This window comes from Phragmites australis, chromosome 10 (assembly GCF_958298935.1).
Source record: "Phragmites australis chromosome 10, lpPhrAust1.1, whole genome shotgun sequence".
Lineage (NCBI taxonomy): Eukaryota > Viridiplantae > Streptophyta > Magnoliopsida > Poales > Poaceae > Phragmites > Phragmites australis.
The window spans coordinates 21199690-21271778 of record NC_084930.1 but is presented as its reverse complement, the minus strand read 5'-3'; the positions used below and the strand labels follow the sequence as shown (position 1 = coordinate 21271778).

The 72089-nt window shown below is 44.0% G+C and overlaps 1 protein-coding gene across 1 annotated transcript; it reads right to left on the bottom strand.

Moving 5' to 3' along the window:
• Positions 1–37210: 37210 nt before the first annotated feature.
• LOC133930320 (phosphate transporter PHO1-3-like) lies at positions 37211–42080 on the bottom strand. Its single transcript, XM_062376954.1, has 14 exons — positions 41682–42080; positions 41124–41457; positions 40399–40840; positions 40263–40311; positions 40098–40169; positions 39874–40003; positions 39670–39790; positions 39310–39559; positions 39116–39220; positions 38975–39019; positions 38333–38485; positions 37947–38225; positions 37724–37860; positions 37211–37638 (listed from the first exon to the last, which is right to left on the bottom strand). The coding sequence occupies exons 1-14, from the start codon at positions 42048–42050 to the stop codon at positions 37551–37553; spliced, it is 2574 nt and encodes an 857-aa protein (XP_062232938.1). The 5' UTR covers positions 42051–42080; the 3' UTR covers positions 37211–37550.
• Positions 42081–72089: the final 30009 nt, after the last annotated feature.

Genomic DNA, 72089 nt, shown 5'->3' with positions numbered 1-72089 from the left:
CAATCATGAGATAGTAATTGAGCAATCCGAGATTGGTCATCTCGAACTTACTCATTATCTGTTGCTTGAATCCCATGATTTCTTCTGGACTTTCTCTTGTCACAATGAGATCATCAACATATACTCCGACTATCACACCTACAAGACCTGATCCTCTTGTGTATACGGCGTGATCTTGAGCACACTTCACAAATCCAAGTTACTTTAATCTTCTATCAAGCCAGATATTCCAGGCCCGTGGTGCTTGTCGGAGTCCATATAGCACCTTGCCGAGTTTAAGCACAAGATGCTCTTTGTTCTTCACTACAAATCCCTCCAGCTGGGTCACGTATACTTCCTCTTCGAGCTCACCATTTAAGCATGCCAATTTGACATCCAGATGATGAACTTGCCAACCTCGGTTGGCTGCAACAGCAAGGTTGACGTGTATGGTGTCCAGCCTAGCTACTGGTGCAAACACTTCTTCGAAATCGATTCCTTGCCGCTGCACATATCCTTTCATGACCAGCTTTGCCTTGTGCTTGATCACATCTCCACTGAGTTCTTCTTCAGTTTGTAAACCCATTTGAGCCCAATTGGCTTGTGACCAGCTGGCAGCGATGTGAGAGTCCATGTGTTATTCTTCTCTATGGACTCGATCTCCTTGGCCATGGCGTCCTCCCAGACCTGCTGTCCAGCAGCATCAAGGTAGCAAGACGGCTCCTCCGTATCCACGAGCATGACCTCTACTTCCAAGTCTTCATCGAGATCCACCCTTGGAGCATCTCTCATAATGTCGTCAATGTGCCTGTATTGAGCAGGTCCTTCCTCTGTCCTACTGCTCCCGCTCGATAGCGGTGTAGCTCGATCATCCACCAGCAATTCAGGTGCTGGCAACACCACTAGATTGGTGGAGGTTATTGGAGAGGCGGCTATTGTACGGGCTGCAACGCGTGTCCTGGTTGCTGGCCCTTCCAGCATCACCTCGCTGACCAGTAGAGTCGATGAAGGAGCTTGATCCTCATGTGCCACGGGCATTGGCACACCTACTGGACCACCCACGAGTGGCATAGAGCCACCCACCGCCAGCTCAGTGCTAATCGCCTCCTCAACATCGAAATTAGACAGCTCTCCGCCACCTGTTCTTGTACACCAGCTCCACTCCATGCTTTCATTGAATTTAACATCACGGCTTACATGAATTTCCCCGTGCCTTGGATCAAAGAGATGATTTGCCTTGCAACCGTCCTCGACGCCAAGATACACCATCAGCTGGCTTTGGTCGTCGAGCTTCTTCAAAAGTGGCATTGTCACCTTCGCGTGCGCAGTGCAGCCGAACACACGAAGATGCGCCAAATGCGGCTTCCTTCCATTCCAAGCCTCGAACGGGGTGCATTCATCTAGCGCCTTCGTTGGTAGGCAGTTCAGCAGATACATCACGTGCTGCACCGTCTCCCCCCAAAACCTTCCAGGCACGTTCATGCTCTGGAGGAGGGACCTCAGCATCGCCATCACGGTCCTGTTCCTTCGTTCCACCATGCCATTTTGTTGTGGTGTGTATGGTGTGGTGAGGTGCCATTTGATCCTAGCCTCCTCACATAACAGGGTGAACTCAGCTGAGAGGAATTCCCCGCCGCGATCAGTCCTCAATGTCTTGATGCGATGCCCGCTCGTGTTCTCGGCCTGCAACTTGAACTTTCTAAACACGGAGCAAGCTTGGTCTTTCGACTTGATCATGAACACCCACATCCACCATGAGTAATCATCAACAATTAACATGAAGTAACTGTTACTGACGAGACTCCTGTCACAATGAGTTCATCAACATATACTCCGACAATGATTCTAGCCCCACCTGTTCCTCTTGTGTATACGACATGATTCTGTGTACATTTACCAAAACCAATCCATTTCAAGCTCCTGTCAAGCCGTATGTTCCATGCCCGTGGGGCCTATCGGAGTCCATCCAACACCTTGCTAAGTTTGAGCATAAGATGCTCTTTGTTCTTTACTACGAATCCCTCTGGTTGGGTCACATATACTTCTTATTTGAGGTCACCATTTAGGAATGCCGACTTGAAATCAAGATGATGAACCTGCCAACCTTGGTTGGCTGCAACAACAAGGATGACACGCATGGTGTCCAGCCTAGCCACAAGTGCAAATACTTCTTCGAAATCGATTCCTTGCCGTTGCACATATCCCTTCGTCATGAACCTTGCCTTGTGCTTGATCACATCTCCATCTGAATTCTTTTTTAGTTTGTAAACACATTTGAGCCTGATCGGTTTGTGACCAGCTGGCAATGTCGTGAGAGTCCATGTGTCATTCTTCTCTATGGACTCAATCTCCTTGGCCATGGTGTCCTCCCTATTCCCTAGCAGCCTCGTGGTAGCAAGACGGCTCATCCGTCGCCACGAGCATGGCCTTTGTTTCCAAGTCTTCATCAAGATACACCCTTGGAGCATCTCTCATGATCTCATTGATGTGCCTGTAATGAACAGATCCTTCATCTATGCTTCTTCTTCCGCTCGGCAGCGGTGTGGCCCGATCATCCACTGATAATTCAGGTACCGTCATCACCACTAGATAGGTGGGGTTGTTGGATAGATGGCTGTCGTGCATGCCGCATCACGAGTCCTAGTTGCTGGCCCTTCTGGCGTCACCTCGGCGACTAGCAGAGTTGATGAAGGAGCTAGATCACCATGTGCCATGGGCGTAGACACACTTGTCGGACCACCTGCGAGTGGCACAGAACCGCCCACTGCCATCTCAGTGCTAATTGCCTTCTCGACATCAAAATCTGATGGCTCCCCACCGCTTGTACTTGTACACTAGCTCCACTCCATGCTTTCATTGAATTTAACATCATGACTTACATGAATTTTCCCGGGCCTTGCATCAATGTGACGATGTGCCTTGCACCCGTCCTCGACGCCAAGATAGACCATCGGTTGGCTTCGGTTGTCAAACTTCTTCAAGTGTGGTGTTGTCACGTTCGCGTGTGTTGTGTAGCCGAACACGCGAAGGTGTGCCACATGCAGCTTCCTTTCATTCCATGCCTCGAATGGAGTGCGTTCATCTAGCACCTTCATCGGTCAGCAGTTCAACAGATACACCATGTGCTGCACCACCTCCCCCCAAAACCTTCCAGGTACATTCATGCTCTTGAGGAGGGACCTAGCCATCGCCATCACGATCCTTTTCCTTCTCTCCACCACGCCGTTTTGCTGTGGCGTGTATGGACGGTGTGGTGTTGCTCAATCCCGGCCTCCTGCATAGCTAGGTGAACTCAGCAGAGAGGAATTCCCCACCATGATCAGCCCTCAACGTCTTGATGCATTGCCCGCTCGTGTTCTCGACCTACAACTTGAACTTTCTAAACACAGAGCAGGCTTGGTTCTTCAACTTTAGCACGTACACCCACATCCACCGAGTAAAGTCATCAACAATTAACATGAAATAACTGTTATCGGTGAGAGTCGAAGGTGTGATCGGCCCAAAAAGTTCAGCATGTAGCAGCTCAAGTGGTTTCTCTGCCCTAAAGTTAGCCACTGCCGGGAACGGCTGCCTTGCCTGCTTTGCCAGCAAACACCCTTGACATAACTGATTCAGGTGTGTGATCGACAGCATGCCCGCCGCCATCTCCTTATCAACAAGTAGCTTCATGGCTGCGAAGTTAACATTTCCGAGCATCGCATGCTAGAGCCTCGCAGGTCTTGAAGGTTGGCTAAGAGACACACCAGTGTTGCTTGATATAACTCAATCTTGTAGAGGCGATTTGGAGTTCTCCTCACTTTCATCAACAACTACGCATGACTATTATCATACACATGTAGATATTCAGCATCCATGATCACCTTGTGTCCAACTTCGGTAAGTTGTCCAAGGCTGATTATTAGCGACCGGCTCACCCCCTCAGGGTGCAGGCACAACAATAGTTACTATGGGAGACATTTATCCTCTATGCAGGGTAAAAAGTAGTTATCCGGGATAAGGTCCAGTAATTCAGTCAGGTCCTACATATTTGTACATCGTGATAACTTGTACACTAAGCTACATACCACCTTATAAATAGGGGGTAGTGGTCATCTGGGAAGGGGAGCGCTAAACCACACTGTGATACTCCCCCCAGACCGATCCATTTTTCTACTATCAATACATTTATGGTGTTCTTTCCTCTCAAACTTCATCTCCAAGCTTGAGTCTCCTCCTTAGAAGAAACTCTCGCCGTACTTGCTAGGGCAAGACGAACTCTTGCACCAACACTGATGATATTGCTGGACAGTCTTGGAATATAGTAGACCTCCTGCAATGGCCATTGATTACCATCTTGCAGCTGAACATGACAGACCATAAGCCCATGATCTGTATCGTGGAGCCATGCCCGAACTTCACCTTTCCAATGACACCTTCGTCTAGCTCTCTGAACTTCTCTTTGTCATCGGTCATGTGATTACTGGCCCGATTGTCCAGGTACCAGACCTTAGAGCTGGAGCCTCCCTCCATTGTGTCGTGTAGTTCCAGCTTCAACTTATCCTCATTTAGCAACACATCATCTTGCCTTTGCTGTAGTCCCGGTACCGTCTCCTCTGACATTGTGAGCAAGAAGGCTGGCTCGGTGTCATCGGTACGTGTGAGATGAGAATCACCTTTCTCTTCCTCCTTCTTGGGTGCCCCGCACTCGCTCGCTTAGCGCCCCATCTTGTAGCAGTTGTAGCACTTGATGTGGCTCTTGTTGCAGTGACCGCCGCCTGAGCCGCTCTCCTCGTCATTGCATGACATATCACCATGACTACATCTGCCACGACCTCTGCCGCGTCCACGACCACCCCGGTCGCAGTTGATATCTGCAGAGAAGTGGTATTTGCCCTTGTTGCTTGACAAGGAATTGTTGTCGTCCTTCTTTTGTCATGCCTGCCACTCGGCCTGAGTGAGCAGAAGTTATCCATCACCATTGTTGTTGCTGTTGGATGCATGTGGGTGAGCACATCCTTCAAATGCCTTCCGCCGCCCCACGGCTTCCTCGAAAGGCAACTTGTTGAGGTTGTAGAACTGCTCGATCCCGTCAATCACACTCAGGAATCGATCCTGCATGGTGTTGAACAACTTTTTGACTAGTGCAGCATCGTCGAGTGTCTCCCCCAGATTGGCATACCTGACGGACATGGCATTGAGCTTTCCGGCGTACTAGTCCAGTGTCTCTCCCTCCTGCATGCACATAGCGGTGAAGTCGCTCTTCAACGTCTGCACCCGCATGTTCTTAATGCGATCTGCGCCTACGAACCTTGTCTTGAGACAGTCCCAGACCTCCCACTACGTGAAGAACAGACAAAAGAGACACGAAAGGAGTGACGGGTCATAACATGACTCGTCACTAATGATAAAAGTCACAGGTCATAGTTGTGACCTGTCACTTATGATTTATCATAAGTAATGGGTCATCCTAGCTAGTCATTGGTGACGGGTCACAACTTGACCTGTCACCAGTGACTAACTCATCAGTGACGGGTCATCCTAGCCAGTCATTAGTGACGGGTTAATTTATGACCTATTACCAATGATTTGATCAATACTGTTGAAGCAAGAGTTCATCTTGCCCTAGCAAGTACGGCGAGAGTTTCTTTTAAGGAGGAGACTCAAGCTTGGAGACGAAGTTTGAGAGGAAGGAACACCACGAATATATTGATGATAGAAAAGTGTATCACTCTGGGAGGAGTATCACAGTGTTCGTTGTCTTGCGTGTTCTTTTCCGCTGTGTCCGTTGTGTCTGTGCGTGCCTAGAGGACCATGGCCTCCTATTTATAGGGCCATGCGTACCTTGTCGTACAAGTTATCATAATTTATAAATATCCGGGATTCGGCTAAATTACTGAACCTTATCCCGGATAACTACCTTATATCCTATCGAAAGATAAATATCCACCGTGGTAATTATCGTGATCCCTACCCCTGAAGGGGGCGAGCCGGTCGCTAATTGCAGCCCGATGCCACACTGTCAGAGGTGTCAGGATAGCCCTCATCGCACCAGGGTGCCAGTGGCGTCCATCAGCGTAGGCCTTTAATGCTGGTAACTTCCTAGCAGGCAAAGCACGACCGGCGCTCCCCTTCTGGCAAATCTTCTCAGGAACGGCTGACTCACCCTACTGCCTTCGGAAAGGTGGCCTGATCATCCCAAGACGAGGGCCTTGGGAGGCATAGAATAGGGAAGTGAAGGCGTTGGGAAGCGGGACCCCGGAGGGCCGGGACTTCAGGAGGCCGAAGCTTCGGAGGACTGAGGCTTCGGGAGGCCGTGTTTTGGAAGGCTTCGGGGGTTGAACCGGTGGAGCCAAGGAAAGGCTTTGCAGGTGCAAAGGGGTACCGTGAAAGGATCTGATGATATCAGAGATCGAGCTGCTAGCAGAGGGTTTGGATGGACCGGGATGATGATCTTCAACCGTTATCCTCAAGCTAACTTATTTTCCCCCTAATGCTTAATATTAATCTGAGAACCAAAGTTCTGTGCATGTTAATTTGTTTTTCAAATTGAATTAAACAGAAAATATCACATGAAATGATAAAAGTGCATATAAATGGAGCATTAAAAAAAACTCACTATTTCATCAAACAATCTAGGGTTGAAAATATTTTTATAAATTAGTGCATCACAATAAAAAATATTAGTGATATTTTTAGATTTTTTAGAATTTATTTGAGGTATTAAAAATTGATAGAATTTATAAAAGTTTGTTTATTTGTGAATTTTAATTAAATATTGGCTTAGCGTGTTTGGATTAAATAAATTAAAGTGAGTTGCTAGTGAGCTTTAATTTAAAAAATTTAGACTATTTTTATACTTTCAACTAAAATTATGAGTAAAATAAAAAACTTAAACTTTCATACGACTTCCAGTTTTCTAGCTTCTCTTAGTAGCTTCCTTTTCAGGAGTGCGACAAACATATAGGCTGTATTTAGCATGTGAGATATTGAATATGATACTATGCATCATATTTAAATCTCATATATTAAATACAGCTGTTTTTATACTAAATACAGTGTAATAATATCGTATTCGGAATTTGAGTAGGAAATTTTTTATCTTAGCTTTGACCGCTACCCATGCTGAGATAAGACTGCCGTACGGTAGTCTTGTCCTATACCTAGTAACCACATGGTGAGCAGCACGTAATAGGCTAACCCCTGCCACGGATGTGATAAGCCCCTGACTTTACGAGCGAGGTATGGGGCAGCAAGACAAAACGCTGGTCGGACGCAGGCACTCTGGGCTGCTATAACTTAACGCGCCTGTCTCCGGTATAAGATAAATTTGTTAGTGGTAAAAAATCAACGGTAACTGAGAAAAATTACGATAACCGATCATCTCGATTCGATTCAATTTCAGAAACCAAACGGTAACTAAATTTAAATTAAAAAAAACTGAAGCGTGCGGCTCAGTTATTAACTCAGGTTAAGAAAAAATTTAACATGCAAATATATATTTTTCTTGTGTAAAACGTATTTTAAGAGGATCTTTAAAATTGATTTCACTTTATTTAGAGTTCTATTAATTTCTATATGATTTTTACAAAGTTCACAAGCATACAGTGAATATGTTAAGAAACAGCATATTAATTAACTTGTTCATGTCTACTATTATTTTTCCTACATAAATCATAGTATAAATAAACTAATAAAAATGGTTTCACTAATTTTTGAGGTGTGATGGGTCAATTATGATTTAATTTAGTCGCAATATATTTATACAATCCTTCATGTTACAATAACTAATTCATGAGTTCATATATTTTTAAAATATATAGGATCATGTAAGAAGACAAACAAAATTAGTTTCATGATTTTTGGATTAGCAAAGAGTAAACTATGTATTTAACTTGGTTTAACAAATACAATTTCACACAAAAAAATTTGAACTTTTTTGCGAGTATAAATACCTTTATCATGTAGATCATGTTTAAAAAAAACCAACAAAATTTGTTTCATTTGATTTGAAGCTCAAATGAATTAGTTATTAATTTTACAAGATTGAGATAATTTTTAGGTTTTTTTTGTTGAACTTCACTGAAAATCGAGAAAACCGCTCGATAAATCAAGAAAACCGAGCGATTATCGAGAAAACCTAGCGGTTACCGACAATACGGAAAATTCGAGAAAACCGCTCGGTAACCGATCCAAACCGACTGGTTACCGAATGGCTAAAATCGTGATTTTTTCCCTAAATTTTAAATTTTAGCAAATAAATTTTATCAGGATATTTTTAATTTTCAACCGGTTACCCCGGTAACCGCGGTTTTTAAAATCGAGCTCCGGTGGGTGAGCCAAACTACGGTGGTATGGATTTATGGGTATCATAAAAATCAAGAGCTACTTCGGTATCATCTATACGCACACTCTGTTACAGATTATAAACTATATGAAACTCTGTACGCGTGCGGTAAGCAAATATATTATTATCTTCTACATCACGAGAATAAAAATCTCAGGAATATGGTGTGAATGCGAGGACTTTTAGTCCAATATTGTGGTGCCAAACCATGCTGTGGATAGTGCATGTGTGAAGCGGGTTCCGTACCTTTTAATTAACCTCAGTATTTTATGCCACCTTCGCATGACGGAGTAACGATGACTATATTATTTCAATGAGCGTACTCTCTTTTCTGCTATTATCTTTTCTAGCACAGGCACGAGCGACCATGTCGATGTACTGTAGCCATGCCTTGCGGCATGCAAGGTGGCTTAGCGTGCACCCCAGGACGCGACCCTACGTGACCGTGCGTGCTAGATAAACGAAAGGCCACTCGAATTTCTAACCCAACAAGAGTAAAAACATACTCGGATGTATATCTGGTGCTGAGCCAGGGGCCTGAAAGGCCGTCGCATTCCTTTCAGAGGGTGTGCGAGAGTGTGCTCTGGCTCCCGCTTGCAGTGTTGCTAGATACGAGCTGACGCGTACGTACGCACGCAATTTAGGTCACATCTCGCTTGCATGACTGGTGGTATGTCACCGTGTGATGTTCATGGTTGCTACGCACGTTTCAGACCGCGCTTGCTCACGAGGCGTCGACACGTCGGTGCCAGAGACGGACTACACATCGGTGCCCTCCTCGCGGTGCTCGACACCATTTTATTGATTTCTTCTTCCAACAAAGCTATGGACCTTTCACCCTTTTACATACCATATGACAAGAGTGTATTATAATCGCTATAGTACATCGTCTAAATATCCCAGGCTAGTGTATTTCCCCCAACAGCAGTAGGGAGTCAAAAGGTTTAGTAGATCCTGCACAAGTTGTAGATTTCCAACAATCTCCAGCTAAATACCACAGGGCTCCAGACGGCCCTACCTCTATTAAGCCTCACCGCGTCCACCGTTGAGGGAGTAGCATACTGCTCCCCTCGGCCCTATCATCGACTCCATATCCAGCAACGCCGCAGGGCTATAGACGGGCCTACCTCCATCAAGCTTCGCCGCGTCCACCACTGAGTGGGTAGCAGACCACCCCCTTCGGTCCCGCCGTCAACTTCATCTCCGGTTATACAGCGAGGCTCCGGAAGGCAATGCCTCCGTCAAGCTTTGCAACATCCACCACTGAGGGGTAGCAGACCGCCCACTTCGGCCCCGCCATCGACTCCATCTCTGGCTACGCCACGGGGCTCCAGACGGCTCTGCCTCCATTAAGCCTCACCGCGCCCACCGCTTAGGGGGTAGCATACTCCCATCCTCGCCCTCGCCGTTGACTCCATCTCCGGATAATGCCGTGGGGCTCTCGACGGCCCTGCCTCCTTCAAGCCTTGCCGCATCCACCGCTGAGAGGGTAGTAGAGCACCCCGTTCGACCCCATCATCAACTCCATCTCCGGCAATGCCACAGGGCTTCGAATGGCCCTGCGTCCATCAAGCCTTACCGCGTCCACTGTTGAGGGGGTAGTAGACCGTCCCCCTCAGCCCCACCACCGACTTCATCTCCAGCTATGCCACGAGGATCTAGATGGCCCTGCCTCCATCTAGCCTTGCCGCGCCCACTGCTGATGGGATAGTAGACTGCCCCCTCACCGTCGCCATTGAATCCATCTCCAGATAACACCATAGTGCTCTGGACGGCACTGCCTCTGCCAAGCCTTGCCATGTCTACCACCATAGGGGCCCTGAACTACCACTACAACTCCGTCGAGCTACCCTATTGTCACCCTCGGAAGGCGGCACCGTCGAGCTCCACCTCCGGAGCTACTGAGCGAGTCCCCGGTGGCCTATCTTCGTTGAACCCTACCACCGTGACACTTCAGGTGGTGCGACTCTGTTAGGCTACGCCACTGACACCCTTCGCATGTGACCTCGGCGGACCTCGTGGCACTCGCCTTTGAGCAAAGGCGTCCATGCTATAGAAACTGAAGGCCACCTAGGATATCATACTTCGAAGGGGCTGGAGGTAATTAATTGTGCAACTGCTCGCCCCTCAAAACCTCGGAACTAGCGGATGAGAGGGTGTTGTTTGGGGAAACACCCCAGCCTAGGATATTTAGACGGTGTACTGTACCGATTATAATACCCCGGCTATCACATGGTATGTAAAAGGGTAAAAGGTCTGTGGCACTCTGCTGTGCACATGTGTGTAACATAATATCCCACGGGAAAGGTGTTAATTCTCCCTGCCCCTTCCCTCTTCAAATAGAGCCCTCAAAGGGTAGAGGAGGGAGACCCTGGAGGTTTATTCTCCCATTACACTGACTTTGTTTTTCTCTCGCTCTCTCCTTTCGGCTCACTGTTTATTTCTAAGATTGAGCCTCTTTGTTGGAAGAGGCTCTCGTTGTATGCTGTTCGGGGCACATTTTCGTACAACAACAAATGGCTTTCATTGAATGTGATCATACTTTTTCTACATACAGCAAGATCAGTGAAGAATTGCTAGAGAAACTACTGGCAATGGAGTCTGCGAAAAAACACCTAGCATGCGAACGGGCATGCATGATAGAGGTCAAGGAGAATTCGAAGGCGAATTTGGCGGCGCTAGGCCACACAGGGGCCATTGCCACCACCTCCTCTGCGTGCCTCCATCTCCCTATCACCTTCTCTTCATGCAACTCTGCCGCCGCTCTACCTCATTTGCTGAAGAAATGCAGACATCCTCCTCTGCCTCCACCGCCCTGCTACCTCTCGTACTCATCGCCACATGACGCTTGGATTAGCCACGGCAACAACCAATTCTGGACGGCCATAGGCACGATCAAATGCTGGCGGGATTCAGTGGTTGCTAGAGGGCTTCCTCCACAGTGGACGAGGCTTCGTATCTATCTAACTTCTTGTACTGCCTGCAGTAGCATCACCGCTCCATGATTGCATCTGCCTGTGGCGGTCTGGTGTGCTGTGTTGGCTGCTTGCGTCAGCCACCTCACCTCTACTCGCTAAGATGCGAGCGCCACCCAATGAATGAAGCCTAGAGAGGAGAAAGGAGCCAGTGGTAGCAAGCAGAGAGACCAAGACCCCTGCTGGCATGGCATTCCTCACTTGTTCGGATTGTTGATGCTATCGGTTGTCACATCTGGCTCTAAAAGAACAAATCAGATGCATTTAACGCGTATGTTAGGATCAAGTTTCATACATACGGCGATTTTATATGTGATAACATAACAGTGTCATTACAAAACAATAAGATCCATCACAAAAGAATCCGTAGGTCTTAAAGAAAATACTAAGATAACTTTTAGTGGTAGCGGATCTTCCATCCATCCAGATGCGTTGTCCGGGGGAGCACCAGCCTAGAACATGGTCTTCAAGTCCAAAACTTCCTTCACCTAGAACTCCACATCAATCATCCGGGACGTCCTTAAAGTTTTCACCTTCTGAGCAGCATCAAGAGGTTGGGAGAAGGCAAGCTTGAGTACATGGAGTACTCAGCAAGTTTGAAAAAATATGACATGAAGGCTTAAGGAAAAAAAGCTCGACTCAGGTTGACTGCATCTGTGCTATCCAAATATAGGACTCAAAAAGGACTTAGCAATTCTATTTACTATATATGATGACACCAATATTAAATGAATAGCTCATCGGATTCCATCTTACCAACAGACTCACCAGATGTCCCATATCCGGCTACCAATTCATCAGGGTACCACAACCCGACTACCTAAAGTACCAGATGTCCCATATCCAAGATCCCCACTAATCATGAAGAAGTCCAAGCCCGCTCTTGATCGTGAGCATGGCTGATCGATCAGTTTTATACTCTGTAGAGCCTACACACTTTACCCACGAGTCATGATCAACTCTTTTACTGGTACTCATCGGTACCTTAAACACTTTCGAGGTGTGTGCCGAGAGATCACTACAAGGCCTTTACAAGGTGTCTCCAAATCCGTAAACACCCACTAAGGTTTCACCACTAACAGGAATTTCATACACTGCAGAGGCCCCCTCTTGTGCCACTCAATCGTTCACTGGTGCGTACAGAATAAGGAGGATATCCAATTAATAGCCTAGATCATAACATATAAACCTCACGGTTGCGGTGTTATGCGAGGTTACATGTCCATGAACTGGTCCATAGGATCTCAAGCAGGTACTCGCACATTACCTAATGCGCACACAACAACCATACCAACCAAACCAACTTGCCTAGATCCCTATGTTCCATGTTACTACAAAAGATTACTCAAACTGGTTCATGTTGTATAGACCATTAGTCAGATTAACATTTAAATCACCCGACTTGACATCATGACTAAGCATTTCTACCCTTGACACTTAAAATACAACACAAGCAACAAGGATAATTATGGAAAGTACTAATAAACCCTAAACATGGGATTCATATTGACAAGCATGCATTTAGAAAGTAAAAGACATACTTTCCTATAATAGGATCAATGTGATCAAGGACACTTGCCTTCAACACAGAGCTGCTCAAACTCTTCAAAAGTTCAGTCCTGCAGATTCACGAATTACTCGTCTCCTAATGCAATCACGCACACTGGAATAACAGTGCACTAAACAAAAGCAAAGTGCTATAAAAAGCCTACTAATGGATAGTACTCACTGCTACGATCGTGTGAGCGCAAGAGTCACCTAAAATGGAGCTTGTATGAAAAAGTTATGATGATTTTAAGCTACAAGGGATTTTTTGAAAACAATAAGGGCTAATTTGTAAAAACATAAAGTTCTAGGTCTTATTTATAAAATTTAGGAACCTATTTGTAAATAAGTAAAAGTTCAGAGGGCTAAAAGTAAAATAATGGTAATGATAGGGGTATAATTGTGAAAATAGTAATGTCTAAGGGCCTAAATTGTTACACCCAATTTTAAAGAAACAAAACCAGGCATAACACATGTATGCCAGGATCAAGTTTCATAGATACGTTTACATCATTAATGTATCATCACAGTGCCATTATTACAATAAACGTATTTAACTTAATACAAAAGGACTCGAGGGTCTAAAATAAAACACAACGGAACTAAAGATCTTCAACGCCAGCGGGGCTTCCCTAATCCATATGCGCCAACTAGGGGCACTCCAGCCTAGAACAGCAGCTTCGGGTTGAAGTTGTCTTCATCAAAGGTTGCAGCTTCGTTGACGGCTTCTGAACGGTGGTAGAATTCAAGAGAAGGGACAACAGGTGTGAGAACAAAAATGTACTCTGCAAGTGTAGGGAAAACATGCTATAGGGCTTAAGTCAAGGAAATGTTAGACACGGTTAACTGCACCAAGCTAATTTTAACCTAATGACTCCAGCAACAGGCATCCTATTTACTAAGTGTGACGACACCACTATAACAAAAGGATTGACTCATCGGATTCCATCCGACTACGAAGACTCACCAGGTAATTCCATTACCTGGCTACCCAACCAACCATACCAACCCTAATCCCATCTAATCCTGAAGAAGTCCAAGTCCGCTCTTGTCCATGAGCACGACTGATCGATCAGACTGATACTCTACAGAGTACGCACAGCTTTCCCCATGAGTCATGATTCCCGTGTTACTTCACACTTCAGGGGTGTAGAGTCAGGGTATCACTACAAGGCCTTTACAAAACTCCTGCAAACTTGCAGGCGCACACTAAGGTTTCATTGCTAACAGACAATTACATCGCTGCAAAAGCCCCCTCTTATGCCACTCAATCGTCCAACGGTGCCCACAGAGTTAGAGCGGTGGCTAATTAGTTGGTCAGGCCGTACCCATATAGGCCTCATAGTTGTGCGGATTCATTTGGTTACATGTTCAAGAATCGGTCTTTGGGACCCCACACAGGAACAAACACAAGCCTGTTGTTCAGCACCACCTCAAACCAATCATCGTGATAGGATCCCTATACCATGCTAGTACAAGATTATCATACCCGATTCTGGCTGCATAGACATTAGTCAAGATTAACATTTGCCCCAACTATGACTACACTAGCATATACTATCCATTTTAACCTATGGTTAAACAACGACGACAAGGAATAATCATACAAAGCTAGTAAACCCTAATATAGGATTCCATATTAGACAAGCATGCAAAGAAGGAATAAAATAGCTACACATGAATCCTAAAACAGGGGTCAAAATTTTCAAGGACACTTGTCTTCAGCGGAGGGTTGCTCAAATTCCTCGAAAGCGTGATCTTGAAGATTTCCAAACTGCTTACCTCCTAAACGACAAACAAAAAAACCACACAAAGTAAACTACTAAAAATAGTACATAATACAATACTAAAACTAGTTACAAACCCTATAAAAAGATTCTACACATCGCTACGAACATTTGAGTGAGAAAATCGCCCAAATCGGAGCTACGAGCAAAAAGTTATAAGCTTTTGAAGCACCAGGGGCTAAACTGCAAATTTTATTTAATTTTCAGAGAATAATCCAAATAAATTTTATACTGAAAATCCTTTTTACTGTGCATGATGACATCATAAAGTGAAATATGAATAATTTTTTAATAAAAAAAGGGGAAAGAGTGGTGGACTGGGTCCACGGCTTGTGAACCGAAGGGGGGCTTCGGTTCACCGGTCCACCGTGGACCAGGGTAGCCAGGGGGCAAGAACTCGGCGGCGGGGCTGTCGGAGAGCATCTAGAATGGCGCTCAGGCAGCCAAACCTCACCGACGAGCGGTGAAACTCGGAGAGTAGCGCGTGGGGATCATCACCGAGGGGTGTTCGACGGCCGGCAACGGAGTAGATAGCGGTGGCAGTTGGTGAAGCGTCAGAAGAGGGGCTCCGGCGGCTGAACGATGACAACTTGCCCAAGGTTCGTACAGAGCCGGTGAATGGGTTAAATCGGTCAGAGATAGCATGGAAACGAAGAAAAACAGCAACGATGCATTTCATCGGAGATGAGGAAGAAGGCAGCAGCAGCGACGTTTAGGCAAAAGCAGACCGGCCGGTGGTTTCCAAACTGGTGAGCAATTGCCATAACTCGGAGTAAAGGAGAAGGAAAGAGGGGAGGCGAAAGGGGCGGTTTCCATGCAGCTCATAAAGGAGGGGCGAAGATCGCGGCATAGTTTAATTCAGAGGAAAAACAACTCAAAGGGGGTGGCGGATTTGGATAACCAGCGGGATTTGGGGCTGTACAGGCAGAGAGAGAGGAAGAAGAAGGAGAGCCGGGCAGGTGGCTCGGCTCGGGCGGCGGCTCGCACGGCTCTAGCTAGGCCTACGCATAGAGAGAGAGAGAGTGGGGGGGGGGGGGGGTGAGCAGCTCGGGTGTGGGTAAGCTGGCCTGAGATCCAGACGGGAGGGGGAGGGGAAGTGATGGACGGGTCGGGCCCAAGCGAAAGAGGAAGGAGAGCGGCCCGGAAAAAAAGAAGGGGGAGGGGGGTGGGGGGAGATTTGGGCTGGACTTGAAGGAGGTTTTAGCCCGAGGAGCATTTGAAAAATTGAAATTGCTTTTCTTTTTATGTTTTGAACCATTTTCAAAAGAGGTTTAAATGTTCGCCTTCTAGAGAACTTTTGCAAACATTTTTCATGCATAAAAACCTATTGTAACTATGATGGCATGAATGCATCAAACTTATATATAACCTATGGCAAAATTAAATTTGGAGATTAATTTTTTCTATTGAACAAAATTTGCAACTCCTATTTAAAAATTCTAGCAAAATTTTAAACTATTGCAAAATTGAAATTTAAGGTGTTACAAACCTACCCCCTTAGGTTGAATCTCACCCTTGAGATTCGGAAGGATCGAAGGAGAGATGGGGAAACTCGGCCTTCATATCATCTTCTCTTTCCCAAGTTGCTTACTCTTCTGAGTGATTCTTCTACTGCACCTTGCACATACGGACTCGCCTATTTCTGGTAACTCGTTCTGACATGTCAAGAATCTCGACTGGATATTCTGAGTTCGAGAGATCTTCTCGCACATCTAGTTCTTCAACTGGTAGCTCCTCTTCGGGAACTCTCAAACACTTTTTCAACTGTGACACATGAAAAATGTCGTGTAGTCCTGAGAGTTGAGGTGGTAACTCAAGTTGGTAAGCTACTTCTCCTCATCTTCCCAATATCTTGTACGGACCAATAAACCGAGGTGAAAGCTTGCCTTTGACCTTGAATCTGTGTAGACCTCTAATCGGTGATACTTTGAGATACACGAAGTCTCCTACTTCGAAAGTCAGTTCTCGGCGTCGATTATATGCATAGCTCTTTTGTCTTGATTGAGCAGTCTTCAGATTATCTCTAATCTGTTGCACTTGTCTTTCTGCTTCTCATAACTTCGGGACCAAAAACTTTGCTTTCCCCGGTTTGGTTCCAAAATAACGGGGTGCTACACTTTCTTCCATGTAAGGCTTCAAAAGGAGACATCTTGAGGCTAGCTTGATAACTGTTATTGTATGAGAACTCCGCATACGGCAGATTCTTGTCTCAACTGTTACCGTTCTTCAGTGCACATGCTCTCAACATGTCTTCAGGAATTTGATTTACTCTTTCTGTCTGTCCGTCAGTTTTCGGGTGATATGCTGAGCTAAAAATCAACCTTGTATCCATAAATTCATGTAGACGTTGCCAGAACCATGAGGTAAACTAACTACCCCTGATCAGATATAATTATCTTGGGTACTCCATGCAGACTCACAATCCTGGACATTACAACTCAGCTAGTTTCGGATCTCGATATGATTCTTTGACTAGAATGAAGTGAGCTACTTTTGTCAACCGATCAACAACGACCCATATATAATCACATCCTGACAGAGTTCAAGGTAGACCCACTATGAAGTCCATGCTAATTTCTTCCCACTTTCATTCAGATACTTTCAATGGTTGTAGTACACCTGTTGGTCTCTGATGCTCGGCTTTGACTCGCTGACAGATATCACACAAAGCCACATTTTCTGCTACTGCACGTTTCATTCCATACCACCAATACTGATCTTTAAGATCCTGGTACATCTTGGTATGCCCTGGGTGAATGGAATATGCCGAATCATGAGCTTCTTTTAAAATTGTATTCCGAATAGCCTTTATTTCCAGAACATATATCCCGTGCTTGTACCACATTGTACCTTTCTCATCTTTAGTGAAATCTGGGGCTTTTCCAACTTTGATCAGCTGCTTGATTTCCAAAATCTTTTCATCCTCAAGCTGACCCTTCCTTATATCTTGTTCAAACGTTGAGTCTATTTCCATTGCAAGTATCTCGGTGTTACACACCATTTCTAGACTCAATTTATCAAACTCCTTGCATAACTCGGGACTCATCTCTTGAAGATTATAGCGTTGACTTGAGATTTTTTGCTCAAGGCATCAGCCACTACATTTGCCTTTCCTGGGTGATAGTTGATTCTTAAGTTGTAATCCTTGATGATCTCTAACCATCTGCGTTGTCTGAGGTTAAGATCTGATTGAGTGAAGCTATATTTCAAACTCTTATCATCTGAATAGATCTCACACCTTTGACTTATCAGATAATGTCTCCAGATCTTGAGTGCATGAAGTACTACAGCTAGCTCCAAGTCTTGTGTCGGGTAATTCTCTTCATGCTTCCTTAACTACCTGGATGCGTATGCTAGTACATGACCTTCTTGCATGAGCCCGCATCCCAATCCCTGACGAGATGCATCACAATACACCAAAAATGACTTCTAGGTGTCGGGCATGATCAATACTGGAGCTGAGGTTAAAGTTTTCTTCAACTCATTGAAACTAGATTCTCGAGCGGCTTCCACTTGAACTCTACTCCTTTCTCTAGAAGTTTTGTCATTGGCTTTGCTATCTTGGAGAAACCTTCTATAAACCGATGATTGTATCCTGCTAGAAAGAAACTACGGATCTCTGAAACATTATGTGGTGGTTTCCAGTTCAAAACATCCCTTACTTTAGATGGGTCCACAGACATACCTCCTGCTGAAATAATGTGACAAAGGAAGGGAATTTCCTTCAACCATAACTCACATTTGCTGAACTTAGCATACAATTGGTTTTCTCTAAGTTTTTGCAATACCATTCTTAGATGTTCCTTGTTCTCTTCTTCGTTCTTCGAGTAAACCAGAATGTCATCAATAAATAACACGACAAACTTGTCCAAGTACTCCATGAAGACCTTGTTCATCAGATAGATGAAGTAAGCTGAGGGCATTGGTCAACCCGAAAGAGATTACTGTGTACTCATATAGACCATACCGAGTAACAAATGCTGTCTTTGGAATATCTGAAGCACGAATCTTTAGCTGATGATACCAGACCGAAGATCGATCTTGGAACACATGCTCCTTTCAACTAGTCAAACAGATCTTCAATGCGGGGTAGAGGATACTTGTTCTTGATTGTTACTTTTTTCAGGGCTCGATAATCTATACACATCCTTTGGGTTCTATCCTTCTTCGATACAAAGATAACTAGGTCTCCCCAGGGCGAAGAACTGGGGCGGATAAACCCTTTGTCTAGTAGGTACTGGATTTGCTCCTTGATCTTAGCCAACTGATTGGCATCCATTCTATATGGCCTCTTGTATATAGGAGTTGTTCCGAGTACTAACTCAATGACGAATTTAATTTCGCGATCAAGTGGCATACCTGGCAAATCCTCTAGGAAGATGTCTGGAAATTCACTGACCACTCTGCTATCTTCCACTGCATTGGCCTTATTGAGACTAGCGTTGATAGCTGACTTTGTCATGGCTTGGAATTCCACCTTGGTTCTATCTGTGTGTGTCAACTGTACTGACTTTATGGCAAATCCAATGCTTCCATTATACTTGGTCAACTAGTCCATTCCCAATATGATATCAATTCCCTTGGAATCCAGAATGATGAGGTTAGCAAAAAGCCTACCCCCTTATGCATATACTTATTTTAGGGCATACATGCCTTGATTCTATTTCTCTTCCAGGAGAACTAACTAGCACCCGATTTTTCATTAATGCTCTTGGCAATTTATATGTATTCACAAACTGAGATGATATGAAAGAATGCGAAGCTCCAGAATCGAACAAAAACTGTAGCAAGGCGAGAGTTTTAAAAAAACATACCCAGCACTACATCAGGAGCATCCTGGGCTTCTTCCACCGCAATGTGAATGACTCGACCATGCATTGCATTATGTTGAGGCTGCTGTTGTTGATTGTTGTTGCCCTGGGCCTGTTTGGCCTTGCTACTTCTTGGGACACTTGTTGGTAAGGTGCCCGAAGTTGCCACAACTTAAACATGGGCCGATGTTGCCCGATCCTTGATCGATGCGATTCTGCTGCTGGGGATGGTTGTTGTTGGGTCGCTGCTACTGAAAGATGGGGCGAGACTGCTACTGCCCTGGCTGCACTGGCGACTTGTACGCACCTACAACCTGTCACACCCTGATTTTTCAAAATTTCAAATTCCTAAATTTTTTCTAGAATTTTATTAGGGTTTGCATAAAATGGCATAGCATAAACCTATTTTATAAAAGAAAATGCAATTTGACACAGGATATATTTGTTTGAATGCACTCATGCCAGAGTTAGGCATTTAGGGTTTATTTGATTGTCTTTGTTTGTTCATTTTGCTTTAGATAAGAATTTAGAAAAAGGATTTAGCAAAGAATAGAAAAGGAAAGAAATAAGAAGGAAAAAGAAAAACCTCACTCGGGCTGCCTTCTCCCTCTCTCCTCTGTACCTCGACCCAACTCCCCACCAGCCATCCCGTCAGCCTTCTCTCCCCTCCTCCCCTCCTCTTCCCGTGCGGGCCGCGCCCTGGACCAGTGTCGAAGCCACTGCTCAGCCCGCCTGCCACCTCCCTCCCTCAAACACGCCTAGCACCGAGCCATCTTCACCCTGAAACACTGACACGCAAGCCCCGCAGGTCAGATCCACCTCCAAAACGGAGCTCACCGTGCCGCCTTCTGATTCGTCCCCAAATTGTGCTGCCGCCCAAGAGTCTCAGGCCGGTCCGAGACCCTGTTGTGCCGCCTATATAACCCAACCGTCCCCTTTGGTTTTTCCTCAAACCAAACTCGTTGCATCCAGCGCATCTCGCTGAGATCCAGTGCTCCGCCGCTGCCATTAGCGCCGCCTTCGGCCAAGCACGCTGCCCTGTCGCCTTAATGTCGTCTACCCTCACTAGAGACAACCATCATCGTGGACCCAATTCCCGAGCCTCTCCAACCTCGGTAAGCCTCAAATTGAGTTCCCCGTGCCACCCTTGTCGTGTTTCACCGCTCAACGTCGCTTGCCCTGCACCGGAACATCGTTCGGCGTGTTCTCCGACCATGCGCCGCTGTGTTCCCATTGGTCGCCGCCATCCCGTTCCCCTACGGCCACCCCTCCTATTTTGTGCCGTCTGATCTTAAGTGTGCGGCCCAGATTAGATCGGAGGGATACCCTTTCAATAGCCAATTGATAGTTGACACATGTCACCCCTTTAATCCCAATCAGGAGCCTTGCTTACGTAATCTTGCTACATCAGCGCCACATCAGCAGTTTCGCTCATGTGTCATTCCCAGTCAGCACCTATGCAATAAAAGAGGTTTTTTGGTATAAAAATAAATCTAGAAATTTCAGGAAAAGTCAATTTTGCAATGTAGCCCCTAAACTTTTCTGCAATTACAAAATAGCCCTATCTTTTTACATTTAGGTCCCTGGACTTTACAAAATTACATATAGGTCCCTCTGTTTTTACAAAAAGGTCCCTAAAACTTTTTATTAACAAATTAATCCTTTTTTATAAAATAAACCCTAATCTTGTTTATAGTGTATCTTTTTTGTCGTACCTCCGTTTTAAACGATTCTTGCACCGTTAGATTCGTTTCTCCAGGCTCTATCTTTCTATATAGGTTTTCTCTTGTTGTTCTTTTTATTTTGTGCTTTATTCTTAGTATATTTTATTTGTGTGCTTTGCTGGTAATTGTGCGATTAGTCGACAACATCTCAGATCAATTTGAGGAACGTCTAGATCAAGAGCTAGGATACACTAAGCAGCAGCAAGGAGAAGGCAAGTGTTCTTGATCATCTTGAACCTATGATTTAAACTATTTTATTTTACAAAGTTGCATACAGTGTCTGTCAATATGATGGGTAGTCACCTATGTTAGGGTTTTCCCTAGTTTTTCCCTTATTATCCCTTGTAACCTAGATGGTTTATGGTTAGGTGTCTTTTGTAGGTAGATTGCTTAGCCATGCTTTTGGGATAGTGGGAAGTGTCATAAACTTGACTAATGAACATATGCAATGATGATGGTTAATTTGTTAATGGTTTAGCAACATGGAACCTTTGGCCTTGAGCATAAGGATGTTTGTGATAATGGTTATGGCTATGTGGTTGGTTTAGTATTTGGTCAAGTGACCTAATGAAGGACCGGTTCATGGAGTGACAACCCGAGAAGTTCTGTACAAATACGAGACTGATATGGGTAGGCTTAGCTGATTAATTAGGGTTTTTTCAGTGTTGTGTGGGCCAGATGGGAGGCATGGACGAGGGAAGTTAATTTTTAGAAACAACAGGGCACAAGAGGGGGCTTCTAGGTGATAGCACCTGGCGGTGAAACCTGGAGTGTTGGTGACACATACTAGAAGGATTCTTTGTAAAGGCTTCATAGTGATCTCCTAGAAACACACCACTGGCATGTGTATAGTGCTTGGTCGGCATTGCAATATGGAGACTTTAGTCATTTGCTTGTAGGTGATGAAATCACGACTTGTGGGGGAGCTGTATAATCTCTGTAGAGTGTAAAATCTGATATATCAACCGTGCTCACGGTCACGAGAGAATTGGACCCTCACATGATTAGTTGGTTTTGGATATGGGTTATGGTTATGGTTATGGTCATGGTCTTGTTGGTACAGGAGGTACTGGATGGTGATAGTTTATGGATGGTTGTTGGGTGGTTTGGGTTACATTCACCAAATAACTGCTTAATGCTTTTGAGTCCAAATATCTTTTCTTTACTCACATTTACGCAAATATACCATGTGTTAGCCTATTTTTGTTGAAAGCCTACATATCATTATTTTTCCACACTTACTGAGTACTCTATGTGCTCACCCTTGCTATCTCCCACAATGCATATGTTGCTCTGTGGAAGACATTGAAGATTTCCAAGAAGACAATATGGTGTTCTAGGAGTGTGTCTTCTGGTCGGTGCCTATGGAGTGCTTGGTCGCTGATGCTTTCGTCCCGCTGCCATTGTTTAGTCTATTATCGTTTAGCTAATAGAGTTGTTTAGGTGAAGTCTTTAATGTAAAAGTTTAACGGTTGTAAGTTAAAGTATTGCTTGTGTTACTTCACCTGTGACGTCCTTATGTGTGTTGAACATTCTAGGTGCACATAAGCCGCATCTAGTTTTGGCCATTAAAACCGGGTGTGAAACTATCTGATTAGGCATGTTCTGCGATGGCCTCTGTTGCTGATTCTGTCCTCCATGGCAGAACATAGGACCTGCAGGTGGGGGATTGAAATGGGGATAGTTGTTGCTACTTGAAGACTGACGTTGCAGGATGTCCTTGCATTCTTCTCCCAGATTCTGGCGCTTCTTCACCATGATGAAAGCTCTATCCACCAGCTTTTGAAAACTGGGGTACTCGTTGGCTGAGAGGGCATACTATAAGCCAGTGTTGAGACCCTCCAGGAAACAATCTTATTTCTTTTCATCAGTATCCACATCATTGGGGCGTAGCGGGAGAGTTGGGTGAACTTGGTAAGGTATTCCCTTACTGACATCGGTCCTTACTTCAGAATGAGGAACTCCTTCCTCTTCAGCTTCACTTCACCTGTGGGGACATGGTGTGCACGGAAGCTATTCCGGAACTCTGCCCAAGTGATCTCCTGAGGATCCTCATTGGCGGCAGTGTAAGTTGTCCACCATTCTTGAGCTGGACCAATCCGTTGATGATATGCGAAAAGAACTTTCTCCCTTCCAGTACACTAAGGTATCTCCAGCATGCTCTCTATTGTCTTCAACCAGTCATCAACCTCCATGGGCTCAACTGTCTGAGAGATGGTGGGTGGCTGAGTGCTTAAGAAAGTTCTGAGCCTGGAAGGTGGCTGTTGCAGTGGTGCTTGCTGGTCTTGGGTTCGCTGGTTGATATCCTGGACTAAGCCTTGGAGAATGGCCATTATTACAATAACGTATTTAACATAATACAAGAGGACCCGAGGGTCTAAAAGAAAACACAGCAGAACTAAAGATCTTTGACGCCAGCGGGGCTTCCATAATTCACATGCATCAAACGGTGGCACTCTAGCCTAGAACAGCAGCTTCGGGTCGAAGTTGTCTTCATCAAAGGTTGCAGCTTCATTGATGGCTTCTGAAAGGCGATAAAATTCAAGAGAAGGGACAACAAGTGTGAGTACAAAAATGTACTCCGCAAGTGTAGGGAAAATATGCTATGGGACTTAAGTCAAGGAAAGGTTAGACACGGTTAACTGCACCAAGCTAACTTTAACCTAATAACTCCAACAACAGGCATCCTATTTACTACGTGTGAAGACACCACTATAACAAAAGGATTGACTCATCGGATTCCAATTGATTACCAAGACTCACTAGGTAATTATATTACCCAGCTACCCAACCCACCATACCAACCCTGATCCCATCTTATCTTGAAGAAGTCCATGTCTACTCTTGTCCATGAGCATGGCTGATTGACTAGATTGATACTCTGTAGAGTTTGCACAGCTTTCCCAACAAGTCTAAGTCTTCTGTTGCTTCACACTTTCGGGGTGTGGAGTCGGGGTCTCACAACAAGGCCTTTACAAAGCTTCTGCCAACTTGTAGGCACCCACTAAGGTTTCACCGCTAACAAATGATTACATCATTGCAGAAGCCCCCTCTTGTGCCACTCAACCGTCCAACGGAGCCCACAGAGTTAGAGGGGTGGCTAATTAGTTGGCTAGGTCATACCCATATAGGCCTCGTGGTTGTGCGGATTCACATGGTTACATGTTCAAGAACCAGTCCTTGGGACTGCACACAGGAACAAACACAAGCCTACTGTTCAGCACCACCTCAAACCAACCATCCTGATAGGATCCCTATCCCATGCTGTTATAAGATTACCATACCTGATTCTAGTTGCATAGACATTAGTCAAGATTAAAATTTCCTACAACTATGCCTGCACTAGCATATACTACCCATTTTAACCCATGGTTAAACAACAACGACAAGGAATAATCATCCAAAGCTAGTAAACCCTGACATAGGATTTCATATTATACAAGCATGCACAGAAGGAATAAAACAGCTACACATGAATCCTCAAACAGGGGTCAAAATGTTCAAGGACACTTGCCTTCAGCGCAGGGTTGCTCAAAGTCCTAGAAAGCATGATCTTGAAGGTTCCCGAACTGCTCACCTCAACCTCCTAAATGATAAACCAAAAAAAGCACACAAGGAAACCGCTAAGAACAGTACACCACACGGTACTAAAACTAGGTGAAACCCTATAAAAATATTTTACACGTTGCTACAAACATTTGAGCCCAAAAATCGCTCAAATCGGAGCTACGAGCAAAAAGTTATAAGATTTTAAAGTTCCAGCGGTTAAACTGCAAATTTAACTTAATTTTCAGAGAATAAACCGAATAAATTTTATACTGAAAATCCTTTTTACTGCACATGATGATGTTACAAAGTGAAATATGAATTATTTTTTAATAGAAAAAGGGGAAAAGAGGGGTGCACTGGGTCCACGGCTTGTGAACCAAAAGGGGGTCTTCGTTTCACCAGTCCACCATGGACCGGGGGAGCTGGCGGGCAAGGACTCGGCGGCGGGACAGCCGAAGAGCGTTCAGAAGGGCACTCCAGCGGCCAGACCTTGCCGACGAGCGATGAAACTTGGAGAGGAGTGCGCAGGGATCATCACCGAGTATTGTTCGACGACCGGGAAGGGCGGTGAATGGTTGGCGACAGAGTAGACGACGGTGGCGGTTGGTGACATGTCGGAAGAGGGGCTCCGGCGGCTGAATGATGACAACTTGCCCTGGGTTCGACACCTGAGGGTCCTATAGAGCTAGTGAATGGGTTAAATCAGCTAGAGATGACACCAAAATGAAGAAAAATGATGGCGGCGCGTTTCACTAGAGATAAGGGAGAAGGTGGTGACGGTGGTGTTTTAGCAAAAGAATGGAGTGTGAGGGGGTAGCTCGGGTGCGAAACATTGCCGAGAAGGCCATGCGCGGCTTATATGGACGCGAGAGGGGGAGAAAGCGGATCGGTCGTCGGTTTCCAAACCAGTGAGCAATTGCTATAACTCGGAGTAAAGGATAAGGAAAGAGAGGAGGGGAAAGCAGCAGTTTCCATGCGGCGCATAAAGGAGGGGTGAAGATCGCGGCATGGTTTGATTCAAAGGAAAATTGCTCGTAGGGGGCAGCGAATTTGAATGGCCGGCGGGATTTGGGGCTGTACAGGAGGATAGAGAGGAGGAAGAAGGAGAGCCAGGTGGGCAGCTCAGCTCGGGTGGAGGCTCATGCGGCTCTAGCCGGGCCTACGCATAGGGATAGAGCGTGGGGGGGAGCGAGGGAGTGGTTCGGGTACGGGGAGGCTGGCCTGAGGCCCATACGAGAGAGGGTGGGGAAGAGATGGCCGGGCCGACCCAAACGGAAGAGGAAGGAGAGTGGCTCGGAAAGAAAAGACGGGGAGGGGGGGGGGAGGAAAAGAGATTTGGGCCGGACTTGAAGGAGGTTTTGGCTCGAGGAGCATTTGAAAAATTCAAATTGCTTTTCTTTATATGTTTTGAACCATTTTCAAAAGAGGTTTAAATGAGCCCCTTCTAGCGAACTTTTGCAAATGTTTTTCACGCATAAAAACCTATTGCAACTACGAGGATATGAATGCATCAAACTTATATATAACCTATGACAAAATTAAATTTAGAAATTAACTTTTCTATTGAACAAAATTTGCAACTCCTATGTAAAAATTCTAGGAAAATTTTAAACTATTGAAAAATTGAAATTTAGGGTGTTACATAAATGTAGGATCAGCTGATTTTAGAGATGAAAGGATTTATTGTTGAATTGAAAAACCTAATTAATGCGTCAGCAGGCTGACTGGGCTCGAGTGGTTGACGTGGCTAACACATGGGCGACGCGTGGTGCTGACGTGGTCACATAATCTGACTAGACTTATGTTCCACGTGTCAAAATCCTATTGACTCACAAATGGGTATCCAAGCTTCTAATTGCGGTTGTCCATCTACAATCACTTGTTCAAGAGAGGTTTGGGGGGGGGGGGGGAGGCGGAGACGGGCGGATGACGGTGGCAGGAAATGGCAGCGTCGCCTCAGACACAGTCGGAACATCGCTAGCGATGCTCTATAAGGAGCTACAGCCTACCAAATGCGATGGGAAGCAGCCCAAAATAGAGACGGGGTGATGGGATTGCATGCCATTGCGGAGACATGGGGCGTGGTGTGAGGTGTGTGCCAGCGGTTTCGGTTGGCGATGGTTGCGAGCACGACGTGCGGGAGCGAACGCAGCTGGAGCAGAAGAGAGAGATGTCAGGCGATCCCAGGCTATCGGTGAGAGGGAGCCGGAGAGTGGATTGGGCTTTAGCTGGGTCTCGAGAGCAGGGGATGGGCCAGACCGCAGCAAAAGAATGGGCATCACAAACCTACCCCCTTAAGATGAATCTTGTCCTCGAGATTCAAAAAGATCGGAGAAGACACTGGGAAACTCTGCTTTTATATCATCTTATCTCTCCCAGGTGGCTTCCGCTTCTGAATGATGCTTCCACTGCACCTTGCACATACAGATCCTTTTATTCCGTGTAACGCATTTGATGTCTCGAGAATCCTAACAGGGTATTGCGAATAAGAGAGATCCTCCCGCACATTCAATTCCTCTTTCGGCAACTACTCTTCTGGAACTCTCAGACATTTCTTCATAAAGGTTGAAGGCCAGCAATGGATGGTCCAACAAGGGTTTCTCAGATATGTTGAGCCTCTTGGCAAACATACTTCTGAAGCCTAACTCCTTGCCCACCATCATTTATCAGGCGAAGAAGCTTATATATCCGTTGTCATTGATTGTGCAAAAAATACATACGTGTCCGAACCACTGTATCATTTACTGTAAAGAGTACAAAGCCTTGGATAGATGCTCAGTGTGTAATGCAAGTCGGTACAAGAGGAATGATGATTGTGAGGACAAAGATGCTTCCACCAACATGAAGAAGAAGAAGAAGAAGAAGAAGAAGAAGAAGAAGAAGAAGAAGAAGAAGAAGAAGAGTACTGCTGGCCGTGATGAAGAAGACACTTCTTCCAATGCTGAGAAGAAGAGAAAAAGTCCTACCATGGTGATGTGGTACCTGCCAGTGATCTCCCGCTTGCAGCGTTTGTACTCGAACCCTAGGGACTCTGAACTGATGCGTTGGCATTTCGATAAACGCAAGTATGGAACTTAGCTTCGACACCCTGCTGATGCTAGCCAATGGAGAAAGTTCGATGCCATGTATCCAGATTTCGCTGAAGAACCAAGGAATGTAAGGTTCGCGTTGAGTACCGATGGAATGAATCCTTTCGGTGATATGAGCACCTCACATAGAACTTGGCCAGTGGTCTTGGCCATCTACAACCTTCCTCCATGGCTATGCATGAAATGTAAGTACCTTATGCGGTCCATTCTTATCCAAGGACCGAAACAACCTGGCAACGATATAGATGTGTTTCTGAAACCACTGATGGAAGATATGGCGAAACTGTGGAATGATGGGGTCCGGGTGTGGGATGAGTTTCGACAATAGTACTTCACGTTGAAAGCCATGATTTCCGTTACCATCAGTGATTATCCCGCCCTTTTTTCTCTATCAGGATAGGTTAAAGGGAAGCAAGGATGTGTTGTGTGCTTGGATGAAACCGCGTCTGTGTACCTTCCGTACTCATAGAAGGTAGTGTACACACGACACCGATGGTTCTTACTCAGAACTCATAGATACCGCAAGATAAAGAAACATTTTGACAACACGATTGAGCCTCGGTACTGGCCCAAATCCTCGCAGTAGGGCACTAGTGTTTGAAATGGTCAGGAGCATCAGTGTTGTTTTTGAGAAGCTACCGAAGGGTAAAAAGACGAAGAGAAGTGAGACGCTGACTGGCATGCTATGGAAGAAGATGCTAATTTTCTTTAAGTATTTGCCCTACTAGAAGGACTTGTACGTTCGCCACAGCATCAATGTTATACACATTGAGAAGAATGTGTGTGATAGAATCCTTGGCCTCTTACCGGACATACTCGGCAAGCCAAAGGATGGAATCAAGTCATGTAAGGACTGGATGAATTTTGGAATCAGGCCAGAGCTACACCCTGAAGACAGACCAAATGAGAAACATTATCTTCCCCCGGCTAGCTACACTCTAACACCTGAGGAGAAAAAGGTACTATGCAAGTGCTTACGTGGGGTGAGAGTCCCGACTGGTTACTCATCCAACATCAAGAAACTAGTCTCGATGAAAGATTTCAAGGTAATCGGCATGAAGTCTCACGATTCTCATGCGATGATGACACAGATGCTCCCTATTGCAATCAGGGGTATCAAGCTAGGATACATAAAGGTGGTCATCACACGATTGTGTCACTTCTTTAACGCAATTGCTCAGAAGGTGATCGATGCTGAAAAACTAGGTGCTCTACATAGTTACTTGGTAGAGACTCTGTGGCAACTTGAGATGTTCCTCCCTCCATCCTTTTTCGATGTCATGGTACACCTCTTGGTTCACATCATGAATGAGATAATTGCACTGGGCCCTGTATTCGTACATTAGATGTATGTGCTTGAGCGGTACATGGGCATTCTTAAGGGCTATGTATGGAATCGTGCTCACTCAGAGGGTTCCATAATCGAGGGCTATAGTACTGAGGAAGTCGTTGAGTGTTGCATCGATTACATTAAAGATGCTAAACCGATTGGTGTACCTCTATCTCGACATGAGGGGAGGTTGTCTGGGAGAGGGACCAAAGGAAAGAAAAGATTCATCGATCATGATTACAAAGCAGTGGAAGAAGCACATTTCACCATCTTGCAGTAGCTCTAGATAGTGGGGCCGTATGTCGAGTAACACCTGAATAAGCTTCACACATAAAATCAAGGCCGCTCATATGATTAGATCTTGAAAGAGCACAAGCGTCGCTTCACCACATGGTTCAAGAACCAAAACCATCTAGATGGTGAATCTGTAGAAAAAAAAGTGAAAATGTTGGCTTGTGGCCCATCAAGTTTAGTTACGTCTTGGAAAACGTATGACATTAATAGCTACACATTTTATACTAAAGCAAAGGACAAGAAGAGTATGACCCAAAACAGTGCCTATGACACAACAGGGCAAAAGACCACCTACTATGGGTTCATAGATGAAATCTGGGAACTCGACTATGGAGTAAATCTGTAGATCCCCGTCTTTTGGTGCAAATGGGTCAAACACCCAAATGACATGGTGGTGGACAACTACGGGCTCACAACTATTGACCTCAGCATTGTAGGCCACAAAGATGACCCGTGGGTACTCGCTGATCACATCGCACAAGTTTTCTAGATAATCGACCCCGCGGATTAAAAGAAGCATGTAGTTGTTGCCGGAAAACAAAGAATTGTCGGAGTTGAGAATGTGGAGGATGAGGAAGAATATAATCAGTTCGACGATGTGCCGCCTTTCGGAGATTAAGAAAAGATCAAACTTGTAGAAGCAACCCTCGATAGATCTGTGATGCCCTACATGCACCTTGATGGTGTAGAGAAAACAGTTCAAAGTAAATAGTGCCATGTTATGCAAATTGTATCAAGGACCTGTATGCATGATGTAAGAATATGCTTTAATTTATATTGAGGGCATGTATGGAGTAATAATATGCTTTAATTTATATTTAGGGCATGTGTATACTTTAATTTATATGATTTAATTTAAGAAGCATAATATGTAATAGAAGACTATTTCCAAAAAAATAATCAGTGCCAGTTTTAGGGAAAAATAGGCACTGATACGTTTCCACATGTGGTTAACCTAAGAAACCGCCTGTAGAAATGCTTTTCCATAGACGGTTTACCTATAAAACCGCATGTGGAATTGAATTTTCACAAGCGGTTGACATAAGCAACCACCTGTGAAAATTGACATAAGCAACCGCCTGTGAAAATTATTTCCACAGATGGTTCCTGAGGTAAACCGCATGTCGAAATTATTTCTCTATATATATGAGCGCAAGGCCCCGAAAACCCTAGCCAATTGACGAAGTTTGCTTGTGCCGTCAGACCGCGCCCTCTCCCTTTCCACTGTGCCCTCTCCCTCCGTCCGTCACCTGCCGCTCGCCGCCCGCTCTCCCTCCCCAACTAGGAGGGTCACCCCACGACGCCGCCGCCCCCGATGAGGTGGGGCCACCCCATGCCCCGTGCCCCATGGAGGAGGACCGCGCCGAGGAATACCACACTGAAGAGGAGCCGCCGCCGCCGAGGATGAGCCGCCAAGCCACCACCGTCGTGGAGTCCGAGGCACCTCCGCCAGAGCCACCGAGGAGGAGCCGCCGAGGAGGACCGCGCCGACGTCGCCGGAGTGGTGAGTAGAACTCATATTTTTTTGAATGATTCAATATCAGAGGAATGTTAAACATACCCTAGCATGCATGGACTGATCCAGCAAAATGTTGGGGGACTTCAGAATTGTTGGGAGGTCCAAGACATTATGCTCATTGTGCAAGAAATCAAGCAGGCTTCCTCTAGACATGCATTCTGCAAGATAAGACACAGATATTAAATTACTACTAGAAATGAACTGTTATAAGACATGTATGCTTCTATGGAGCAAATAATGACACAAACTTCATCACAGAAGAAACACAATATATCCCACATGGCTAGGATGTGATATTTTAACAGTAGCTTTATGCTACTTTTACTCAATGCTACCAAATTATAGGACATGACACCAGATTCTTTTTGAAGTCTGATTCTTAGTATGAAAAAAATATGGTGTTTTCCTATTAAAAATATGGCCATTGCTAGCATGAAGCCTCACCTGTAATTATGTAAAACTGAGGTGGCCTTGTGCATGAGCCAATGAATCGGACAATACTGGGATGATCAACTTCCCTGAAAAGAAGTGCAGAAGATGAAGGCAAGGTATATATATCTTCATTTATTGGTGCTTGCAACAGACAAGCTGATGCAGACAAACACATGTCCACTTATGCCTATTGTCAGATACTCACTTTGATTGCAAATATAGGTCGTTTTAGCCTTCTCGACTATTCTCTAAATATAAGTCATCCTCGAACTTCTATACACTTTTTTCTCTTCTGTTCCCTTCTTGCCCTTGTTTAATAAATACTATTACTCTTACAAATGAATAAGTTATCTTTTCCAATGCAGAATAAATAAAGGGTAATAAGGTCATTTGATCTACTTTCTTAATCCTTATATATAAGTCTAAAACGATATACATTTACAATCGAAGGGAGTATAATTTTTCTAACCATATTATAGTCAGGAAGACAGGAAGTATAACTACAGTCTACAAGTGGCACACACAACTCTCACAAGTGGTTTAGTAGAAATGTGGAATACCTTAACATGCAGATTTCTTGCTTAAATTCATTCCATGCATTTTGGTTCAAATTCTCAGGACTAAGGACTTTAATAGCAACCTCCTCACCAGCGCAAGTCCCAAGAAACCTTCACAAAAGCATACACACATTAATATGACAAAAGCACTATTAGATATGACAAGTCAGCAACTAAACTGAGAAGTGTAACAGTGACTCACATATCCCCACAAGATCCAGAAGCAACCTTCTTTACAATCTTCAGAAGTCTTGTGTCAATATTTGATTCACAATCTTCTGCTTGGAATGGCAGTGATTTCTCTGAAGTTGATGAATCAGAGCCAGACCATTAGCCCTTTTTTATTTTCCAAAATAGCCAGAAATGTGATGTTAGCTTGTGGATAGTGCATCAGTACATATTGAATAGGATTCAAGTTATCATAATTAAACAGGCTCAAGAATGTCATAAAGTTGTGTATGGATAACCAATAAAATACCTCATTTCTTAAAATTGATGCTTCTAGTGCCTTATGCAAACCATTGGTATCCTGATCACGCAATAGGACAACGATGCTCTTTTATGTCGATAAGCATTGTATGATATAGCATTGCCGTTCATATAGAAATAGGATCACATTTTTATGTGCATTCCAACAAGAATAGACATCCTACTCATTCAAGACAATTCTAGAGATTCTTTTGATTGCCATGCCAAGAGAGGGAAGCAATAGTCACATAGCAAACTTATCCCAAAACTAAATCCTATGGAATCTTGAAGAAGTTTCTTAAATAATGATAACCACATCAGACTCAAAAGATAACATCAAGTGAAAGTTTACGATATTAGTACACATCAGTTTCGTAACTTCGTCATTTAGGCAATTCAAAATATCACATGGTAAGAAACTAAAATTACCTCAATGGGCCAACCGTCGACAACAAAAACATCAAGAGAATAACCATCTGTTGTTGAGAACACATGAGCCTCCCTGATGTTCAGTCCAATGTCAGAAAGCAAAGCAGACAGCTGCCAGAACAAGTTATACATAGTTACATGCCATGAAGCGCCCATGAAACCAAAAAAGCACAGATGATTTCAATGATAGTCGACACTTACTAGCAAAATGTTGGAGATTTGAAACAATTGAATAAGGCCACTCTTCCTGTTACTGATAATTTATTATTGCAATACTAATATTACATACTCTTTACCTCAGGAGAGATCATCCATACATTTACTATTTTGACTACCCGTGCCTCGACTTCTCTAAAATGGCTTCATGGTTAGTGATCTACTCTTAGCTCTATGGTTTAAATCCTACAAGCATGCAGAAATATAAATTGATTGTCATGGTTGAGAGCTCATCATAGAGCCTTTTTTTATTGTTTCAAGGGAGGATAATCTTGCTGAAATGAACCATTAAATACTTGTTATTTTTTTCTAGGCAACAATAATCCAGCGGTCGATTAAGTACCATGGGGTAGAAAAATATAGTAACCCCTAAGAAACCAGAAGCAAGCATGATGTCGGATAGGAGCCCAAGCTCCCCGAAGAAATGAAAAGCACAGAGGATGCTTGCAATAGAGACCTCCCCGGCATAGAGGATGCTCGCAATAGAGGCCTCCTCGGCACAGAGGTTGCTCGCAATAGAGGGCGCCCTGGAACAAGATGGGGCGGATGCAAGTAGGAGGTCAGATAGGAGCCCAAGCCCTCATCAGCCGTCCTCCTCTGATAGTAGCGAAAGCTTGGGCTCGTATCACAGCCCGAGCAGTGTTCCGTGCGATCGAGAGAGCCAACGTTGGGAAAGTGACAACGAGTACGATTCCGCCGAAGAGGTATTTAGTTGAGTCAATGCATTTTATATTTCTTAAATGGAGGAATATTTTTTGTTTAGGGTGCAAAGATCGTCACGTCGATCATCTGCGCCACAACCTGCCACTCCCTCTGTGCCCGAAATAACGGGTCCCTCTGGAGGCACACTGAAACAAAGACGGGGCGAGTGGAGAGGAAACAAGTTATCTTCCGACACTTATACAATAACTCAAGTCGGTGTTGAAGGGGAGCCTGTTGCACCTCGTGAGGGCTGCGCCAAATTCCGTAACAGTTGCCGATTTCTTGTCAAGGAGTACGTCCCAATCACTATAACTGATTGGCGGTTGCTGCTAGAAGAGACGAAGATGTTCCTGTTGGCAACGTTGTAGAGAACCATCCAATTTCCCTCGGGAACAAAGGAAGCTGCCAAATAGAAAGCATTGAAAAGTATGGGAAAGAGCTTCCGGGGCTGGAAGAGTGAGCTAAATAGGGACTTTGTGAAGAAGAACTTGGTACCCTTTAATAAATACAGAAAGATTACGCCAGACCAATGGGCGAAGTTTGTTAGGCAGAAGACCACACCTAAGGCCATCAAACTGGGTGAATCTTTTAAGCACCTTGTGAAGAAGAACAAATACCACCATCACTTGGGCTCGTCCGGGTACACCCCCAAAATTTCTAAATGGATGAGGCAAGAAGAGGCTGCCCGGGCTAGGAAACCCAACCTTTTGGAAAATTGTGACGAGCGAAGCAGGAACTGGGTCTACGCTCGGACAAAACAAATCGAGTCTGCGGACTTAGCCTTCAAAAGCCCTAAAACCATGGAAGTCACCTAGACCAGTAAAGAGATTGCTAATGAAGGGTCTCTAGAGCCTGACAGGGAGAATGACATTCTTACCAAGACCTTGGGGAACATGGAACACCCGGATCACACTCGAGGTATCGGGATTAAAAGTGGGTGAAAGCATGGGTTTTCAGACGCCGTGGGCCAGTACAAGACCTATAAAAGATATAAGAAGACCCTACAGGAAGAGATACAAGAACAGGTTAAGGTCTATTTTATGAAAATATGGAATGAAAAGGAGAAGGAAAGGGCAGCATTTTGATGATAGAGCAACCAACCAGCCTAGGCTTTCGGAGCAGCGTCGGGTCCACGCAGGTCGATAACCTAAGATATCCTGTGTATGGTATCACAGAGGCTTTCCCTTGCATGCTACATGTTCCGGTCGGCAAGGGAGACTTCACTGTCGAAGCTGCCACGGGCTAGGCCATTCCAGGCCGTGCATTTCACAATCAAGACATTTCGGCTGGTTACGCCAAGATACAAGTGGACTCAGTACAGCCACTTTTCATGAAGTATAAGCTAGACATCAGCACACCTGAGGGTATCGAAAGCTGTTGGCAACTTCATCCTGTGGCCAGACGGGGTATCATCTTCAGCTATCAGAAGTTACAATCGCCAGTGTCACGGCCACCCCTGCGCCCAGCATCTCTGCCTTAGGCATCTCCACCCCAGAGCCAAGCCTCTCCATGCCCAGCATCTCTGCCCCAGGTACCTCCGCACTAGAGCCAAGCCTCTCCACCTCAAGCACCTCCACCCCTGAGCCAAGTCTCTCCGCCTCAGGCACCTTCGGCCCCGCGCCCATTATCTCCACCTCAGGCACCTTCGCCCCTACGCCCATTATCTCCGCCTCACGCATCTTCGCATCCTGCTTCACCGTTTGTGACTCCGGCACCTCCGCCTCCAGCGTCTGCGACTCCGGCATCTCCGCCTCCAACGTCTGCGCCTCCGGATTCTTCACCTGAGCATCGGAGAGTCCCTATCATGGTTACTCCATATGAAAAGACTCTAACATCTCCGGTGAAGAGGTGGCTTCTGTCCTCAAAAGCAAAGGGATCATCCGCTCCGGAATCTCCAGCGAAAGGCAATCTAGCGAAAGAGACCAACAAAACATTAAGTACCCGTCAGTTGGATTTCTTGCCTACACTTGATGTTGCTGAGCAATATGAGGATGGAAAGCCATTTATGCCATTATTTTAACTCTAGGAAGGTCCATGGGAGAGGAGATTCCATGAATGGTATATGAGGGCATGTCGCGGGGGTTCTCCATAATCACTGCTTCTGTCCCTGCTAATATTTTTTCTAAGTGGAGACTCCTATCTCATGCTGGATTTTAAGGACATGCACGCTTTGTTCCACCGTAAGAAACTAGACATCAATCTCATGAGCATGCGATGTCTGTAATTGTATACAATCTATCCCTATGTTCATATATCTACCAATATATGTAATGGAAGCTAATGATTAGTGACTTATTCTGTAGAATGCAATTTAACGATGCGGAAAAGTTGAATGTACCGGTCAGATTCATTGATCCGCAACGAATTTTCCAGCCCAACTTGATCGTTAAGTTGAGGACAGATGAGCCCTAGATTAAGGGAAAGAGTTACAAGGAGAAAGTAAGGGTCATAAGAGAAATGACCAAATCACACAGGCTTGACATGTCAACCTACGTAGGAAGGGCTATACTAGAAATACAAGACAAGTATTACATCATGCCTCCCTACAACTTTAAGTAAGTGTGATACGTCTAGAACCTAACATAAGTATTAAATTTAATTGGTCGATCAAGAACCTAACATAAAGATTCATGTAGCGATCACTTTATTTGTATAATACTGATACCGAAGTCAAGCAGACTCGTTGTCCTTGACTCAGCCGATCTCCCCCAAAAATCGTACCAAGATCTCATCGACGTTATACAGAGGTAAAGAAAATCACCATACATAAAATTCTTATAAATCATTTATGAATTGATAATTACTTATTGACATTCGAATAGGGCCTACAAGTGGTACGTAACAAAAGGTGGGATACACGATGCGGCCAAGCCGAATGCGATGACAGTTTGTACACATTTTCTGGTAATTACACACCTCTAATGCTTGTATCTCACTATTCATGACGAAGAGTTTTATTGAACTAACGAATACATCACGTTTTTATTTGAAGTGCCACAAGCAAGGTTTTGACACCGTTCTGTGTGTATATTATGTTTGCCAATTTTTTGGGGTAAACGGGAGGTACACAACAAACCCCGAGGACGTAAGTTATCATTGCGCTTGCACATTCTTATTTGGTTCTGTTTTCGTTTTCAGTAGTGTTTAGCTCTTTAAGTTGTGTTTTCATTTCAAGCATGGATGATCGAACTCACCCACACCTCCCTCAAAAACGAAGATATCCAAAATGTCCAATGTGATATGTGCCGGTTCATCGTGCACGAAGTCATCCACAAGAGTGGCAAATTCTTCGATCTCGGAGGTGAATTGGCTAGCCACCTAAGACTTTGTGATTGGGAGATGAAAGAATACTTGTGTTGAATATTTAGCTTGTGATGTAAACATATTATACTTGTAAATAATTTTGTACATGTGTTGATTCAAATGCTGTTGAAATCTGTGATGTTGGAATCTATCTTGAAAATATGTTGAAATCTGGAGAAAATAAAATATATGCTCTTTATTATTTTTTGAATGAAATACATACCATAGGCGGGTCCTTATGTCGCTCGCCTGTGGAACTCTACCTATCTACAGGTGGTTGCAAAAGAGGCCACCTGTGGAATACTATTATCATAGACGGTTTCTTTTGCGCCTGTGGAAATCGGCCTTCGATCGCAAGCGGATTGGCTAAACGCCTGTGCAAATGGATTATGACCCGCCTCTAAAAATAGTTTTTTTTTAAGTAGTGGTAGTGCGTGCTTTCTAGCATTAGTTGGTGTTACATCTGAACTGTTTGCATTCTGAATGCCTACAAACTGCTCCATGGATGCCCTATTTTGTTAGTCTTCTTCCACTTCATGAAAAGGAAGTGGAACTAGCTTCACAGCTCTGAACTTCCCTGCATTGTTTAGGTGCTCGTTCTCCAGCCTGTCATAAAATTTTCTAGTTCTTTTAGTTTGAATTTAGGTTACATCATAATAAAAAGTTTACATGATTTGTTTAAAAAGTTTACCTGTAGAAGTTCCAGTGACCTCGTCGAATCACCTCAAGAGCTGCTAAAAAGAACAGAGTTACTCTAGAATCCAGGCTTCCAATGTTAGGGTGGATGACAGTCTGAAGCCAAGCAAGCCTCAAGACAAGGTTCAGACCCTGTAAAATATTTGAGTCTATGTTAGTAAAATATATATCTTTACTCAGAAACTTTTAATGCAGGGCTTAATTATCTCAGAACATACCATGGATAAGAAATAAATGTATTTTTGTTTAAGTATCAGATCGTTACGAAGCCAAGTGTTCTTGGAGTTGAACTGCAGAAGACCCCAATCCTTGACTAAGTCCCAGTACAATTGGTACATAGTTGCAATACTGGATACAATGACGACAAGTGACAACCATCCTGCACTGTTATTATTTTCATATGCCACTTTTGTTCCTGCAGCAAGCATCGCTGACACATACTTCCCAAGGTTGACAATATGGTTTATGTCCCCTTCGTCAAACCATCTCCTTGCACACTGGACAACGATAAGAAAAGGTACCACTAGCTTTAGAAATCATCTTAACAAGGGACACTGTAATGCAGTAACTCGTGTTATAATGCAGTAACTCATGTTATATATACCTGCATGGCTCTCCAGTAGTAAGGCAGGAAGGATACGGCATAAGCCAAGTCTCTAAAATGTTTGACTCTTGTGCAGTAGCCATAGTCTTGTGTCCTGTAGCTGCTGCTTATGTAGTAGCATGCCAAATACTCCAGGCTCCTAAGCATCGGTACCTATTTGTCAGCAGCCATTACATGCTTAGTCATTTCCAAATTGAAATCGTCCTTTATGCTCTAGTACTCAGTACTTCATCTGGTCATAAATACACGATGTTTTGAACAAGATACGATCTCTTATTCATAGTTTTGATCATTATTTTTTATTAAGATATGTTTATAAAATACAATAAATTTGCGATACTATGAAAACATTTTTCAAGATAAATCTACACTTATGATTTTAAGATTTTCAAACTTAATATTTAAAAAGCTACTGTTAGTCAAAGTTTTAAAAGTTTGACCAAAGCTTATCTAAAATGTTATATTTTTATGATTGAAGAGAGTAGACTAGTGGTAGTTACTCGGACAAATATTCATGGTGGTAAAACCAGATGTAACATAAGCATCCTGATTAGTTTATGTTGAAAATGCATTCTGCTGAGCGTTATGGCTTAAGTTTGCACAACTAAACAGACAAACCCTTAACTTTCCTTATTTGATTACCTGACTGCAGAGCTGATCAGCCATGAAGAAATCAACCATGACAACCTGCAGATATTCAAGAATTTACAAACTTGCTGTTCTGATATATAATTTGATAGGATGCCATCTTAAACAATTTCCCTTCAATTATAATAAATATACCTTGTAAAAGGGGGTCAGAATGATGTTCCTGATCACTCTTAGGAAGTGATAACGACTTGATCGGTAAATGATGTTGAAAGGACAAACTAATATTAACAAGAACACCTAAATAGAGAGAAGCATCAGCATAATAAATCAGAAATTTGCAAATGTAATCACAATATTTAACACTTGTAGTGTTGAATAGAGCATACCAAAAGTAGGGCTCCTGGTATTGCTTGGACCGCACATGAAGAATATCCTTTCACAATGAGTGTTAGGTGTGCAAACATTACACCGACAACAATTGTCATGGAAGTAGCACATATCAAGAACACGTCGCGGTACTTGAGCTCTTTAGTAGGCGCGAATTCAAATATGAATGTGTAGTTTATGCGTGTCTTTCTCCACATGAAGATGTTGCATCCATAGAGGAAGAGGTGCAGAAAGAAGAGGCTGAACATGCTGCAGTTTTGGATTGCTCAGTGTCAGCACTTGAATGTCGGAATTATAGTAATTTTTCTTTACTTTAAGAAGTGCATAACGGCAATTGAATTGGAATTTCTGCTGCTGACCTAAGGACGGGATAGGATGTTGACATGTACACCTTGTTTGATTGCTGAGTGTACATCCCAGCGATGTGTGCCATGATACAGTAACCGATGAATAATGCCACGAAGCCACCAGTGCATAGCCCTGGAAGTTTGACAATTCTGCATAAGGATATTAAATTTATGCTGATGAAGAAACGAATGCAAATATTGTTAAAAATTATTTACCAATGAAAAATGTGGTAGCGTGTGATTCTTCCTTCTGATTTGGCTTCAGATACTTCATTGCTTTCCGTTTATCACCTTCAGTGAAATGACTCACAAACAGCTCCTCGACATCGTCCATTAGCCTGATTGCCTGTTAAGATGAAGATTTGAATTAGGACCTTTGAAGTTTAGATAGCAAGAAATGATTCAAAGCTTCTCAGTATGGCTTCAACATTGTGAAATACCTTGTCAGAGCTATTGAAGTAGGAGCTCTCCACTACTTTCAGGTAAATTGGTTGCACTTCCTTTGCTGTAACCTGAAACATGAAAACATACATTGTTTTTTCTGAAATGCTTATATGTGATGATTTCAGGTATTGGAATCAACAGGGAGGGACATTAGCAGAAACCTTGTCAAATTTCTTCATGATCTTCACAAAGGCCATCATGTTCAAGCTCCTGCAACAAAGAATGCTTTCCTAGTCAGTACCCACTTAGAGCTCAAAGCCGAACTACATGCCATATTTCCATGTCGTTTATGCTTACCGGTACGTCCTGAGGTACGCCAATCCCTTGTACAGCTCAACCAGAGCACCTCTGATCATCTTCTCTGCCTGGTGCACCTTCTTCTTGTTGATGCTCAGCTTCTCATTGCCATCGCCACCTTGTGTGTCAATCCTCTTCGACTGGCTTAGCATGTCCTCAAACAGAAGCTCTCGTATAGCAGTGACAGTCCTCGACGGCGTGGTGACCGGGATGTTGATCCTCACACTCCTACCCTGGCAGGTGACCACCCTCCCTGAGAGTGTCCTCAGCTTGCTGGCAGGTTCTTCTCTTGGCTTGGCAAGCCTCCCTGAGCCACCAAGGTTTTGAGAGATGGCGAGCTGGCCCTCCCCTCCTTCATCAGTGCTCTTGGTGAAAACATCTTTGGTGAGCTTTTCGTCGCCTTCTTGTTCTTGCTCTGCAATTCCCCTAAGAGATTTCTCTCCTGCAATTTTGAGATGCTATGTCATGATTATTGTATTGCATGATTATTACTACTAACGACGTCGACCTTGATATCAGTTTTTGTTACTAATCAGAGCTCGAAGAGATCATTTTGATAGCATGCTCAGCCCACGCAAAGCAACTGGCCTAATCATGTATGCCCAAGTTGCCCACCAAGGTTGCCATTGGTAATATTTATTCCTATCTAATGAGGCCAAAAATAATATTCTCTCAGTTGGCTTAATTGGCATATATGGATGCAGCGACATGCAAACCTTTCTCACCATGCAGGATGGAGCAAGAAACGGAGGTATCTTCCGCGTCGGCGCTCCCCGCCGATGACCCGCCACACTGCCGCGCCCGCTGCTGCTCCGTGACGGCAGCCTTGAGCTCGACGAGGATCTGCAGCTGCCGCCTGAGCGACTCGCCGCGTTCCAGGAATTCCCCCTCCTTCCTCTCGTAGAACCGGTTCACCTTGTTCAGCTGCTGGTCCAGCCTCTCGAAGAACGCCCCCGCAGCCTCGGTGTCCGCGAACCCGCCGTCCACCACCTCTGTCCCGTACACCTCCCCGGCCACCGCACCGTCGCCGCTCCCGTCGATTGCCAGTTTCCTGTGCACCTGCATTGCACGTACAGCATATTAGTTGCCTTAGCGCTAGTTTCCACTTGCTTTATTGTGTTGTGCTCTGCGGAGATTTTGCAGATATGGTTCTGAGAAAAGATGCTTAATTTCGAGTAGATATTGTGTAAACAATATCTAGAAAATTATAAGTTTCTTTTCAACGTGGCATTGCGGTGTCAAACGGAGCTTTAACCAAGTTGGTACACGAAACTAGTGCATACCTGGATGGCATCAGGCTCCTTGTGGTGCCCATGGGGGTGGAGGAACGGCAGCCTCATCACCCAGTGAGCTGCCGTTGGCGTCTGGCACAGCGACGGCGATGCAACCGCAGCGGCCGCGACAGCTTGCAGCTTCTTGATGTCCTTCTTGAGCTGCCAGTAGTCCACGAAGGCCTCCTTCCATTCCGGCACAAGCTGGCCCTCAAACTGCTTGGAGAACTTCACCATTATTGGCTCTCCTGCTTCCTCCGGCCCTGGAGACCTGAGCGAGTAGCAGTGCAGTGCTCTGCTGTGGTGTGTGGTGAGTGTCTCAAGGGAGGTCATGGGGTGGGGTGTACTTATATGTGCATGGGAGTGTGCAGTAGTGTTCATTGGAGGGAGAATTTAGAATTGGAATTAGAATCTAGAGTGAGAGGGTTAGAGACTAGCACATTCCAAAGTATCTGTGAATAAGAATTGATGCCTGTGGGGGGTTTTGTGTCTGTTCTGAAATTGTGATAACTAACTGGGCATCAGGGCATGTAAGTTGGTTTATTGGATTCTCTCTCTCTCTCTCTCTCTCTCTCTCTCTCTCTCTCTCTCTCTCAGTGGAGAGAGGAGGGAAAGTGGGAGGAGGGGAGGGTATCTTATATGACCTAGGACGGATGGATGCCTATGAGTGCATTAGCTGATGCTGTCAGCGGCCTCTAAACTCCTTGCTGGAAAGTAAGGTGGATGATGGTTGTCATGCAACACAGTGCAGAAAGATGGGTAAATGGGAAAAATGGACCCATATGCAAGAGTTGCTGTTGGGTTTACTACCCATATTGGAGGTGTTACTGGCTATTAACAAATTGCATGTGGGATCAGTAGTGGTTTTCAAAAAGGGAAATTGGGCCTATGTGTAAGGTTTACTAGCCACTTTGGAGGAGTTTTTTTTTTAAGATATGGTCCCCTTTACCCGGTCTTCTTTGGAGATCATATCGGGGAATCGTGTAGGACGTAGGATTCGATCCCATGCAGGCTCGGCACCCACCTCGGTACTTTGCCACTGGGCTCCCTGCCCGTCTGCCACTTTGGATGAGTTATTGATGACTTGATGACTAAACTGCATTTGAGATCAAGAGTGTTTTTTTTTTTTGCAAATCTACAACATCAGCTAAGTGATAATTGAAAACAATATTTTGCAAATAATTTTCTCTGTAAGTAAGCCAACAAAAATTTGCAACAAACTTTTCCCGATAAGTAACCAGAATCAATAGAAAACGTGTTACTCAAGAATTTTGTTGGATGCTTTGCTACTCCATGTAATTTTCCCATAGATACGTTCCATATATTTTTAGACCACCTCAAATCTATCTACTTGTACATGATTCTGATCAAAGGAAATCTACATGTATCTCTTTTTCTTGTACTCATACCCATCACTTATGTATTGTCTCATTGTGGAATTGATTAGCTGGTTTTCTTTTCTTTTTATCAGATAAAGAGCTCCTTTTGGTTTTCTACTGGTTCATATCAAAGGCCCCTCAAATCTCGAGCAACATTTGGAACGCCTGTCTTACAACTGGTATCTGAGTCTGATTTACAATTGATGGGCACTGGTGTGCGAAGGCTTGATGGACCGTGTGAATGGGTGTAGCCTGAGGAACCGTCGGTGTATCTCTTGAGCTAGCTTTTGGATGTAGAAGGACCCCCTTTGATCCTACACTTGGTCACTTGAATGCATCACCGAGGATGGCAGCGGCTGCAGTGCAGACGAGGGCCGCAGCATCCGTCACCTTGACGCTCTTCTGCTGCCGCTATGGACCTCCACGACTTCTGCGGCAGCCGGCGAGGACTGCTGCTGCTGCATTGCCAAAGACATCCACATGAGACAGCAATCAGCGCATCTCCAAACGCCAGCACCGCCTGCATGCGCATGAATTTGAATAGGGGCAGGATGATGACAATCTTTACCTTCCTAAACTAGTATCTTTGGATGGTATATAATCATTTTTTGGGTGTACTGATTAAATATATACATGCTCCATACTCCATATAATTTAAAAAGGAAGAAGTCAATTTTACTCTCTCAAACTATGCCAGTGATCCAGATAATCCCTTAAACTTTAAAACCGTCCATTTTAACCTACCGAAATTTCAATACTGGGTCACATGACCCGCTAAGCCGATTTCAACGCTGGTTTCTGTCACCATAGCTGCCACATCACCAAATTTTTGCCACTATAGCTACCATGTCAACTTCATCTAGCCATCCCTTCATCTCCCTCCTTCCCACAGCACACCCTTCCACTTGCCGCCACCATGGCCCACCGCTGGCCACCGTCGATGGTGCTCCGACCATCTCTCTCTCTCTCTCTCTCTCTCTCTCTCTCTCTCTCTCTCTCTCTCTCTCTCTCTCTCTCTCTCCACCCCTCCCCCCCCCCACCATTCCCCACTCGGGCTCCACTACTGCCACCGTGAAATCCACCGCGATCAAGCCCTCTCTGCCGCAGTCGAGCTAAGGAGAGCTTGATGGAGCTTCTTCTCTGCCTCCTCCCTCGATTCCCCGGCCGAGCCCATCGCTCAACTGCCGGAATCCACCTCGCCGCGTCGTCTTCCCCACCTCATCGACACTATGCCACGTTGTCACCCCTTCAAGTTGACGAGCACCACGGTCAAGCATGTCGTCCTCCTCCCCTGCTCCATCGAGCTCCACCGACGCCCCTGCCATATCCACGGTACTCCGCTGCCTCCAACCGCCACTAGCCGCTAGTTGAGCCACCACCGAGCCTCGCCAAGGGCACCATTAGCTCTGTCGTTCTCCGCTAGCCCTAGGTCATCGCCTCCTCAAAGCCATGCACTGCCGGAGAGTCCTGCCATAGAGCTCTCTCTCTCCGCAGTGTTTCTCCGTCTCCGGCCACCGCTACCAGCTGTTTGGAGTATCGCCGAGCTTCACCGCCCACTGCTTCGACTTCACCATCTTCTCCTCGTTCCCAGCCGACTCTTCCTTGCCATCGAGTCACGCCAGAGTCACCCAGAGCGTCGTCATCGCCAGAGCATCGTCGCCGCCAAATCCTCAACACCGGCTGACCCTAGCCTCCTCTCATCGTTGTGCGCATGCCTATAGGTTCACCGTGACCCTCTCTCTCTGTTTCCGCTCTCATCGGAGCCACCACGCCACCGACCATCGGATGACCGCGTGAAAGAACAAGCAAAGAAAGAGGAGCAGAGAGAGATGAGAAGAGAGAGGAGCAGAGAAAGAGGAACCGTCGAGAGAGGAGCAAAGAGAGATGAGAAGAGAGAGGAGCCATCGAGAGAGCAGCAGAGAGAGATGAGAAGGGAGAGGAGCCAGCGAGAAAGGAGGAGAGAGAGCGGAGCCGGCGAGAGAGAGGTAACATGGCATCCAAGACAGCAAAACTGGGTAACAAAAAGCTCAATGGGGTAAAGTGATCCGGTATTCAAAGTTGAGGTGGTTAAATGAACGGTTTTAAAGTTTAAGGGTTATCCGGACCAACGACATAGTTCAAGGGAGTAAAATGAATTTTTTCCTTTAAAAAATATATATGTGTTCTTTATAACGCTCTCCGGTCCCTTGAAAGTGAAAATAATACAGTCCTGTTTAAATTTGCATTGCCCAGGTAAAAAAGTTTAGACAAGGATACAGTCTGTAAAAACAGATAGCTCGAAAACATACGTTACTCAGTCAATGCAGAAATCAGCTTTACCAAACAACTAGTTAGTATGCAAAGCTCCTCTAAAATGCACCTAATTGAATTAGATGAATGCATGAAAACTTACTGTGAACTGAAAATGATGTGAAAAGAACCTTTTAACAAAAAATATTGGCAACAGAATTCAATGTGCAACCTAAAAGAAGAAGATAACTTTGCTTTGGAACTTAAAAATGATATCCTTCTAACTAGACAAAGGCATACGTATAGGATGGTGCACAAAGAGTGGTCATCGAACGGCAGTAAAGCAGATGGCAAATCTTTTATGCTAAGCAATAACGGCTTCTATATTCTCCAACAAATCCCCCCTCAACCTGCAGCGACTAGTCTTGTTGTGATGTCATTATCTTGGAGATGATCAATTCGTCCTTTCGACATCAAATCTGCAGAGGGACAAATTGGGTTCGCAGCCATATATTAGGCAGGCCAGCTAATCTGTCCAGCATTATGCAAAGTCGATCAAAACTCTCTATAAATGTATATAAGTTAGGTTTCACCAGCAAGCAACTACAATCACATACTATATTACACAATAAGGTAATATACGACAACACAATACAAGTATCTTTTTGGAGGGAGTCACAATCGAAGGAGAAGAGCATATGTAACGTTCCTCGGATAATACGAAGGAAACATGTAAAGTTTTGTCGCCAAATTTGTTCGCACATGTTTGGAAATGGAAAAACTTGTGTATCTCATTATACGCATGTCGGTACAAGCATCTTGGGATCATCAACCAATATTACTGGACATCTGTGTTTTTTTTTAATTGGACACCTGATTCTGAATCGAATTCTGACACCTATGTAAGATTCCAAGTTGTATTTCATGTGTTCAAATTTTCTTTGCCAAATCAGACATCTGAATCCGAGTCAGATTCTGACCATCGTGTCATGTTTCGATGGAACATTGTCACTTAGTTTTATCACCCATAGTAGAGCATAAGGGATTCTGGTATTCGTTTCCCGCAAAGCCTGTATATGATTATTGGAAAACATGATTTTATTGAATACGCCCTTTGTTCAAAAATAGTAGGTGTATTTTTTTTTTGAAAAAAATCAAACTTTATATACTTTGATTAATATTTAATCAAATTATAAGAATGTTTAGTGTATACAAATTATACAACTAGATTCATAATTAAAAATGATTTCACACTATATAGCTTTTGTAGCTATAAATGATATATTTTGTAAGAAAATCTTAATAAAAATCCAACTTTGAAGACCGAGCTTAAAAAATACACCTACCATTTCTTAACGGAGGGAGTACATCATCAAACCATCAAAACATGGTTCGTAGGCCCTCCAGTTCTTTAGCAACACCACCAAACCATTAACATCAATACATCCAAGATGACAAACATATGCCTATATGAACCTCAATAGTACCATCAAACATTATAGAGAAACTAAGTTAAAATGCTCCTTGGTTTATTTATGATGAGTGATTGATATTGATATTTATTTGGTTTAATGATCTTCAGTTTTGCATGAACTTTGATGTGATTTGAATTATTTTGGGATTTCATTTGAGCATATTGATTATAGACTAACTGGAATTGGAGTTGCAGATATGTATTTGCTTGTCTCATAGTGTGTAGGTGATGGATGCAACTTGGCTGTAGATGGTGGAATAATCAGGACCAAGTAGAGTGCTTGGTGTTGGATGATCAAGGTCAGGCGGAGTCAAGAGTGATCCTAGCTGAACACGTGGAGGTCAAGTAAAGTATCAAAAGTGGATGGAGATAGCGTGTTGACAAAGTCAAGCGAATGGCATGCTAGTGTAAGTGACAAGATGGTCCGAGGGATCGGGAGTGGGAGAGACTTGCCAGCGGTCAGAGTCGTAAGACAAAGTACACGCATCAATATCAGAGCACTTGCTTAAGGTGTAAGCAAGTGGGGAGTCACGCTTTGAGAAGCGTGCTAAGGTGTCACTGTTTGACCTCAAAACCGTGAAAGGACTAAGGAGTACGTGGCACTATCGTGAAGCTTGCGTCGAGACGAAGCTAAGTTGTGAAGGCATCGTAGTCGTCCGATGAATTGAGAAGAAAATTGACCAAAATACCCTCGATGGTAGGTAATAGTGTACTACAAGAGAGGGGTATTTTGGGAAAAAGCTAAAAAACTTAGGAATCAAATTTCTTAGTCTTATAAATAGAGGGATAATGCTATGGGAGGAGATGAACCACTCATTTTGAACTATTTTTGCCATCTATATGAGAGCCTTATACTAGGGTTTTAGAGGAGAGAAAAATAAGTGCTTAGCCTATATATTAGGTGAGAGTTTTGTGAGAAAAAATCTTTGTAATCTGACTAAAATAGGCTAATATTTGCTGCAATAAAATTTATTTTTCTTCATGCTATTGTGTTCATTTTCTTCTAATTTTTCTCTATTGGTTTTGTTGTAAGTTTGTAAGTTTTTCGGTTTCCAGATTTGGTTATTGTTTTGATTTTTGGGCTTAAATTTTAGCACCTTGTGAGGTAATTCTTCTTGTTACTAGAAGTATAAAATTTGCATACACATACTTATGTGATAGGGTTTTGAATTCTATTTTTCTAGATAATCAATTTGGAGAGTTTCGTTACTCGGTATTCATCTTTTCTTGTTTCTTTGTAAGTTGTAATATTTCGAATGCTAAGACATATGGATTGATCTTAAATGGAACATATGATTCATATAGCATCTATGGATTCAAGTTGCCTTGATTTTTCCTTGTTAAAATTTCTCTCTATTTTTACTTTCTCAGTTTTAAGGTATGTTGAATGATCTAAATAGGAGAAGACTATCAATTTCATAAGAAATTTATTGCGGTGTCTATTCACCTCCTCTAGCCACTAATCTTGTTCCTACGATTAGAGCAGTACAATCTTCCAAAACCCATTATGTGGGACAAACCGTTGAAAACGTGTAACACTTTAAAAATTATCATGGAAATAGTGGGAATCCAGAATAAACCCACCTGACAAGTATGTAGTGGCACTCAAGGCGTGGAAGACACGGATGTCATACTGTTGGATCCAACTTAAATCTAAGAGCTTGGTATTGAGTAATGATGTAATGAGAGTTTGCTAGTGAAAGTTTCATGTATCACAACCGTTGATTAGTTTTATGGTCTAATATTGACAAAAATAGTGTTATGATGAGTACATATAACCAACATGCTCTATTAATAATTTAACTACACATAATTATATCAACATGAATTTATAATCAATATTTTTTAATATTTACTGGCAGATATCATGAAACACTAAATGGGCTCCGCTTAATGCCGCTATACAATATTTACAACCTCGATTGGAGGAGAGCTTGTTCGATGTGCTGGACTGCTGGGAACTGTTTTGTTTTTCTTCTTGCCACGGACGTGATTTGATACACAAATAACTAGGTATAGATTTTGCAAATTTGTGCGGTCGTACCAGCATGCAATTGAGTTAGTAAGAAAAAGCCAATTATGTTAAGAGGGGTCGACACTGCTTATGGGTTCACCAGTTTGTGGTCCAGCAGTGAAAACCATTGTCCTCTTTTTTCAAGACAGTTAGTTTCAGAGCACATCATAACCACATGTTTTTGGGGAGAAAGGACGTGCTTACTATGAAAATCTAAACTTTTTACTGCTCAACTTTTGAAGCTTTCCTACCTTTCCCTTGTAAGTTTTGACCAAAAATGCTCGACGTGCTGCTCGGCAAGTTATCTTTTCTAAGGTGAAGAGCTTGATAAAGGATGTTTCGAAAAGGGCTTAATAAAGATGTTTGAAAAAGCTTTTGGACCCTCAAGGACCAAAACAAATGCTCTCTTAAAATTGCTCTAATCAATTCTGTCACCATCAAGATATCAGCTAGCTGCATGCACTCCTACATCCCTGCACTAGTGACAGTGAAAGCAAAGAGAGCAAACCCTAGGATTCAAATCATAGAGCCCGTAGATCATAGAGAGGTCTTTTTAACTTTTGATCATTGTGACTTTCCCCTGGGGAATATTTGATGGGATATTCTGGTGCTTCATGGAGAGGTGCCCTCGCAGCCAAAATGAGTGCACACCTCAATGGTTAACAAGGCAATCATCAAGAATGACATCTTGCTTGGCCAGATATATGCCTGAATTTCCGTTGAGAAGCTGTTGCCAAATAATACGGGGAATAATTGTATTGTATGAAATTGATTTGTTAAACAGTTGGGAGTCCTTGAAACATAAGATCAATATTTTTCTTGAATGTAGTACGTTGAGTCATGAAAGAAAACTCTTACTCTTGCACCATGATTGCAATTTTCTTTTACATAAAGAGGGTTAGTGCGTGACCAACTCTAGTTATTTCGGAGTTGTCATATTCTCTTGGTGAAGTGATAGCCAAAGTCACATGGACATCAGTTGCCTGCTTATTATTGAGGGATAACACAACGAACCATTAACCTGAAGATGGCTTATCAAATCACTCAGATTAACTGAAAACAGTTGGGAGAAAATTGGACCATATAACATGGAAATGAACAAGATGCCATTGTATCCATTCAGACAAGTTTGAGTGGTATCTTTTGTGGCAGCAATTCTTGTCTAAGGGCATGTGCAACTCTACTTTTGTGGCAGCGATTCTTGTTTCCTTGATGAAGATCAGAGGGCCAACAAATATGTCACTACTTGTTTAGTGTACATTCCTTCTTGTCGAGTTCAAACATTGCATGATGGTGCAATCTTTTCTCATGAAAAAAATATTTTGCAGTTTATTTTGCGAATACGCAGGAGAGCTGCGTATCTTTGTATTAAGCTGAGGAAAAAAAGTTAATAGTTTTACAACGACCGTGAATCGGTCAAACGTGAAGGCGTGGAAACGTTATGCAGCAATTACATAAGAATTGCAACCAAGTCCTAAGCAGAGACGTTAGTTAGAAGACCGATCCGTGCAAGCGCAACCGCTCCTAGAGAGCAGCCAAATCCTCGGCCCCGGCATTGCTCCAGCGTGCAGACTTGTCCCTGATAAGGCCACCAAGGCGTCGGTCGTTGCTCGGTGACCATTGAAGATAATGTCATTTCGCGATAACCATATACTCCATGAGGTTAGAAGGAATAGGGAATCCAAGGCTTTGCGATATTCTCTTCCTGCGCGCACTCCCGCAGGTGTATCAACCAGTCAATAACAAAGCACTCGTCCGCATGAATGTGGGCACCTAGCACTCGCCACCATATTTCGCACGCTAGGACGCAGTGAACAAGAAGATGAGCAATGGTTTTCGGATGTTGCTGACAGTGCGTGCAAGAATCGTCCTCCTGAAGGCCGTGCCTTTTCCTTCGAACGGCAGTCCACAAGATGGTCATGTAGCCCCAGCCATGCGAAGAATTTGACTTTGGGTAGTGCCCAAGCTTTCCAAAGCACCTCAGCTCCAGTGAGGCAGGTTGAAACTTGGAACAACATCAGGTAAGCAGACTTGGACGAATACACACTAGAGGAGTTCCATCACCATATCGCATGGTCGTGCCCCTCATTCAAATGGAAATGCTCGAGCATAGACCATAGCTGCAGATACTAGGTGATAGCTATGACAAAGATAGGGTCAGAGATGTCGCAGACCCATCGGCGATTAAGCAGTCCCTCCTTAACTGATCGAAAGCTGAGACAAGAAGGAGCGATGCAGAGAATAAGGTCCAGCGCTAAAGATCGGATGGAGCGGCCCTCAATCTAGGTGTCTGACCAAAAAAGAGTGGAGTTTCCATCCCCAACTTCAAAGGTGACATAAGTATTAAAGAAAGTGGTGACATCGCGCTCATGGTGGAGAGGGAGAGTAGCCCACGGCCTGGAAGGGTCACAACCTTGCCACCACAGCCATCTCAAGCATAAAGCAATTCCGGTTAGACAGAGGTCTTGAATCCCCAAGCCACCGTATTGCACCAGTCTATAGACCTTCTGTGAAGCCATGGCACTTGAACCTCTAGACGTAGCTTTCTTACCATACCAAAGAAACGCTTTCCTAATCTTGTCAATTTCCTTGATGACCCATGGCGGTACTGTGATGGACATGAGTGTATGTATTGGTGTCGAAGAAAGGACCGATTTCATAACAGTGGTGTGGGCAGGTTTGGAGATGAGCTTGGCTTGCCAAGCCAGGAGCTTGTTGGCCACCTTGTCCACCAGGGGTTGAAAATGGTTCTTACGGAGTCGACCGGCCGTGAGAGGTACCCCAAGGTACTGGATTGAAAAGGAGGAAAGGCCGCAAAGAAGCAACTCATTGATAATACTGATGTCCTCATCTAAACAACATACAGGGACTATCGCACACTTGCTGAGGTTAGTTCTTAGTCTCGAGGCTGCTCCAAAGAATTGTAGGATGTCGAGGTGCCCCTGGATGTCCCGAGTTGTAGGTGAAAGGAAGATCATGCCATTGTCAGCATAGAGGGAAGAATAGTGGACAATAGATCGATGGCCCGTGGGGTCAACGATTTGAGCGTCACCCGCCTTGATCAGAACTCAATTGAGAATGTCCATAACCATCACAAAGATGAAGGGTGAGAGGGAATCCCCTTGTCGCAGCCCACGGGCATGTCGGAGGGGGGACCCTGGAATGGAATTTAGGAGGATCAGGGTGGAAGCAGACCCTAATAAAGCTACAATCCAAGAGCACCAATGGAGGTTGAAACCCCAAGCACGCAGGACTTATAGGAGAAATGCCCAGCTCACCGAATCGAAGGCTTTGGAAGTGTCTAGTTTGAAAAGGATTTTTTGCTGCTTGGATCTCTTAAGCAATCTCGCAATTGAGTGGACCAACTTGAAGTTGTCGTGGATCGATCGGCTGGCGATGAAGATGCTCTAACTGCTAGAGACGAATTGGCTCATCCACGGCGCAAGCCTTAGCACCATTGTCTAGGATATAAGCTTGCCAAATCTATGGATTAGGCTAATTGGTCAAAAATTCGAAGGTGAGTTTGCTCCCACCTTCTTTGGTAGAAGTGTGATAAGGGCATTGTTCACCCGATGGAGGCCACGTCAATCACCGCTACCAAAAGCTCAGATGGTAGAAGTGAAATCGTTCTTGATAACCTCCCATGCTACGTGGTAGAATTCCACCATAAAACCATCGGGGCCCGGAGCTTTGTTGAGTGGCATGCGCTTGATCACCTGGAGGATCTCATCCTTGCTGAACGGAGCATCCAAGGGCTTTAAGTCGAGCAGAGAGATGTCTAGGCCAACTAAATCAATGTTGTGGTCTTTTCTTGGGGTGACTCCTAGTGTAGAGGTGAAATGATTCAGGAACACCTCCTCCATCTCTGAGTGCGAGGATACTGTGCCAGCCTCTGAAGATAAGGATGGAATGGAGTTCTTCCAAGCATGGTATTTCGTGAAGGAGTGGAAGAGCCTAGAATTGGCATCGCCCTGCCTTAACCAAGCGATTCTATAGTAGTATCGTGCAATGGTGCGCTCGAGTGAAGTGAGACCCAAGCAAAGGACCTTGAGGCACCTACGAATCCCGGCCTCAGCAGCAGAGAGTAGCCTGAAATCGGAGGCCGAGTCAAACCTAAGGATCACCTCCTGAGCAAGCAACAACTGCTCCTTGATATTACCTATGCATAAGCTACTCCAAAGCTGCAGGGATTTGGCTGTGCGCCTTAGTAGTATATCGAGCTGGATGAGGGGTGGCTTGTTAATTTCAGCCAGCAACAACGCCCATCCTTCTCTCACCACATCAATGAACCCGGGTAGCTTGGCCCAAAAAGATTCAAAGTGAAAGTGCTGCCGAGGACGAGAGCGGATTGAAGAAGATAACAGCAGGGGGCAGTGATTAGAGCATTTCGATGACAAGGCTTGAAGCAAGCAGTCAGGATACACTTCATCCCACTCCAAGGACACAAGAGCTCTGTCGACGCAGACAAGCGTGGGCGACGACCACTCATTGGACCATGTGTAGCGTCGGCCCAAGAGATGAAGGTCTTTGAACTCAAGGTCTATGATGAAGCGCCGAAACCTTGCTACAGAACGCCTGTTGATGCTGGTGTTGTTCTTATCAGCCATCGCCGCGATCATGTCGAAATCCCTGATGATCATCCAAGGTCTAGATGAGAGTGGTCGAACATTGGATAGCTTCGAGAGGAAGGCTTCTTTGAGGCTCTCCTCAGTGGGACTGTAAACAACAGTTAAAAGACAATTATCCTCGACCGATGAGGAGATCATGACACTAACCGAGAACTACAGGGCCTGGACACATGTTAGGGAGAAAGGGTGTCAAGAAGCCACAATGACACCCCCTAGTACCGTTGGCAGGCCAATAAGAGTAGCCAGAAACGATAGGGCCACAAGTTTCATTAATTAAGAGGGGGGTAACACCATCAAGCTTTGTCTCAACAAGGCACATAATCGAAGCACCTTGATCGAAACCCATTATACGAACAACATCCCTATGTGCTTTGAGGTTTAGCCCGTGGACATTCCAACTGAGAATGTTGAAGCTATCCATGAGAACCAACAACGACCTTGAACAGACGCCTAATAAACCAAGGAGTCCATGGCCTGTGCGTTAGGCAAGGCTGGCAACCCATGGCCAGGGAAGAGGCCTTGAATAGCCTGTAAATACTGGTCTGATAGCGGTTGCTCAAAGAATTTAAGATAAGCTTGGGATATCTACAGTGAGATGGTCTCATTGTCCTTGAGCAACCTGAGCCGGTGCATGAGCATAATTTCTCCACGCCTGGAAGGCCTGATACGAGATATGGCAGAGCTAGAGGCCAGCCAAGAGCTTCTCCAGGGCACCAAGGCTGACTATCGCAATGATGTTGTTTCGCAAGGTGGTGAAGCCAGAGAGGCTGGGATTTCTCTCACCAAGTGCCTAAGGAAGTCACCGGCTGTCATGGAAGAAGTGACGTCGGCCGAAATAGCCTGATCAGATGTCAGACCACCGTCGCAAGCCATAGCAGAGCTGTCATTCAGGTGCCGTGGCACAGCGTTATTGTGGGATGTTCGACAATTCAAAGCTGCAGCGCGGAAGGCTACCGTCTTGAGTTGGTATTGGACTGGATTTGGCGGCCCAATGAAGACGGGCAAGCCTTGGAGTGGGCCGTGGCCGGTGGAGATGCAGGGGAGCATTCCATTGCCCCAGGGCATGAACTGTTGGGGATCTGAGGGCCAGAAGGGATTGCACTATTCCTAAGAAGGGTGTAGAGATGTCTGCAGAGCTTGGTGCACATCGCTACCTCCTCGAGTAAACAAGCGCAATGTGTCGACCAACCATAGGTCTCATTGAGATTTAGGAGACATGTCTCATGGAGTCATGGAGCTCTACTGTCATGGGGTCGAAGGCGCGCGGAGTGCCAAGGTCACGGGGCATGATGTGGACAAGGTTAGACGCCCCTGCCCTAGCCCGTGATGTGCCAAAAGCTGAAAATGCAAGGTCAAACCTACAAGTGGAGATGCGCAAACAGTGTTTTCCTTAGGCGGTGTGACACAGAGTGATCCGAAGGAGATGCACACAGACGTCGAGGCAGGGGGAGGATCCTGGTTGCCCAACGAACGCCTCAGGTTAGCGTAATTGGTGACAACGGTAGAGGCAGAAATGAGATCCGGCGACCCCAAGGTAGACCGGAATGGCCCATGCCACTAGCAAGGACTCCATCGGCGCCGTCGCCCCCATTGCCTGAGGAAGCCACGCCGTTGCTACTAGAAGAGGACGTGATGCGAAATTTCACCTGAGATGCGAGCTTGATGGAGACCTGGTAGGTTAAGCACCTCACCTCCATGATGTGTGGTGGAAGATTGCCAAAAAGATGTTGCATGGCTGGATCGTCATAGCGAACAACGTCGAAAGGCTCAGACACCTTCATGATTACACTGTCAAGGATGCTCTCTAGCGAGTCACACCAAGTAACAACACGGAACTCGGTGAGATCGGCGCGCTCCGCCACCAAGCACTCATCTTCTAGCTACACTACCTAGCAGTGGTGGCCGAGAAGGTGCTGAGCCGTTGAGGTGGACCACATGTGCGGCGGGACACCATGAGGGAGATGACCACACGGAAGGCCAATGACGCGCCGGTAGCATGAGCCACCCTCGTCCAAGGTCTAAAGAACCAATGATAGCTTGGTGCAGGATGGCCACAAGTCACAAGAATGGCATTGCATGGGGCCTGAGACTGGTAGACCACCAGAAATTTGTCAAGGAAGAAGTGTTTGACGTTGAAGTATTCCACTGAGACGTCGAGGTCACCACTGATGTAGTTGGACAATACAAAGGCCTAGAGGCCCTGACGAGCGCAATCAGCATAGGCGAGAAGGGACTAGCGATATCACTGCTCCTCGGCTGCAAGGGAGCTTGTCCAAGACACGACACAGTGTTCAGGAGCTGGGACTTTTCTGGGGGCGACAACATTCTTTGCGGATCTCGGTGGTGAGATTAGGTCCGTCGGTGCCGGGGGAGAACCCGACGGAATAGGACCTATGGCCATGGAACCAGTCAGGGTAGTATTCTCCGATGAAGGTGATGTGACAGCTCTGGCCGCTGAGCCCTCATGAGTGGCGGAAGCAGAGACAACGCGGCGAGTTAGGCGACGGTGACCTCCGGAGTGACCAGACATTGCTGAAGTCGACGGTGAGGATTGCAGCCGCTTGCAATCTTTGGAGTGATGCCGAAAGCCCTTGCAACGGAAACATCTAGGAGGTAGACAGTAGTCCGCATGACGATGAGTCCAAGAGAAGCAGTTGAGACAATGCCCGTCAAGGGTCGTCGCCAGGCTGCGCTTCGGTGGCCGTGGACGGAGCGCCTGAGGTTGATGGCGCGGATTATACACCCGGTGGTGGCGACGGCCAGTCACCAAAGTCCATTCCTCATCGTCGGTCTGAGGGAACATGGGGCGTGGCACTGGCGAGTAGGGCAGTGGTGCCTGCCTAGCCGTGGCATGAAATTAGACAGAGGAGCATGGTGGTGAAAGTAAGGCTCATCCTCCCGGACTTGCCTTTTAGCGCAGGACTCAGCCTTGAGGCATGGACGAGGGGCACGGCAGGTGAGGGCAATGGCTTGTTCAACGAAGTAGAGAGAGGCGTTGTGTTGAGCCAACGCTGAACCTTGGAGCGACCTACCGAAGAGGCACCTGGGAGAAACGGTGGCGTTAGAGAGGAGAGCGGAGAGAGAGGGGAGCCTTAGGGTACGGGCGTGGGCACAAGGTGGGAGGAAACTGGCGATAGCCGGTGGGTAGATGCCGAGTTCGGGGTAAGCGTCATCGGGGGTGGGGGTGGGGGGAGCGCTCTTGGGCTCCATCCTTCCAATAGTCATATTCTGAGCTCGGGCTCGCTCCCGGGTGCGAGGTGGGAGCCTCCAACCACTATCCCATTTGCAGTTTTCACTGGTTACTATCTCTCTTATTAATGTGCAAGTCCAATTTGATTTTGAAGTATGGGAAAGTCTAGTTTCATGATATGCTATCTTTCCCGCCGATGAAACACTTGACCTCGTGAAAGCCTTTAACGTCCTTGCAGTTATAGTGCTTCAAGTGAGCAACATCACTGACCGGTTGATGTGCCACCACTTTTCGTCTCTACAAAGTATTGCGTTTCCAGAGTTGATCTCACGATGCGGCGCATCGTCGCCATTGTCCACTTTATGCCAGATATTTCTTTTACTGTGTAGATGTTCATGAAGATGAGTGACACTTTAACTAGATAGCATTCTGCAAAAAAATGCAATGTTCGGTTGGATCATTTTAATGGCCTGACAGGTTGGTACGTTCGTATAAAGAAGTATTTTGATGGACACATTGAATATTAACCATAGGATTAATCAACCGGTGCCTAACTATTTCGGTATAAACAAGCTAAGATATCGAAGCAAAAAATTCAGATAAGAAAGTAGACACCAAATCAGTAGCTTTCTTTGGTTAGTGTTTTCCTAATAGGCAGCATATCTGAATCTGTTCTTCCAAAATGCCACTTTACCTGATACAAACTGATATGCCTGCTTGTGGGTATCATACTTGGTCGGCAATATGTTTCTCAGCTTCCTTGGCCATTCAACATAGCTTAAATATATAGCTGGTTATCACCCAATAGAAAACACATGGTCAGTATAAATTCGTCATCCATGTTGTTGCAGTATAGGATTCCCAAAATCGTTTCAGATTCCTAACATTGTCCAGTACTGAGAAAATGTAGTAATACTACTTGAAGCAGGCAAGAAAGTGACTTTTTTTTCATTCTTTATCTCATCCTAATACTGAAAAGAAAATTCTTATGAGCACCACTACATGCAAGAATCTGTTCCTTTTTCTGCAGCGACATATCGTGCCTTCCCTTTTGCATCTCATCTAACGCAAGAAACTGTTGATATCGTGCCTACTCTTGGTGATAGTTGGATACACATCAAATGCATTTCGTCATATGCTATTAGATGAGGTACTACTAAGAACCTTCGACCAGTGGATATCATGTAGTGCATCTATTCTTCCAGAACCTCCACGGGAGCTTCCTGTCATGAACACCATTAGTTACTGGTAGGTGGTTCGGCGCTCCACGTGAGCTGCCGGTACTTCTCCTTGTTGCATCTGTTCCCTGCTGAAGATGCTACGGGAGTGACAAGATCAGATGTAATATACTGAGTATAAACTAAATTTATGTTCTCTGAATGTTTCAGCATTTGAAGATAATGGATGGGAAGTACTGATCTTCTTGTTGAAGCGCACAAAAACAAGATATAAAGCAGATTTTCATAATTGCGTATTCGATGTGAATACTGACCAGTTCATCTGATAAATTCTCTGTTTTATGGGCATGCTAATGTGAGTACAGTGGTGACCATAATATGCCACAGAATGAACTATTTTTCCTTTGATGACTTAAACTCCACATTTTGCACATTCCATTTGACTGCTGATCTGAAGTTCCCTACCCTTTTCAATATACCTTTTTTTCTTTTTTTTTGTGGAAATAAACACTCTGTGCAGAGATACTTAACATGAACCTTTGAAAGATTTTGATGATTTTTGCCCAATAGCTTGGCATAAAGGAGATTCGCTTTTCAAATCCCATGAAGGCTACAACACTCTTATTGAAGAGAAGATGTAATATACCGAGAATAAGCCCAAATTTTGTCCTGAACGTCAAATCAATTCCTGTGGTGTTTCTTATTTTGTACTATATATAGGATCTTAAGCCATTTACATTGTGCGAATTGAACATGTGCTAACTATTGTAGTATTCAAAAGGCAGAGTTGATAAGAATATGGATATCCACTGCTCCAGAATCTGTCATAACTTCTAGTTTGGCGCTCCATCACTGAAACTGTAATCTAATAGAAACGAACAACTAATAAACCATGAATAAACCCAACATTCTTTTTTAGATAATGGAAAGAAATTCCAGCCTCCATATTTTGTAATGCACATAGCCTGGTCCTTATTACAAATTCCAGCATTTAGATGAGTTCATAGAGGAAAATAAGCTATTACATCAATGAGAATGTCAAACATAGCAAAACCTATTATTAAACCCAACATTCTGTCAGGTAACTTTGTTCTACATTGATCACATTATGTTTACCATTTACTCCCTCTAGTCACTAATAAGTTGTGTTTTGGGCGTCGACAGAGTCCTCAAAATACAATTCTTACTACTTTTTCTGTAATATATTGATTAAACATAGCAAATATATACTAATATGAAAGTACTTTTCAAGATAAATTTACTCATATCATTTTTAAATATACAAATTCAATATATAAAATGTAATTTACAGCCAAAGTTTGAAATGGTTGACTGCACACAACCTAAAACGACACTTATTTGTAACTGGAGGGAGTATTTCTTATATGGTTAGGGTAAATACATTGGTGCTACCTTATAGGATGTCTCATACATTAACATATAATCTTGAGACGATTTAACAGACAATCTCTACAATGGTTTTTTTCTAGTTGCCTCATAATAATTCCATAACCCATCAATTTGTGCATTGAATAAATAAATGTCATCAGTTGTATGGCAATGAGTAATTTCATAGTCCTAAATTTTAGCTTATAAGACCGTTGCTACGTGAAACAATGACCTCTTTCTCTAATCCGTATCTCTTATCTACGGCACCTAAATTCCTACGTGGTATTTTATAAGATGACCTATGAGACAGCTTACGTGCATCAATTTACCTGTCCTTAGTTCAGATTAATTTGATTTTGTGTGTCAAAGCCAGCTAACAAATGAAACTTATTTCTGCAAAGACCTTCGGGCGTCGGTGTCTATGGCTAGGAAGATCCTCAGGCTAAGTTAAAAAAAGAACAGTTCTGTCTACAGAGTGAACACAGGTTACGAAAAGAAAAAAGACCAATTGGACACACTAACAGTTCAAAGCTCCATGTGGTTCTCTTTTTTCTGTAACTTTGTAACAATGCATCCTGTTTTCGGTGTATATATATTCGAGTTCCTTTTATTTCTGAAAAGGAGCAAAATTTAGCATACTTTGGTAGTAATATACCAAAGAATAAACCATATCTATTCTATATTGAAAACATTGGATATCCATTTAGTTTTGCAATGATAAGAACATACGGGGAATTATCCACGAAAGAGGAAGGAAAAATAGCTGGCAGGCAAGCAAAAGTATGTCCTGATTCCAAAATTATCAAAGTGATGAGTTATTCCGCAATAATGAACACCAATTTGGGGTAGCAGTTACTACTATTTTCAATGAGTTAAATCCCATGTTCTTGAGAGAATCTCGCAAACATTAAAAGACAATCAGATATACTGTTGCACATTCCATCTGGAATGAATTCGGTGGAATGACGACCCCTCCAACTAGCCTAATTGGCAGCTCTCGCTTCGTGTGCCAGGGGCGGCCTGATCTCAGTGGAGGGGCATCCTCTGACGACATATGAGCCAGATCCTACATGTCAGCGGCCGTACACTAGGATCCTCATCTGAGCTCCGCCAAGCCTACCCCACCAGCTCTACCTGTGTGGCCACCAACCGGAGGTGGTGGTGACGGCGCCAAGCAACGGTTGTTCGTGGTCCCTTTCCTCTCTCTTGCTCTCCCTTTACCTTCCTGTCATGGTCGTGGTCGTGTTGAAGCTAGAGACCAAGATCTACACGCTGGCGGCCGGTTAGTGACCGTGTTCAGCACGACAGTGGCCAGCATCATTGCCGCTGTGATGGCCATCCAGGCTAGCTCTGCTGCTATGAGGAACGGTGACATCCTAAGAAGGGAGAGGGGTGAATTAGGACACTTAGAAATCTAAACCAAATTAGCTCTAAAAACTTCACAAGATAAATATATCTCAATTTCTATCTAAATATGCTCTAGGTTTATTTAGTGTGTCTACTCTACTACTAAAGAGGATTACAATCTACTCTAGTAAGGTAAATTGCAAGTATATAAATACGGAAACGTAAATAAGGTTAAGAGACAAACTCGGCACAAAGGATTTTTATCCCATAGTATCGATGGCATAAATGCTACCTCTAGTTCATGTTTGAGCTCCATCAATGATATGCTCCCGGTTGGCACCCAGTCATGACTCTTGAGTCACTAAACCACCAAGGTAAATCTCAAACTGGATTAGCCACTAAGGCAAGGTCTCATCACTAGCCTCTCTTCCGGTCACTTGCCGATATGATCACTTCGGAGCTTAAGCCATCAAGGCAAGGGTCTCCACATCCCCGTGCACATGTCTTGCCACTGCTCCACACCAAGTCGAAGGGTCAATAAGTTTGAGCCACCAAAGTTCAAGATGCCGGCAAGTCACCAAGACTACAAGACATCGACGTACCACTCGGTACAAGTTAGGATCACTCCTTGATCTCTTATTCAAGATACAACACCAAGCTATAACTCACTCTAGACCTATAAGCACTAAACACTCTCTAATATTGTGCTTAATCGCATTGGATGATCACTTTAAGTACTTTTGTGGCTTAGATAACTTCTTAAGTGTGTATAAGCTTTCTCTAGACTCCAGCAGCATACTACACCTTCAAATGACTAAGTCGAGGGGAATTTATAACCTCAAATCCGCCAACTAGCTTTTTTCCCAATTGCTCAAAAAAGTTGTTAATACTGGATGATCCAGTGAGAACAGTAGTACTAACACCGAATCATACGGTGAGTACAACCTCAGAAACTAAGCCTCTGTGAACACCAGACACTCTGGTGTGCCTTCAAATTCATCACCAGACCTTCCGGTGTGTTATCTTGAGCTAGCCGAGCCTTTGCAGCTTCTCTGTATAAAATGCACCGGTGCATTCATCTTCAAAGCACCAAACCTTCCAGTGGATTGTTATTCATTCTTCAACACTTGCAATCACCTTTGCAAGAATGCTCTGGTGCTATAATTCGGTGTGCAGAAACTAAGCACTGGACCATCCGGTGGGTTGAGCTTCAGTCTTCTGCACTTGCATTCTTCTCTACAGGAAATTCTCCGGTGGTACCCATTGCAGACTATCCGGTGAGATCCTCAGCCTTCTCCCCCTTTATTAGAAATATTCTGATGAGTTTAACCTCTGAACACCAGACCATCCGGTGAGGCTATCAGCCTCTGGACACAATACTCCGTTGAGTGTAAACTCCTCTACACCAGATCTTCCGGTGGGGCAAATCTTTCTTGAATTTTTCCAATTCAATCAAACTTTGTCCCAGCTACGGTGATTTATTGATGTATTGCATCCATGGGACCTACTAACATATATTTTTGACAAACATGTTAGTCACAATGACTATGTTGTAATTAATCACCAAAATCTCAATCATGGCATAATAGGACCATTTTTGCTACAATCTCCCCCTTTTTGATGATCGATGACAACACAACCAAAGAAAGTGGCAAATAATAAAAGGTATCAATCGTAAAGAGCACAAAATCTTACCATATTGCTTGAATGCATGTTCTTATCATTTAGTCCCCCTTTGTTGTGGCTCCCCCTTTCTTCATTGCCACTATCTCCCTTGATATACCCATGCAAGGACTTCTCCCTGTTCGTCAACTTAGGTGCCTCATGTTGATTCTTGTATTTTCTTCTTCCCCCCCCCCCCGCCCCCCCTGGTCAACTTTGATCTCTTGCTTTAGTCATCAAACTTCTCCTCCTTTGTCAACAATCTCAAAAAAGGCTACAAACATATATTGAGCTCGAGGAAAAGTATTAGAGCACATGAGAAAGAGCTTCATAAATCATGATCCAATGAAATAATACCAATTAAAAAGATATACTAATTGTATGGATAAGAGACATTGATATCAATTGAAAAAGACAAATAAAGCTCATAATTTATGAAACTCACGTGATATAATCTAAACTCCCCTTTATGTGTGCATACATATAATGAGATTCACTTGTGAATACCACTTATAGGAATGTAGCAATATATGCACATCTAGATAATAAGTAGAGGTAGGAAGTTTAAGTCATATCATGAATGGAGGTAGCTTAAATATAGAAATAAATTGACAATGATACCAATTAAAGCATTTAATCATTGCATACATCTGGGGACGTGTTGATTTGTTCATGAGACTACAAAAGATACATCTAGCAACACATGTTGGTCTCAAAATCACAACCCATAGGATATACTGCTCCTAAATGTGTGCATACAAGTTTTGAATACATGCGGGATATATGCACTTGTTATTAATAAAAAGGGAACGATGCCCTATAGACTGCTTTATGGCACATAAAAGATACCAGTTGTGAAACTAGTGCCATGTAAGGGACCTATAACTAATAAACTAAGTAGGTTGCTCATGAGTTAGAGATAAACACAAGCAACCTACCATATAAAAACCTACATTAGGTATTACAATAAATTGAAATAAGTACATGCAATCCTAGAAAAGGCAATAGTTCAAAAAGCATGAACAAAAGTCTACCTACCATTACCTTATTACCTTTGGATGGGGATTTGGATATATGATGATCATGATCTACATCAAAGCACCAAATCTTATACACTTGACTTCTTTACTTGAATCTTCACTTCATTTTGTGAGCCAAGTCCCCAAATCCTCATAGCCTAGGGCTTCAAGTCTTCTTTGGAACCTAAACCAATTGGGGCCCTTCATGTTGGTGATGACTTCTTTGGGCACTTAAATGGGTTGGTTCTACCCCTGGCTTTTCTCCCAACCATATGTGCAACCACTTTGCCATTATTCTTCTTCTTGAGCTTGTAGTGGTTACTTTTGGTCTCGATTTTGTAGTTGGCTTTGGTGTAGATATTGGAGGTCTTGTTAGAGAGGTTCATGATCCTTTTCTTCTCCTTGATCTCCTTCTTAACTTATTTGCATTGAAATGACTTGGGACCTTCTTGATGACATTTGAAGCATGTCATGATGGACATGGTTCTTGCCCTTTAATCTTACTAAGTTCTTCTTGAGCTGTTCCACTTTTTGCTTGAGCTCATCATTTTCTTGTGCAATGAGTTCATTAGATGGTTCTACAAGAACATTCTCAACACATATCTCATTGAGAAGTAGTGAGATAGATAAATAAATTAAATCATCACAAGAAGTGCAAACATCTTCATCAGGATTAAACTTAAATAGAGAGGTAGATTGCTCGAAAGGGGCCTTGGATTGAGATTCAATGCATCAAATTTTGCCTTAAGCTCTTCATGCTCCTTGTTTAGCAAATTGAATTTGCTTAATAATTGCTCATAATTAGAAACAAAGGTAGCATGAATGTCATCGAGAATATTGAATTTCTTAAGTTAGATTGTTTCTTAAGGGCCCTTTGTTACTCATTGATCAAATGAAGGAGTTCATCATAGGAGAGAGAATTCTCATTGGATTCATCATCACTTACATTGCTATGCATATCTTTGGCCATAAGATACTTGTGTGATGACTTGCGCGATGATGACTTGCGTGATGATGACCTTGAGGAAGAGCTTCTCTTGGAGGAGTGGGTGGCAAAGCTCTCATAAATTGAGCTTGAATCTTCATCTTCACTCACCTATCTTTCCAGGCTCGCAAATGCTTTGGCTCTTCCCCTTATCTCTCTCTCTCTCTCTCTTGCTCTTGGTCGTCTTCTCCTTCTTGGTGTGATCAATAGTTTTGATCAAGTCTTTCATGGAGATTCGATGACCAATCTTGGCATTGATCTTCTTGATGTTCTTCTCTACTTGAGAAATGAGCTTGGTGACTTCAGGATCCATTTCTTCATCACTTTATGTGGTTTGCTCATCATCTTCATTGCTCTCTTCAACTTCATCTTCATCTCTATCATCTTTGCTTGAGCTTGACTCTTACTCTTGCCTCCTCATCTTCATCTTCATGTGTGGGTATGGTGCTTGCTTGCTTGTGAGAGCAAGGTTCTTAGCATCGGATGAGGAAGAGGCTTCCACCCCCATATTTATGGTCATCACATGGGCGGTGATTTTGCCAAGCACTTGACTTGGAGTTATCTCCTTGATGTCGTTTTTGTCGTAGATGATGGATATTATCAACTTATACTTTAAAAGATGATCTTGAAGTATTCTTTTCACCACTTGATCATTGTCAATTGGCGTCAAACCCAGCCCATTGATCTCATTGACAAGAATATGTAAATGTGAGTACATGTCATTAGCACTTTCATGGGAAAATTATTTGATGCTATTGATCTTATTAACATGCATATGATATTTCTCATTGCGCACATCTTTTGTACATTCATGTATTTCAATGAGACTATTCTAAATATCATGTGCATTGGTGAGAGAATAAATATGTTTAAATGCATCAATATTTAAAGATGATAAAAGGATACTCTTCACCAATGCATCTAATTGCTTCTCCTTATTGGTGATGCGAGGTCTCATCCCTTCCTCGGTGACCCTCCAAACATCTAAACATTTAGCTTGCAAATAACAAGTCATTACAATTTTCTAACGGGGAAATTAGTGTCATCGAAATGTGGAGCGCTATGGGTATCTATCCTAATCTTGGACGTCACAACTCTAGGATGTTAAGCTTATCAAGAGCATGAGACTCTGATACCAATTGTGAAGAAAGGTGACATTCTAAGGAGTTGAATTAGGACACTTAGAAACCTAAATCAAATTGGCTCCAAAAACTTCACAAGATAAACCTGTCTCAATTTCTATCTAAATGTGTTCTAGGTTTATCTAGTGTGTTTACTCTACCACTCAAGAGGATTACAACCTACTCTAGCAAGGTAAATTGCAAGTATGTAAATTTGGAAACGTAAATAAGGTTAAAAGATAAACTCAACACAAGAGATTTTTATCCTATGGTATCGATGGCATGAATACCACCTCTAGTCCATGTTGGAGCTCCACTAAGGATATGCTCCCGGTCGGCACCCAGTCATAACTCTTGAGCCACCAAGCCACCAAGACAAGGTCTCAAGCCAGATGAGCCACCAAACCACTAAGGCAAGGTCTCATCACTAGTCTTTGTTCCGGTCACTTACCGCCATGATCACTTCAGAGCGTTAGTCACCAAGGTAAGGGTCTCCGTGTCCCCATACACGTATCTTGCCACCACTCCACATAAAGTCAGAGGGTCAACAAGCTTGAGCCACCAAGGCCCAAGGTGCCGGCGAGTCACTAAGACTCTAAGGCGTCGACGTACGACTCGGTACAAGCTAGGATCACTTCTTGATCCCTTTTTCAAGCTGCAGCACCTAGCTACAACTAAGTCTAGGCCTATAACCACTAAACACTCTCTAATCTTGTGCTTAATCACCTTGGATGATCACTTTAAGCACTTTGGTGGCTTGGATGTCTTCTCAAGTATGTATGAGCTTCCTCTAGACTCCAGCAGTATGCCACACCTTCAAATGACTGAGTGGAGGGGTATTTATAGCGTTAAACCCGCCAACTAGCTATTTTCCCAATGGTTCAGAAAAGTTGTTAACACCGGATGATCTAGTGAGAACAGTAGTACTAACACCGAATCATCTGTAGCTGTTGGAACTCCAATCAATGCCTCTGTGAACACCAAACACTCTGGTATGCATTCAAATCCATCACCGGACCTTCCGGTGAGTTATCTTGAGCCAGCCGAGCCTTTGCAATCTCTTTTTGTCCGGTGGGTTGATCTTCAATCTTCTGCACTTGCATTCTTCTCTATAGAAAATGCTCCGGGGTTACCCAGTGTAGATCACTGGACTATCCGGTGAGATCCTCAGACTTCTCCCCCTTTCTCAAAAATACTTCTGTGAGTTTTACCCCTGAACACCAGACTATCCAGTGAGGCTATCAGCCACTGGACATAATGCTCCAGTGAGTGCAAACTCATGTACACCGGACCTTTCGGTGGGGCAAATCTTCCGGGAACTTTTCCAATTCAATCAACCTTTGTCATGGCTGCGGTGGTTTCTTGATGTATTGCATCCATGAGACCTACTAACCTATATTATTGATAAATATGTTAGTCCCAATAACTATGTTGTCATTAATCACCAAAATCACAATTATAGCCTAATAGGGCCATTTTTTCTGTAGCTGCGGATGTGGCGCCCTCCAAGCCAGCCCGAGGACCTACGAGATGGCCATCGAGGTCGCTGGGCGTGCTCGGTGCTCTCCTACTCCTGCCCTCCAGATCTGGGATTGACACATGGGTCCCTCAGCTTCCTCCGATCCGGATGTCTGCCGAGCCATCCACTTTCTTATCAGCAGTGTCCGTCACCACCTGAGGGTTCCAGTTTGCCTTCTCCCACTCCCCCAGATCTGGTTCAGCTACCCCTATAGGTGGTTCCTTATGTGAATTGCCTATGTAAAAGGTAATTTTCAGAGGTTGTTCCTTATGTAAACCGTCACTGGAAATGGGATGATTACAATAGGTGGTTTCTTATGTGAACAACCAAGGCCAGTTTCAGATGCAGTTCCTTATGTGAACCGCCCCTGGTAATGGATGGTAACTTATCTTAAAATATTTATAACATTTTCATACGAAGTCGGATGAGGAGAGATTTTATATGAAAATTTTAGCTTTCGACGAGATCTACAACTTTGTAGTTAAAACCTTTTCATTTGAGGTCATTAAATGTCCAAATAACTGTTTAAAGTTTTAGACAAAAGAGATCAAAAGGATTGCATATGCTATTAGTATAACTAGTACTTTTGTGGTGGGATAGTAAGGACATATCGCGTGAGCTGAGAGATCCTAGGTTCAAGTGCATGAACCGCACGTGCGCGTACTTAGCGCGAAAAATCACGTGACTTGTGACTTGTGACTTGTGACGTCACAGCCACGGGGGGTGCCTAGTTGGGCCAATTATTTTTGGTTTTTCTGGCCAAAAAAAATCGATTCGAGGAATGATTAGTAGAGGCGGCCCGCTTAAGGAACCGCTTGTGGAAACCTATTACCACAAGTGGTTCCTTAAGTGAACCGCCTGTTGTAATATGTTTCCACAGGCGGTCTCTTTTGCACCTTTGAAAATGTCCATTTCCATAGGCCTTCGACCAGAGGCAGATGGCTAAACACCTGTGGAAATGTGTTACCACCCACCTCTGGAAACTGTTTCTGTAGTAGTGAAAGAAAAGACATAAAAATACAAAATAAAAGAGAGAATTGGGCTTGTCCGAGACCGGCCCATTCTAGACGTTATCGGGCCGGGACATCTAGAAATTGGGCTGAGATTTTGGAAATAGGAAAACAAAAGAAGAATCAGTTTTTAGATAGGCACCTAGATTTTTAGAAATTACGTGAAAGTATTATGATTTTTTAGAATACACCCTATACTTTCTAGAAATTGTAATTTTTTATACTTTTGCAAATAATCCCTTGGGGATTCAGAACTTTGTGTCGACAATTTATGTATATTCGATCTTACAAATACGTGAAGGATGTTGGAGATACTTCCTGTAGCCGAATCACACGATGAACACACATATATTTATACAGGTTCAAGCGTCCCTAAGTATAATAGCCCTATGCCATGTGGTCTTGTATTGATCTTCGAGATAACAGTAAGGGAGTTTTGGCTAACCTAGATAGATCTAAACCTAGTCGAGAGCTCCTTGTTTGTAGTCTCAGTGAAATGTTGAAGCTGATCCTTCACGTAGGCTCAAAGGCTTGAGGTTCCAGTAGGTTTGGGGTTTGTTTGTTAGACTTCAATGGACTTGTCCTCTGCAAGGTCCCTTAGCGCTGTATATATATATGGGGATTGCCATGTAGCTCTTGGACTCCTTCTTGAGTAGGATTCTGATATCCTTAGAGATAAACTTCCTTATCTGTTACATACCCTAGTACAAGCGGGCAGTTTCCATACGTCTAGAGACTCCTTTCCTAGGTATGGACGTATACTTCGAGAATACGAGAAACCCTAGGATATCTAGATACGTATAGGATACTAATATATGATAGTTTTATGCTACCCATAGTCAAGCCCATCAATACGTGCAATGAGGCTTTAATAGATCAAAAACTTAGTCCAGCAAAGAACTCGGGTCCCCAGATAGGATGGTACATCTAGCTTGGATCTTGTAGTTCTTGGGTCATCTAGTTGGGGTTTTGAATACCTTTAAGTAATCATGAGAGCCCCTGAGCAATATTCTATCAGAGTAGGAATTCTGGGTCATCCAAGGAATATCATCCCAACCTGTTGAAAGGACGAGAAGAAAAGACTCATTGTTGACCGGGTTTGAAATTTGAATGGCCACAGTGGAGATTTTGTGTACTGGTGAAAAGAATCTTTCCCTGGCAAAGGATCATGATGACGTTTGGAAATGGTGCGCATCCGGCAGAACAGTGCGCTGTTCTCCCTAGGGTACTGTTCCAACTACTCCCGCATGCGTCGAAAGAGAATCTAAGCTTTGAATGCAATGATATGTTGGCGCAGGAGGTCATGGTTCCAAGTTGTAGTCAGAATTGTTACCGTTCTAGTCAAAGAGCTGTCTAGCACCTCTTTGTCCATGCAAGCTCGCTGACTAGATGTGTGATTTGACTTCTGCCAGATGCTTGGTTTACCGTTAATTATTATATGGCCAAACCTGTCTTTTTAGACTCATGGCCTGGGGACCTTTTTAAACTATGGGTGGCGAGCACTTGTCACTCTAAGCCATCCGCTTTGTTCTCAAAATCTAGCCATATAGTCATCATCATCATCCAACTCCTAGGAGGTTAGGGTTAGGGTTCCATCATCACCATCATGGCCTCTACCCTCATCACCAAAGTCCCCCCTTCCGACCCCACCTCCTTCTCCAGTCAGGTCAAACTCATGTGTTGAAGTATATGTCATTTCCTCCTCCTCCAATGAGACCAAGGAGGTAGCAGTCGGTCCAGCCGCCTTTGATGTCGAGCAAACCAGCGAAGCTTGGGTCAGTGAGGCCTTTGTCTATGTGTCAGGAAGAGGTGGATTAGGATCTCCTAGAAGAGAAGATACAGGAGGAGGAAGCCCTGGCTGAGGAGAAAGAGGACGAGACCAAGGATTCCACATTGTCCTCATACCCAAGTGATGATGACAATGATATCGGAGCAACCAACTACTACATCAGCTACTCCGGGGGAGAAACCTTAGGCACATGCTCTTCTATTAGGGTCTTCTCTTTCTTCCTCTCCCTGTACGATGTTGGGCTAGGACTTCGGGACTCTTTTAGACTTTCTTTTGGATGTATAGTTTCCCTAGCATATCAGTTATCTGTAAAAAAGAACTCAAAATTTTGTTAGTGAATTCTCTCCTTTCAACCGAAATGCCTATGTATGAATATGGGACTCCATAAGTGCAGGATACAAAAAGCATGTGACAACCTATCATGTTTAGCCTTAGACGCGTTTTCTTCTAATTAGTTCAGGAAGTTTGTAGTCATTTGTTGGGGTGTGCGGGTAGCCTTAGGTCCAACTTGAGCAAAAAGTGTCACAGCCTTCAAGCACTCGAGGACTTGATAAGGAACTTCACAATCCCTATAGTTGTGACTTTAAAACATCATACCTTCTCATTAGAAACCACTTTGAAGCATGCACAACATGCTATTTTTAGCGTTTAGTACCGAATACCCTTTAAGCCTCTAATTGGTTATCTGGGAGGTGTTACTAGATAGATAATTTGAATAAGAGAAAGAAAACAATTTAGATATTATACTACCCTTATAGTCTTAGAAAAAACAAATCTTTTCATAACCTCGAGTGTGTGCAAAGGTATCGATACCCATATAGCGGCTTACATCATTGCTAGGCATTGAGTTGCAAGGTTGAATAGACAAGGTGAAAAATGTTTCATTCAACTTCTCGGGCAATATGATAACTTACTATTACAAAAATTATCATAAGTACTTACACATAGAACTTACGAAGCTGGTTGATATTCCATGAGTTTTTAAGGACTTGACCATCTTCCATTGCTAACATATATGATCCAAGACAATTGCATTCAACCATCGTATAAAGACATTTCCATTTTGGAGATAGCTTGTTGTTATTTTTTTGGCACTGAATGAGTCATAGAACCAGATCCTTGAGTTAGGTTCTCTTTTGGATGTTCTGGGCATAGTAGCGCCGGAGAGCTTGCTGGTACTTTGCCAATCATATTAGCACTTGAGTCCTTTTTTCTTTGAGAATGTTGAGGTCATCCTGTCTTCTCAAGATTTGATCCTTATCAATGTGTAGATCAAAGCGGGAAGATTTGATCTTTACTTCATAGGGTAGCACGGCTTCAACCCCATAAACTACGAAGAAAGGCATTTTCACCCGTCGCTCTATTGGATGTTGTTCGTAGTGCCCAGAGTATATTAGGAAATTCAGACGCCGAGGCTTTAGCGTAGGTGGATAAGCGATTGAAGATGCAAGTCTTGATTCCTTGAAACACTAGACCATTGGCCTGCTCAACTTGTCCATTGCTCTGTGGAGCTACTAATGAAAAACAAACTATAGTTCCTAGTCTCTCATAGTAGTCAATAAAGGTCGTGCTTGAGAACTAAGTTCCGTTGTAGGTGATGATCCTACTTGGGACACCGAACCTTATCATGACATTTTTTATGAGAAATGTTTTGGCTACTACCGAGGTGATCTTGCCGACTGGCTCAGCTTCAATCCACTTGATGAAGGTATTGATTACGATGAAAAGGAACTTGAAGGCCCTGAGTGCTACCGGGAATGGCCCTTGAATATTCAGCCCCAAGTCGTGAATGACCACGGCAAGCGAATCTTTTGTAAGGCTTGGGCGGGCTGGTGGACACGCCTGCTGTGGAATTGATAGCTAACACTTGTTTTACAATCTCGCTCGCATCATGAAGAGTCGTAAGCCAATAGAAGCCTTTTCTAAATCCCTTTCCAACTAGAGTACTATGCCGTGGGAGGCTTGCATACCTAGCTTGATGATAGATTGAAAGATCTGCATGGCATCGAGTGTGCTTGAGAAGAGGATGCTCGGAGAACTTCCTCCATCAATCGGCATTTGGGTGACCTTGCAATTGTTTATCATAGACTTGACCATTATTGGGAAGCGGCCTCACTATATGAAGTTTTCTAGGTAGTCATCTTAGCCGAAATAGATTTTAATGTTTGAACACTTGATGGCCTGACAACTCTTGAGGATGAGTGCCAGGACTTTTTGGGACACTGTCTTGTACTGATGTTTGGACTCGTAGGATGCAGAACCACCGAACATGTGGTCAACAGTCATGTCCCTTTCCTAGTAGGACATTGGGTCCGAGTAGTCATCACTGCAGGAGCTTGAGTTCCTGCTTTAGGTCGTGACCTGGATCTTCTTCATCTTAGCCTTGTCGACCTCAGCCTTGATTAGTTTATGCCAGATGCGGTATTGCTAGAGGCTATGGCTGTCAATCTGGTGGAAGTTGCACCAAGGCTTATCGGAGTGTTCACT

Excerpts from the sequence above, each read along its gene's own strand:
- LOC133930320 (XM_062376954.1), bottom strand. The coding sequence starts at position 42,050 with ATGAACACTACTGCACACTCCCATGCACATATAAGTACACCCCACCCC. Across the intron at positions 41,458-41,681 it reads AGGAGCCTGATGCCATCCAG|GTGCACAGGAAACTGGCAAT; the intron begins GTATGCACTAGT and ends CGTGCAATGCAG. Across the intron at positions 38,226-38,332 it reads ACTACTGGAGAGCCATGCAG|TGTGCAAGGAGATGGTTTGA; the intron begins GTATATATAACA and ends ATCGTTGTCCAG.